The sequence below is a fragment of the Phacochoerus africanus genome, chromosome 9 (genome assembly GCF_016906955.1).
Source record: "Phacochoerus africanus isolate WHEZ1 chromosome 9, ROS_Pafr_v1, whole genome shotgun sequence".
NCBI lineage: Eukaryota > Metazoa > Chordata > Mammalia > Artiodactyla > Suidae > Phacochoerus > Phacochoerus africanus.
Window position 1 is genome coordinate 118,302,975 of NC_062552.1, and position 70,458 is coordinate 118,373,432.

General features: G+C 45.8%; 3 protein-coding genes across 5 annotated transcripts; all 3 read right to left on the reverse strand.

Moving 5' to 3' along the window:
* Positions 1-2,092: 2,092 nt before the first annotated feature.
* Positions 2,093-17,603, reverse strand: SERPINA11 (serpin family A member 11). The gene is made up of 5 exons (XM_047795565.1): positions 17,441-17,603; positions 13,490-14,135; positions 8,287-8,560; positions 4,318-4,465; positions 2,093-2,436 (listed from the first exon to the last, which is right to left on the reverse strand). The coding sequence occupies exons 2-5, from the start codon at positions 14,130-14,132 to the stop codon at positions 2,233-2,235; spliced, it is 1,269 nt and encodes a 422-aa protein (XP_047651521.1). The 5' UTR covers positions 14,133-14,135; positions 17,441-17,603; the 3' UTR covers positions 2,093-2,232.
* A 3,992-nt stretch (positions 17,604-21,595) lies between these two features.
* Positions 21,596-38,780, reverse strand: LOC125135721 (uteroferrin-associated basic protein 2). Of its 2 annotated transcripts, none has more exons than XM_047796101.1 (5): positions 38,717-38,780; positions 29,506-30,171; positions 26,008-26,275; positions 23,847-23,991; positions 21,596-21,862 (listed from the first exon to the last, which is right to left on the reverse strand). In XM_047796101.1, the coding sequence occupies exons 2-5, from the start codon at positions 30,149-30,151 to the stop codon at positions 21,656-21,658; spliced, it is 1,266 nt and encodes a 421-aa protein (XP_047652057.1). In that variant the 5' UTR covers positions 30,152-30,171; positions 38,717-38,780; the 3' UTR covers positions 21,596-21,655. The 2 variants fall into 2 exon arrangements, with proteins under 2 accessions (XP_047652057.1, XP_047652056.1); XM_047796100.1 differs by lacking the exon at positions 38,717-38,780 and adding an exon at positions 32,323-32,372.
* A 15,735-nt stretch (positions 38,781-54,515) lies between these two features.
* Positions 54,516-68,358, reverse strand: LOC125135590 (serpin A12-like). 2 transcript variants are annotated; one of them, XM_047795856.1, is made up of 5 exons: positions 68,229-68,358; positions 62,387-63,037; positions 60,103-60,373; positions 56,543-56,690; positions 54,516-54,898 (listed from the first exon to the last, which is right to left on the reverse strand). In XM_047795856.1, exons 2-5 carry the CDS (start codon positions 63,018-63,020, stop codon positions 54,707-54,709), a joined length of 1,245 nt encoding a protein of 414 aa, XP_047651812.1. In that variant the 5' UTR covers positions 63,021-63,037; positions 68,229-68,358; the 3' UTR covers positions 54,516-54,706. The 2 variants fall into 2 exon arrangements, with proteins under 2 accessions (XP_047651812.1, XP_047651813.1); XM_047795857.1 differs by having other exon boundaries at positions 54,803-54,898; positions 56,548-56,690.
* Positions 68,359-70,458: the final 2,100 nt, after the last annotated feature.

Below are 70,458 nucleotides of genomic sequence, written 5' to 3' on the forward strand. Positions count from 1 at the left end.
ATTGTCTGCTTCATTCACTGCTCTATTCCCAGTGCCTAATGGTGCCCTGCACATAGTAGGTGTTCAGTAAATCTGTGCTGAGGCAGTGAACGTGTGTCCCAACAGCCCTGCATGTAGTCTATGTGATGGCTACCTGCACACTTTAGTCTAAGTACTTGTTCAATGTCCATCTCCCCTGCAAGTCTGTGAGTCCCGTGAAGATGGGACTTGTGTCTGTCAGCTTGCCCACTCCACTCTCAGAATCTTCCAGAATGCCTGATACAAATTTTCAACTTAGGAACCTCTCCCCTTAATATCTCTGACTTGCATGACCCCAGGAAAATCAGCCACTTATTTCTGCAGGAACCAATTCCACTGTTGGAGAGGATTTTGGCAGCTCTTCAAGCTTTTGAATAGAGCTCTTATTCAATTTTTAGTTCAAAGCAACAGCAAGGTTTTGTGCCTGGCAGGTTGCCAGGACATGGGGCAAGCCTCTTGAGATCCTCTCCTTTTTAATAAGAGAAGTGGGGCCCACAGACCCAGTAGGCAGGCACGGCAGGGTGGGGAGGGGGTGCAGAGGGCTAAAGAGGGCTGTTTGGACATGGGCTTGTGTGTGCCGGCAGCCTGGTGGAGGAGAGGGTGGATGGGCCAGGACAGGGCAAGTGGTAGGGGTGGACCTCCCAGGGTAGAGCTTTTCTGGCTGCCCCCTCACCCTACTGGTCTCATCCATGTCCTTCTGGCCTCACCCTACAGGTCTCGTCCAAGCCCAGTTTGTCAGAGGATTTTCTAATCACCACTTTGTCCATATACACATCTGCTCATGCTGGCCTCCAGCGACTCCCTACGGTAAACAGGACAAAGTCTGCAACCCTTATCCCAACATCGAAAGCCTCCAACCTTTCACCTCTGAATCCTTCTCCAGCATGAACTTCTGCTGTGATCCTACATGGACTTTTTATTGCTGCAAAACTGGTCTTCCCTTGTTTTCTTTTTCCTTCTTTTCCCAGTGGCCTTTGCCCAGAGTGTGTCTCCTTCACCTCCCCCAGACCACCTCTCCCTTATTCCCTTTATTTAAGGCTTCCCTGGTTTTCAAGACCCAACTCAAGTCTTACCTCCTCAGGGTGGAGGTGGGGGAGTTCCACTACTTTCCTTTTGGGTGTGGCTTCTTTCTAGACATGTACCACCCACAGCCACACTCTAGGTCTTGGCAACTACTTCATTGTGGGGACAGATATTATTACATGCATGGTATGTACATACAACTAAGTTGGGCATTCTGAGTTCCCCCACTATTTCCCAACAGATGCCTTTTAAATACTGGATGGGGAGTTCCCATCGTGGTGCAGCGGAAACAAATCTGACTAGGAATCAAGAGGTTGTGGGTTTGATCACTGGCCTTGCTGTGGCTATGGCATAGACCAGCAGCTGTAGCTCTGATTAGACCCCTAGCCTGGGAATCTCCACATGCTGTAGGAGCAGCCCTAAAAAAAAAAAAAAAATACTGGATGGGCACACTTGTGGGGGTAGGACTACTGATTTCTAAATGATGCATCATTGCATCTGAATACTGCCCCCAAATTCATCTCACTGACCAAGAGTTTGCCTTAAGCCCATTGTCCCACAAGGCCATGTTGACTCTTACACTTTCTTTGACCTTGGGGTTGTGCTTGGGCATTTGACCTCCATTTCTGAATCAGTCCATTATTGCACTGGCCCATCTTTGCACCCCCTTCTTTTCATAGAACATAGCTTAGAGCCCCTGCCTTGGCTTCAGTCTCCTTTCAAGGTCCTGACATCTGGGCAATGGCATTTCAGGATGCCATCACTTCACTGTACAGCTGAGATCAGCCACTGTGACGGGAGAGGCTTGCTTATTCCTCCCCATGTCCTTTGTGCCTTTTCATAGGACCTTTACCCAAAGGATACTCAGGAAAGATCAGCATTGGTAGCAGAAGTGTTGGACCTCTCTGGGGATGTCATAACTGGAGGCTGTTCTCATCTTCAACTTTCTCATCACAGATTGAAAGGCACCAGATTGGAGGAGACTGGAGAGTGAATGGCTAACTGCTGCCCTGTGTGCTGCCCCCACTCTTGTAAGGATCCCATCTCACTCTTCACAAAACCCAAGGTCAATTTTATTAGCATCTTTGCACACTGATTACCTGTACCACACAGCAGCCCTGAGATGCAGGCTAGTGCTAGCCCTCCTGTTTTTAGGAAGGGGATAAGACATCCCCTGGCCTCCCGTAATGGTCACCCTGCTGCTGGGTTGACGACTTTTCCCAGGAAGAGGAGGCTCTGGGTGGTCACCTCCCAAAGGAGCACCAGGAAAGGCCGGTTGAAGTGGGCATGTGGGGCCGATGTCGTGTTCAGAGACTGGGGTTGGGAGAGGAGGCCAGAGGCTGCCGCAGCCTCAGTTCCCCGCTCACTCATGTCCACTGCCGCCTTGTGGGACACCTGGAAGGAGAGAAGGGGACAGAGACAGCATCAGGGCACTTCCTTCAAGGGGATAGTTGCACCTTGTGTGGCACTAGGGAGACGGAGGCAGAATCACCCAATTCAGGCCCTGCCCAGTGAAGCAACTCCAGCCTTTATTTCATTTCCCTGGTTGCCCCATTTTCTCCACCTCCCTCGATTCCTGGGGTTCACCCTGACCATGCTGTTTGCACTTGGACGGGGAAACAGATGGCCTGAGGAGGGCTGTGGGCTCCGGCGCATGTACCAGGCACAGCAAAAAGCAGTGACTTTTAGGAGCTTTTCCCAAGTACCTGGGCCCACCTGTCATTTTCTGCTAGAAGCTGTACTTGCCCTCTCTAGGCCTCAGTTTTCTCATCTTTAAAATGGCTTGTTCAGCCTAAATCAACAGTTTTCAAAATGAATTCAGTAGAACCAGGCTGTCTGATGTGCCAAGCTCTCTACTGGTCTCTGTGAAAAGAAGTCTGATTTTTTTCTATCTCTCTCTCCTTTTTTTTTTTTTTTTTTTTTTTTTTTTTGCCATGGCAGTGCTATGTGGAAGTTCCTGGGCCAGGGATCAAACCCATACCACAGCAGCAACCTGAGCCACAGTGGTGACAATACCAGATCCTTAACCTGCTAAGCCAGCAGGGAACTCTGAATTCTGTTTTTTTTAAAACCTCATTTTCATACAACTTCTTAGGGATTCTGAGGCTTCAAAAAACATTGAAAAACATTGGTCTTAATCTCTTTCCTCTCTCGAAACATCTATGCAGAGATAAATCTAACATCTAAGGTCATTATGAAAGAAATTCTTTAAAAGACTAAATTATTTATTTTCCCTCTTGTTCATCTTCTGCAGAAGGCTGAGGGCATGTGTTCCAACATGCACAAACACGCACACACACACACACACACACACACACAACACTTCCCTGATCCTTGGTTTCACATTCCAGATCTCAGCTGGTCTTTCCCAAATCAAAGACAGTATACTTTCCTTACGAAATTTCTAGCAAAGACTCAACTGATAATTAACGACTCTATCTTAGGAAGATAACAGAAGAGTAGAGAAGGGTCTTTTCTGCCTACGCTCCTGTGGCAAATAGCATTATTCTTCACAAATATGAGCTCTCCCTTCCTGTAGGGTGTCCTTAGCCTTTGCCCATGCCCCTCCTGCAGGAGAATACAGGTGCATCCCATTGAGGGCAGTCTTGACTGTAGGACTTGCTTTAGCTAATGACGTGTGAGTGGCCTTGACAGAGACCACAAGTGTAGAAGCGTTAGCGCCACTGCACATTTTCTCTGCTTTTTTCCCGCTGCTATAAGAATGACATGCCCCAAATAGGAGCTTCTCTTTTAACCTACATTCTAGAAGGAAGAAGACATGTGAATTGGATCTATAGCCAGATGATAGTGACATGCTTCTGATATGTTACATGAAATAAACCTCTGTTATGAAAAGGCACTGAGATTTGGGGGTCATTTGTTACTGCAACAAAGCTGATGGATACACTTCCTGTTCATGCCCACTACTCCCTCCAGCTATAACAAGGGCAGGGAGAATTTGCTGCCTGCCCTCTGAGGGAATTTAAAGGATAAAACCAAGGATAGTCCCACATCTGGGAAATTCTGGCCCCATGGATGTGCATCTTATCTATTCAAGACTCTGTTCCTCCTCTGAAGAATATGAAGGTCTGGAAGAAATGGGTGGGGGTGGAAAGGGAGATGCTTATGAAAAGAAGCCTTAAAGACTGTGGTGTTAAGGAATCAGAGCAGAACAAAAGGGGGAACTTGACTTTCAAATGCACCTTATGTCAAAGGTGCATTTGACATAACCCCTCCCCCAACCCCCCAAACACACGTCCCCGGTCACCAGCTTACCCTGGAGATGGTTCTGTTGAGCTGCCCAGTGATTCCTGATAAGTCAGCTTCTAAGCTGAATAAGTTGGTGAGACCAATACGGGGAAGTATCTCTTCCAGGTTATACGTTCCAGAAATGGAAAACCTTGGCAAATGCAAATCCAACAGGCTGGGGAGAGAATCAGATGGAGGAAGTGCTGTCTCATTATATGTGCTTCTCTTGCCCTGTCTTGGCAGCCCGAGCTTTGGGAGGGAGATGTGTTTCCCCGAGGGGAGGGACTACATCTTTTCCCAATACCACTTGCTATGCCAGAACATTCCATGATCCAGAGCCTCCTTCTCCTCCGAAGTCACAGAGTGTCTATGCTGGATCTGAGAGGACTCCTGGCACAGCCATCGGTCCTCATCTTCATCACCTTTACGGAGGGTTTTCTAGGAGCCACACCCTGGACTAAGTCTCCAGGGCTTCACTGATTGAAGCCACGTAGCAATCATAGAAGGTAAATACTGTTAACGTGGTCCCACCTCCATAGCCAATACAGCAGCAGGTTCTGTTGGCTCAGCTTCTGAACTGTATCCTAAATCCATCTCCTGGCAGTGCCTAATGGAAGCTATACCATCCCTCACCTGTCTGAGCTTCAGGGGATGTCGGAGAGCTAATGAGAGATCACACATGTAAAATGTGGGCACAAATCAATAAAGTGACTCTCCCTATGTTACCGGCACGCCCCGGCCATCAGATGCCATATGCCTTTGTATTCTATTCACAAGTTTCTTTTGACCCAGAGGAAATCTGTCCCTTTCTTCCTGGGATGTTTCTTCTCTGGAATTATTGATTGACAGATGCCAGGACACCTGCAAGCTTGGTTAGTTCATAGGCAGCTTGGAAACTTCTATTTCTAAGGAAATCAGATGAGAGACCCTAATTCAGATTAGAGTATCTTTACCTGTTTAACTCCTGGGCCAATATGAGGATTCAGATGTCTAATCAAAGTGGGGGTAATTTGGAAGTCAGGAGATGAACAGTGAAAAGGAGAAAATGAAAGTGGAGAACAGAAAACAGGGCCATCTCACCTTGGCCTACTTGACACAATTTGCACCCAGGCAGCTCTTGGACGGGCAGGCCCACCACGGAGGGGGGGTTTGAGTACAGTCTGGCTGATGGGTGTCTTGTAGAGAGCCCAACACAGACTGGGTGTTCAATCAGTGTGAATGAAGAAATGGAGTTACAGGAAAGGTGATTCCCCAGGGCAAACTAGCCTTCCTTGCAGCTGAACAGAGGGAAACTGGCAGCCTGAATTTTCCATGTCTGAAAGCCCATTAAAATGCCGCCATGGTATCTTAACTCTTTGGCACAATAAATATATCAGGGAGCATCTGAGATTTGGAAAAAATAACTTGGGTTGGTTTTGTTTTTTGAAGGTCAAAGTGGGAGGTCAAAACAGACCCTCCCTGGAGTTCCCATTGTGGCTCATCGGGTTAAGTATCCATAAGGAAGCCAGTTCAATCCCTGGCCTTGCTTGCTCGCTCGCTCGCTCAGTGTGTTAAGGACCTGGTATTGCTGTGGCTGTGGTATAGGCTGGCAGCTTCAGTTCCAATTTGACCCCTAGCCTGAGAACTTCTATATGCTGCAGATGTGGCCCTAAAACAAAAAAGCAAACAACAAAACAAAACAACTCCCCCCCAAAAAATCAGATCCCTCCTAAGAGGAAAATCTACTGATCTAGAAGATTCTGTGGTACTTCCTCTTGTGATGGGGGAAGGAGCAGGTTCATCCCAAGAGAGCTTGAGTATGTGGAGCTGGAATCAGAAACTTAACAGAGCTATGTAGATTCACAGATATCAGCAATTACACTTTTTGTTTGTTTGTTTGTTTTAGGGCCACACCCACGGCATATGGAGGTTCCTAGACTAGGGGGCAGATCAGAGCTGTAACCGCTGGCCTATGCCAGAGCCACAGCAACATGGGTAAGCTTGGTTAAGCTGTGTCTGCGACCTACACCACAGCTCACGGAACACCGGTTCCTTAACGCATTGAGTGAGGCCATGGATCGAACCCACATCCTCATGGATGCTAGTAGGGTTCATTAACCACTGAGCCACGGCGGGAACTCCTCAGGGATAATACTTTTAATCCCAGCCTCTGTCCTTGACCTGTATCTCTTTTACTTGGCCCTGAATCTCTACCCAAACACAAAACATCCTTTCTCTAGTCTTAGTACCTCAATGTCATTGGGATGCTGGGAGAAGACTCCTGTGGGCATGAAGGTGACTGATGCCTTCTGGATGGATTAAAAATGACCCTCAAGAAGTTTGGTCTATACCCTCTCCTTTCGAGGCTAGTAGGTTCCGTGAATGTTCTGGTCAATAGCACATAGCATAGATGATGCTGGCTAATTTCTGAGCCTAGACCTTAAGTGAGTGGGAGCCTTCACTTCCCATCTTTTGAAAGGCTCCTTCTTGGAGACCTGAGCTGCCATATTACAATATCAATTGTACCGACCTACAGTGCAAAAGCTCAAGCTGCCCTCATGGAGATGCTGCACAGAGAGAGAAATGCCTGCTAAGTCCTTAGCGCACCCAGCCAGCCAGCCTAGGCTCTAGATATCTGCATGGAGGAGACTTCTATGCTCCACCTTCAGCCACCATCTAACGTTAGCACGTGAGGACTGCAAGTGAGAAGTGCCCAGCTGAGCCTAGTCCACCCGCGGAATCAAGACAGATCACAGATGAGTTTTTTTTTTTTCCCCAGTTTGGGGTGTTTTGTGCTCCAGCAAGGGGTAATTAGTACTCGGGACCATATTTTACCCCAGAGTGTCTCATAAAGGACAATATGCCCCAAGAATGGGTTACCTGGAGTATGAGGTCTAAGGAAACCAGAAAAGGCTGAAACCACTGTGAGAAAACCACAAACTGAAAACACAGTGAGATGGATGAGAGTAGGCAGGGAGCCCATAAAACTGGCAATTGGCACTTTGATTTTACAGTGTTTTTCTTGGCATTTAATTTCTTTAAGAAATGTTTTCATTAAAAAGAGGCACTCCTAAGACAACCACGGCTCTGTGGGAGTCATGATTATTCTTAATAATTGTCCTGGATCTGATTTGTTGCCTACACTTAACTACCTTCTGGTTGTAAACTATTCTTTGGAGAAAAAGAGAAGAGGGAAGGAGGTTGGGCAGAAAGACATCTGGGAGGGGATAAGGATGATTAACGCTGGCTGAGCACTGCTTATGCACTTGCTACCGCTCTCAGAGTCTCTATATGTTAACTCGATTAATCCTCCAAGCACCCCGATGTGGCGGTTACTATGGCCCCATTTTACCTTTGAGGAAATCTGAGGCCCGAGGGGTAAGAATTGCAAGCCAGTGAGCCAAGCCAGGGCTTGGGGACTTGCAAATGGGGTTGATTGAGACCTGTTTGGATCCCTTTAAAAAAAAAATTTTTTTTTTTTTTAGGCCCACACCTGTGGCATGTGGAGGTTCCCAGGTTAGGGGTTTAATCAGAGCTGCAGCCTCAGGCCTACACCACAGCCACAGAACTGAGCCGCATTTGCGATGTACACCACAGCTCATGGCAATGCCAGATCCCCAACCCAATGAGAAAGGCCAGGGATCAAACTTACGTCCTCAAGGATACTAGTCAGATTTGTTTCCGCTGTGCCACCATGGGAACTCCTGGATTCCTTTTTGTCTTTTTTTTTTTTTGTCTTTTTAGGGCTGTGTCCATGGCATAGACCCCAGGCTAGGGGTCTAATTGGAACTACAGCTGCTGGCCTACGCCACAGCCATAGCAATGCCAGATCCGAGCTGTGTCTGCAACCTATACCACAGCTCACAGCAATGCCGGATCTTTAACCCACTGAATGAGGCCAGGGATCAAACATGAAACCTCATCGTTCCTAGTCAGATTCATTTTTGCTGCACCATGATGGTTACGCCTGGAACTCCTGGATTCTTAAACCAAGTTGGCCAGAGTCCTTCTGCTCACCTGGGCAGGAGCAATTGATCCCATTTCCTCAGGGTCTCCAGCTGCAGAGCGGCCTCTACCTGTGCCATTTTCCCGGGGTCAGGGAGGATCAGCAAGGCCTGGGCGTTTCCACTGTATTCTATCTGGAGGACGGTGCAGGCCACCTCATGGTCGTAGAGGAATCTGTGCATTTCCTTTTGGCGCATCATGGGGACTCGGAGAGAGGTCCGCTCATCCACAAAGAAGCTCTCTTGCTTCTGGGTCTGGTAGGGATTGAAAGGATGCTTCCACTTGGCTTAGGACACAAAACCCACAAAACAATGAGAACACACTCTAAGAGAGCGAGTCTTGGGGTTCCTACACTAAACCCTACTGTTGAGAAATAGGGAACCTGTCATAGCCTTGTCCATGTGTGTAGTATCTTCTCTTTTTCTACCTACAATCTCCACCCACAACCACCTCCAGAACACACTGGTCTTGGTGATAAGAGGCGGGGGCTGGCTCCTCCTCTCCCTCAAACGCCCCCACCCAGGGAGTGTCCAGGTGTTTCTGATTCTGTCTCCAGAGCCACACTTCATTTGAGGCCACCATCTTACTTGGAACCATTTCACGAACTTTCTAACTTGTCTCTGTTCTACAAACCATTTTCCAAATTGTAGCCGGGCTGAGCTTTCTAAAATAGATGTGATCATGTCCCTTTACTGCTTCAAACTTTGTGGGGATTCTGGGATCCTATAGATAATGTCTATGGTTCTCGACCTCAACATAGGCCCTGATTACCTTTTTATTGAAACACTTTTTTTTTGGGGGGGGTATATGGAAGTTCCTGGGCTAGGGGCTGAACTGGAGCTACAGCTGTTGGCCATAGCCACAGCAAAGTCAGATCCGAGCTGTGTCTGAGACCTATGCCACAGCCTATGGCAACGTCAATCCTTAACCCACTGAGTGAGGCAGGAATCAAACCCACATCCTCATGGATACGAGTCAGGTTTGTAGCCTGCTGAGCCACAGCGGGAATTCCTTACTGCAACTCTTAGCACTCCCACGTAGGCATGTCCCTATTGTGTTCTGTGTTCTAGTCCAACTTAATTTGTTTTTCCTCTTGAAAATGCAGTGGTAATTCTGTTCCTTGTACCTTTGCTCTTACTGTGTTTTCAGCCTAAATCCTCTTCGGTCCACCTCTTCCACAGCCTCTTTGCCTAAGTCCAACTCCTCCCGTATGTCTCAGCTGAGATGCCTTCTCTTCCAGGAAGCCTTCCCTCACCCCTTGGGTCTGGAAAGTCATAACTTTTAAGAGTTCCAGGGCACCCCTTCCTACCCACTGAGTTGCACCTCTGTTCTTACTTACTGACAACTCACATGGGACTGTGGGTTACCCAACAGTGGGAGGACACTGCCTTATGCATAGATTTACACAAGAGACTAGCAAAGTCCCTGTAACGTAGTCAGTATTTAAGTATGGTTTTGAATGGATGAATAACATTCCCAGAGGCCTTAAATATGAGACCAAAGTTTAATCTGAAGTTACTGATTCAGCAAACATTTAAAACATGCTTGACCCTGTATCAGACTCTGAAGAATCAATGATGACTCAGACTCATGCTCTCGAGACTTCTGTTAAGTATCACAGACTAAATTAAAGCTGAAAAAAAAAAAAACCTTGCTGTTTCTGCTTAAACACTTAGAAAAGCTGGATACAACTGTGGATAAATTACTAATACATAAATAAATAAAATACGAAATATAAGAGCTAAGTTTAAAAAAAATTAGCTGATTTCAAAAATAAGAAGCAAAGCTCCCAGATACAAATCAGGACTACATATCTCTGGTTTGAGCTGAGGTCATCTGGCTCACAGGTTATCAGAATCAGATATAGCCCTTAGGGGTGGTGTTTAATGTCTTCTCCAGGGAAATAAATAAAATTCAGGCCCATATGTGGAAGTGATCTTTTTTATCTTTGCAAATAGAATCTATAAGAGGCAATTTCTTCCCCATTTGGGAAGTCTGAATTGAAAAACTCTGCCCACCCGCCAGGTGATGGGATGGGACAGGTCACCAGATTTCCAGGCAAGGGGAAAGAGTCACCTACTCCATGTTTTTTGTTCTCATTACTCATTTGGTGCAGGAATTTCCTGACCTAGAAATTACTATAGAACCAGTGAAACCAAAAGGACTAGACCAGAGGCAAATGTGACCTTGTCCTCTAGAGACTGGTCTACAACAGGCCAAAAAAACTTGCACAAAAAGATCATTTTCACTGAAAATGAGCACAAAGCAAAAAATTTCAATCCTCTCTTGAGGAAGAATCAGTAGGGGCCACAAAACCAAGATTTCATAGTTCAGGATACCCAGATAATAGAGTAATTTGAGAGTTTTTTTTTTTTTTTTTAGGTGTGTAAAAAATAAATTCATAAGAACTGGTCATTATGATATTCTTGGGTTTTTTGTTTTGTTTTGTTTTGATTTTTAGGGCTTCACCTGCATCATACTGAAATTCCCAGGCTAGGGGTTGAATCAGAGCTGTAGCCACCAGCCTACACCACAGCCACAGCAATGCCAGATCAAAGCTACATCTGAAACCTATGCCATAGCTCACAGCAATGCTGGATCCTTAACCCACTGAGTGGGGCCAGGGATCAAACCCACATCCTTATGGTTACTAGTAGGGCTCATTACCACTGAGCCACAACAGGAACTTCCTGGTCATTATGATAAAATAATAGCTGGACTTGAGAAAAAATAACAATTCTTAAAGTGGAAGCATAGTCAATGAAAATGAATTCTTAGCAGGTTGGTTAAACAATAGATTAGACACGGCTTAAAAGAAAATTAATAAAAAGGAATCTAGAGCTGAAGAAATCACCCAGATGGCAGCACAAAGAGATAAAAAGATGTTTTCCTAGGAGCAGGAAATATAAAAGATGAGCCTGGAGTGTCTCGCAATGTCAGAAGGTAAGAGAGTACTCAAAAAAAAAAAAAAATCGGTAATGATAGGGGCATATCAAAAGACACAGGATTCAACTGAAAGAGTTCCCAGTGATGAAGGTTATATAATTTTGAGTAACAAAATTAAGTAGTATTGGATTATAATGCAAAGTTTAAAATAAATATCTATGAGTCCATAATTATGTAAATAAGTGACTGAATAATTAAATGTGGGAGAAAAGAAAAGTCTCCTATGCAGAAGAATTCCAAATAATTTGTATAGTTCCTCTTCTTTCAAGGAGAGGGAGCATCACTCATGACTCCAAAAGTATGGGATGTTCACAGTGGCTCCTTCCAAAGGGTACAGTATGAAAAGGGTGAAAAAAAGACAACTTTACATGGGAGAAATCTGACAAGCAACATCTCAGCCAGGGGACCAGCGTCAGCATCAATAGCGATAAGCATGTTGACACGATGTGACAAGAATGGTGTTTTACCTTTGCGGCCCTCTTCCCCAGGTGCCGTAACGCCAGTCTTAATTGTGGGGAAAAAATCAGGCCAATCCCACCTGTGGGACATTCTGCAAAATATCTAGCCAATACCCCTAAAAATTGTCAAGGTCATTAAAAGCAAGGAAAGTCTGAGAAACTGTCGCAGCAAAGAAGAGCCTCAATTAATAGGATGACTAAATGTAATATGGATCCGTAATGGGATCCAGGAAGAGATAAAGAGAAACACAAAAATGTTAGGGAAAAACCGAAAGACATGTGAATAGGGTATGAACTTGAGTTAAGCAAGAATTTAGATGCTCATTTTCCTAGAAGTATTTATCACTCTATATACTACTAATTCAGGAAATAACAGAGATGAAAAGAAATGAACCCCAAAGTGGGAGGAGTTCAATGCAACAGTCAAAATAAGCTATAGTTATAAGCTTAACTTATAAGTTAAGATGTGGTAATGACACTAAAAAATAAGTGCAAACTAATACATACAGTGTGATACCATTTGTGTAAAATGTTAAAACACAAAAACCGTATCACATGTGGTTTATGGATATATATTTAATGGGTTAACGATGTGGATCCACGGAAGGGTAAACCTGCCATACTGGTTGTCTCTGGGGAGGGATGGAAGAAGGGAAGTGGGACCAGAGAAGGACTGAAAAGGAATTGAACTGTATCTGCAATATCATTTAAAAAAAATAAAAACCTGAAGTGAATGGTAAAATGTTGATTTTTTTTAACTCTTGCTGGGGGCATGCATGGTGGTTTTAACATCAGTCTCTGCATATTTCTGTAAGTTTGAAAGGATAATATAAAAATAAAATTTTTTTCTTTCTTTTTTTTTTGTCTTTTTGCTATTTCTTGGGCCGCTCCTGCGGCATATGGAGGTTCCCAGGCTAGGGGTCAAATCGGAGCCATAGCCGCCGGCCTACGCCAGAGCCACAGCAACGCGGGATCCGAGCCGCGTCTGCAACCTACACCACAGCTCACGGCAACGCCGGATCGTTAACCCACTGAGCAAGGGCAGGGACCGAACCCGCAACCTCATGGTTCCTAGTCGGATTCATTAACCACTGCGCCACGACGGGAACGCGTAAAAATAAAATATTTTTCTAAAAAATGAATTATTCATAGAAAAGTGAGATGGAGTATAAATTGTATTTAGAGAATTAGGGTAGGGAGTTCCTGTCATGGCACAGTGGTTAATGAATCTGACTAGGAACCATGAGATCGCAGGTTCAGTCCCTGGCCTTGCTCAGTGGGTTAACGATCTGGCGTTGCCGTGAGCTGTGGTGTAGGTTGCACTCTCGGCTGGGATCCCACATTGCTGTGGCTCTGGTGTAGGCCGGAGGCTGCAGCTCTGATTCAACCTCTAGCCTGGGAACCTCCATATGCAGCGGGAGCGGCCCTAGAAAAGGCAAAAAGACAAAAAAAAAAAACAAAAAAAAGAATTAGGATAAAAATAGAACAGGGAAAAACATGTTAAGAGAAATCAAATATTGATAAATTAAGAAGTAACTGCCATTCCTTTGTGGCTCAGCGGGTTAAAGATCTAGTGTTATTGTCAAGACTTGGGTGGCTGCTGGGGGTGTAGGTTCAGTTCCTGGCTCAGGAACTTCCACATGTTTAAGGCACCACCAAAAAAAAAAAAAAAAGTAGTCATAAAGGAACATTATTTACACATGTGGAGGTAACTTCCAGAAGAAACAGCTACAGACGTCCAGGTCGGTGCCCTTTAGGGGCAGGGCTGGAGATGGAGGAGGAGCATCCCATCTGCCCCAGGCAGCCCTTACCTTTGAAGAAGATATAATTCAAGAGAACCATAAGTGTGTCTTGGGCGAACTCCTCCAGGCAGTCCACCACCTGCCCGTAGGTTTGCTTTCTCAGGTAGTCATTAATCTGCCTCCTAGTTGTTCCAGAGTCCGTGAAGTTGGCAGAAAAGGCCAAAGCCCCGTACACCTCCCTGATGTTGTCCAAAAAGTGCTGCTGAGGCTTTAGCTGCTTGTCCAGGAACAAGGAGTTGCCTACTTTCATTTCAAGTTTAGAGCTGGGCAGGTCAAGGGTGCGGATGAGGCTCTGAAAGCCCCGGTGGATGTCGGCTTCTGGGATCTCCGTGAGGTTGAAGCCGAGGCCCTCCAGGATCTGCGTCGGGGTGTCGGCCTGCGCCCCCAGGGAGAGCAGGGCCAGGGTGGAGGAGATGCTCACTGGGGAGAAGAAGATGTTTCCTGGGGTTTCGGCGGCCAGCTGCTTATACAAACGCAAAGCGAAGTCGGTGAGGGTGGGTGTGATTTTGTGGTAGGCCGGGCGGGCCCCTGAGAGCTGACGGCCAGGGGCTTCAGGCACCCCCAGACTCTTAGATCCATGGGCAGGAAAGGGCTGACAGTGGACAGAGGCCAGGATCCCTGCTCCCAGCAGCCACAGCCGCGCTGGCCCCATCCTCTGAAAGCAAGATGTGGAACTCGTCATTCTTTGTAAATAACTTCGTGGCATCCCGGCCTTTACCCAGTAAACCTCCCATCCAAACTGTATCTCCTGGAGGTGTGTGTGGGGGGGCTACAGAGGATGAGGTGGGGGTGCGCAAGCGGGGCTGGGGACCCTTTCTCCCAGGCTTCAGTCAGAGCAGCAGCCCCTTATCTGCTTCACATTGATTCATAAGATTTTGAGGCAATGACTCTAGGCTACTAAAAACACACACTGACTTCCATGGTCTTTTCTCCCTGCCTTCCTCCCTGTATCCTTCTTCCCTCTTCTCCTCCTTGCTCCCTCCTCCTCCCTCCCCCTCCCCTCCTCCCTCTCCCTCCTTCCTTCCTTCTTTTTTCTGTCTCCTTTCCCGTCATTCTTTCAATCGTTCATTAATTTTCAAAGACTGGGGAGTCCCTCAATATTACAGAGCAAATGTTCAGACGCCGTGTCATGAGTGCTGCTGGGCCTCCTTGCCCCCAGGCGTGGCCGCTAAGGACACTGTTTCCACCTGGAGGGGAGACGATGATGCTTGTAACTCCTGGGCCAGGACCTCCCAGGAGGAGGAGAACCCTCTACGCTGGTGGTCTCCATCAGCTGGAGGGTGGATAAATATGATGATCAGCCTTGGGGACCTTGTCGGTGGGGAGCAGCTCATGAGACTGAGGCGTGGCAAAGCCACAGGGTGGATGGAGAGAGAGGTCCAGTTTGTCTCCATCAATTCTGTTATCTCGAATACCTCCTGTCACACGTAGGGGCTGAAACCTCTATCTTGAATGATGGAGAGGTTTAGGAAAGATACCTCTTATGGGTTGAAAGGTGCCCCCCCACCCCATTCCTAGGTGGAGGTCCTAATCCCCAGTGTCTCCAAATGGGATCTTGTTTGGAAATAGTGTCGTGGGGGTGTTGTTAGTTACCACGATGTCAGCACGGGCCCTAATCTAATATGACTGGTGTCCTTGTATAAGAAGGAAGTTCAGACACAGATATGCACACAAGGAAACGTCAGGTAAAGATGAAGCCAGCCATCAATCAAGGTGATGCTTCTACAAGCTGAGAAATGCCAAAGATGCCAGCAAACCCCCAGAAGCAGAGAGAGAGGGGCCGGAAACAGACTTTCCCTCAAAGCCTTAAAGGAACCAGCCTTGCCAACACCTTGATCTTGAACTTCTAGTTCTCAGAACTGTGAGAGTAAGTTTCTGTCCTTTAAGCCCCCACCCCTACCCCAACCCCAGTTTGTGGAGCTTTGTTATGGCGGCTCTAGCAAACCAGTATCTCCTGTGCTTTAAGTTAGAAAATTTGTGAGCCTTTGCATCACCCCTGGGGGTTCAAAGTGCTTCGGAGCAGGGAGGGTAGCTCCAGCTCCAGCGGAGGCGTTGGTATGGACCCCGCTTGTCTCTGCTCCCTCTGTCCCCTTTTCCTGTCAGGGTCTCCACACACACACACATCCTGCGTCCTCCCCGAGCACACTGGGACCTCCCACCCCCTGCCTGGCTGGCCTCGGTGAGGGGTCTTGTCCCCTTGCTCCCTTCCAAACTGACCCTTCCATTGTCCCATGCCACAGCAGCTGCCTACCGCTGACAGCCCCATCCTTGCTGTCCGTCTGTGCTGATGTTTGTGTCTTAATCAGCACTCTGAATACCTTGATCCAAACCAGGGCTCTCTGGGTCCTTTACAAATGCCATGGTAGTGTGGGGGAGGTCATAGGTTTGCAGGTGGTTTATAGCAACTAGTGCCCTCAAGACCCCCCCCCCCCCAAAACCCCCAAGGCCAGTTGTTAGGGAGGGAGGAATGTAGCCCCATCATCGGTTGTGTTGAAACACGTTTGCTGGGCAAAGTACTGCGGGCAGGTTCCCAAGGCCACGTCCTACCCCCCGGCAACTGCAGCTGGCAGGCCCTTGGAGCGACAGTTTCCTTTCACAGTGGAGAACAGAGCACTTCAAAAATGGCTCTGTCCTTGGGGAAGGTAAGAACTACAGCTGTAATAAAGCAGTATCTTTTTTATGGCTGAGTGGGATCCTGCTGTGTAGCACTGGGAACTCTGTCTAGTCACTTATGATGGAACATGTAACGTGAGAAAAAAGAATGTGTACATGTAAGTGTAACTGGGTCACCGTGCTGTACAGCAGAAAAAAATATACATACAAATCAATGATAAAAAAAAAAACGCAATTTCTGGTTTATTCTTTTTACCTCCATGAACTTACCACCACTTTCTACTTAAGGCACCCCCAGGGTGCCCAGACTTGCAGAAGATCTGTTTCCCAGAGCACAGAATTGTGAGTCAGGGAGTCAGGAGGCCTGGGGTGGAACCAAGGCTCTGCAGTCAAGTCACTGCGTGATACTGTGCCGAGGAAACTCTGAACTGCAGTGCTTTATTTGCAAAATGCAAATGGCAATGCCTGCCTCCCAGGGGTGGGGTTGTCTAAAGATTAAAGACAATATAATATAATATGCACCATAATGTGCCATAAACACCTGGCAGCGAGGGAGTATGCGATGTTATTTTTCACCCCTTCCCACCCAGGCTGGATGTAATTACACCCAAGTGACGTCTTTATTCCCTTTCCCGAAAAATCCTGGAGGAAAATTAAGAGCTCCCTTAATTAATTAGAATATTCCTAGGTATTGTTTCTTTTGTGGTGGGGCTATTAGATATGTGGCATCTCTGGGTCCCAATCAGACTTGCTCCCAAATGCAGGGGGAGGGGTGTGTGTGTGAAGAGGGGATGGCATTTTGAATCGCCTCAAAGACTGGAGAAGGAGGTGCTACTGCAGTTTAGTGGAAGAGAGATAGCACTTGAAACACCAGGACAGTCACAGGCAATGAAGAAGGTCCATCCCAAACGCCAGCAGTGCGCTAGTGGACAAAATCTTGCTTCGTGTCATGTAATTGAATCCTCATGAGAACCTTCAGACACGGGTAATATTACCTCTGTTGTACCTTCGGGGAAACTGAGACTCAAGGTCAAGACAAACACCTGTTAAGTGGCTGGAGCATGATTCAAATTCCAGACCAGGACTCTGAGGCATCCCTCTTTCCTATAACAGCCTTTCCTAGTAAAATTGCTACCACAACCAGCATTAGCATTTTGCTTTGGGTTGTACTGTTCTGTGTTCTTGTCTAACTGCCAGGAATACTAGGAGTTCCTTTCTCCAAAATTTTAACAGACAGTTTATAAAAATAGGTTATTTAAAACCTCAAGTTCCAGAGAGAGAGAGAGAGAGAGGGAGAGAGGCCACTGCTACCCCCGCCTTCATTTCAGACATGAGCGATGTACTCACAGCAAGGTCCCTGGGCTGGGGCCCTGGGTCTTCAGGACTGCGTCGCCTCTTACCCACAGGAAAATAGTGTTTGACGATCGCGGCAGCCTCGTCAATATTTGTCAGGTCAATTCCTGGAACCGGTCTGAAGACAATGTGCAGCAAACAGGAAGTGACCTTTTTTTCAAAATACCTGGCCTGCCAGCCTGTCCTACAAACAGAGTGAATTGTGATTCTGGAACCAGCTTGGTTTGAGGATTGGCTCATGTTGGTGATGACGGCAGTGGGGGTCGTGATGCGGTGGCTGCTGATCCATCACCAGTGTTTTGTATGTTCCAGGCAGCGTCCTTCATGAATCACTCAAACAATAAGAATGTGAGATGTTAACTAAACCTCCTGTGGTGATCATTTTACAATATGTGGAAATTGAACGGTCATGCTGTACACCTTAAACTTATATGGTGGTGGAAGTCAGTTATTTCTCAAGAACACTAGGGAAAAATAATGCAAAAGGCATGATCCTCTCTTACCGAGGGGAAACTGAGGCTCCGTAGCCCAATGACTGGCTCGAAGAATGGGTGGTGGGGCCACATTCAGGAGACACATCTGGATCCCCAGCTGAAGCCTTCGATACAGCACTAAACCATTCCAGTATTTTGCTAATGCTTTAAATAGCCAAAATCCATGTACAGAAAAAAGACTGGAAGATATTTCAGAAAATAGAGGAAAGTCATCTCTCTTGCCATAGCAAAATCCCTTAAAGTGGGATCATTGATTCTTTTTGAATTTATTTTTTATTAAGTTGATTTACAATGCTGTTCCAATTTTGGCTGTACACCACAGTGACCCGAGCATACACACATATACATTCTTTTTCTCATATCATTTTCCATCAGGTTCCATCCCAAGAGATTGGGTATAGTTCCCCGGGCTGTACAATAGGGTCCCATTGTTTATGATCATTGACTCTTGTTCTCCTCTATCTCCCAAGATCTAGAACCAAGCCTGGAACTAAATGGATAGTTTGTATGAGTGAGTCTTTTGGTGATGGAATTGGATGGGTTTTATGTTCTCTTTGTAGATTTTTGTCTTCTAATTTCTCACAAAGAGCCTGCATTTTATTACAATAAAAAGCAATAAAACATCATTTCAAAGTAGAATGATTTAATTTAAGTGTACATAAAACTAAAGAAAAGTTCATCCAGGTTGGCACAGTGGTTCTAATCAAGAGGCTCCTTTAAAACATAGAGGCTCCCAGGATACTGAATTGGATTCTCTCCTGGGGTGGGGCTAGAGGTGCCTCTGACACACCTGGTGAGTAAAAAGCCCCAGGTAGAGAAGTGTAGGTGCTCAGGGTAGGACCCATTCAGTATGTGGTGGAAAGGTCATGGTCAGGGACATTTAAACCAGGCAGTGATGGGATCTGCTACATCCCATTGATGTTTGAGGCCTTAGAACTTTCTAGAACAGTGCTGAAAACTTTCTGCATATTTTATAAAGACGCATTTGTACTACGAATAAACAAGAGAATTGAAGTACATGGCCAGAGTTTCTCTCTCACCTAAGAGCAATCCAGTTCACTCTTGGCTTGCGCATAAATTACCTGGCTCGTGCATAAGTTACCTGGCTCTTCACAATCATTTGCCACCTGCTAAAGAAGAAGAAGCAACCCTGGGAATCTCACATTTTGGAATCTATTGCAGACCCTGCCATAACAGAGCCCACCTCACAGAGCTGTGGTGGGAGGAAATGTGGTTGTTCGTGGGTGGTGTCTAGCAGTGCCAGGCCCGAGCAAGGACATACACACACACACACACACACACACACACACACACACACACACACACACAGAGACAGACAGAAAGAAATTTTAAGGAATTGGCTCGCATGATTATGGAGGATGGCAAGTCCAAAGATTAGCCTATTGGCCCATTACAACGAAGGTCAAGTCTGAAGGCTGCCTGCTGGTAGATTTCCCTCTTGCTCAATGGTGGTGGTGGTGGTGGGCAGGGGAAGGTGTTAGTCTTTGTTCTATTAAGACCTTCAACTGGTTGGGTGAAACCCACATTATGGAGAGCAGTCTGCTTTACCAAAATTCACCATTGTAAATGTTAATCTCCTCCTGAAACATCCAGAAGAATGTTGGCTCATATACGAGGGCACCAGGGCACCATCCCACATTACACGTGGTGGTAGGATTGAGGATTGGGCACCACCTCCTTGGTGGTGGGCGTGGGGGTGGGTAAGGGGGTGGTGCTTGGTTTCCTTCCTGGAGTGAACATCTTTGACCTTGGTGCACTGACGCCTCACTTTTGTGTCTAATCTTGAGTCAAAGGGTGTGAAAATGTGCCCTCACACACATGGAGGTAAACTCGTCTCATTATCAACCTTGGGATCATGCTAGCTCATTGCTGCAGTCAGGAAAACCACCCTGGCCCCTTGCATAGGCACCACGTGTTGTAGCATTGAAGTCTGTGTGATGGCGCAGCTTCCCATGAGCTTGGGCAGATGGGCTTGGTTAAGTCTGCAGGGTTGACCTGGGTGTCAACTGCTCCCCAGTCATTTCCTGGGCTTTTCCATGCATGTGTCAATAGCCTTCTTGTTCCGTGTGTCACTGCCCAGCTACCTTTAGCATGAAGGACACTGGACCCTCATAATCCTCCATGGACACCCTCTACTGCATGGAACCAGGCCCTCAGCATCTCTAGGGGCACCTTCCCCCCTGCTTCTGCCCTGGATCTGCTCAGATAGCAGCCACGAACAAGCATGAATCTCCACGATTTCCTCCATTGGGTTATGCTGCTGACCCACTTCCTCCACGTTTTTCTAGAACAAATCACCTTATTCTTCCTCTCTCAAGCTAGCTCCTTTACTGAGCTGATTCTCCAAGCTGCTCTCGTGGCCCACCCCTGGGCCTCTCCTATCCTGGAGCTTTCTTAGGTTGTAAATGATGATGCACTGGCAAGCTCTTTTCTTGGACATTTGAGCATCTGCATTAAATGAATGAAAGTTCAGGCCCAGAAATGATTCTTCTGGTGGTGAATGGAGTTCCTTCAGGGTCACATTGTCCCCAGAAGACAAAACACTTGTGTTGTGTCCTGAACCCCACCACATCTGGACTTTTCATGTTTTGCCAGGGGTGGGGCTTCCCTATCCTGTCACATTTGGTCCATGGCTCCCAGATCTAATGGCAACCCGCCTGCCCCAGGTGGCTCGGGTTTGGTCATGTCATCACATGGCTCTGCAGTCAGTCCACTATGTGCCACCTTTAGCCTCCAATCTCAGCACTGAGCCTGGGCTCTCTACCAGAGAGTTTTATTTCATCCTCTAGCTTAGTCTGCTCTGAACTAGCCCACCCAGGCAAGGTTCCACCTCTTGGATATCACTCTTGGGTCAGCCTGTTTGGCCAATGTCTTTGCCAGCTGTGCCTGTGGCTTCTAGGTCTAAATTCCCTTGTCAAATATCTGGTGGTCATCAGACCCCATGAACCTGTATGTCCAAGGTAAGTCAGGGCCAGCCAAGTAGTACCTCCTCCAGCCCCTCTCTCTTTCTAGAGACTATCTCTCTCTCTCTCTCTCTCTCTCACACACACACACACTACTTTGTGCATGACTTAACTCTTTTCCCCTCGTCAGTTCTACTTTCTGTCCAGTTGGGGGCAGTAATAACTCCCTCACAGAGGACTGTTGTAAAGATGGAAAGAGACCAGGGCATGGGACAGAGTAGATGCTGCCAACATATTTGGGGCCCTCTGCCTCTCCAGGTACCCCTGTTTCCCTTGGAGATGAGTGAACACACAGAAGCCACTGAGGTGTCTGGAGGTCCCCACCCTTCCTCTCCCACTTTCCTCTCTGTGGTGGGACCTGCCTCTACCTGGGGCTGCCTGGGAGAGTAAACACAACTCTTCTTGTACTGATGAGGAGATGAGCTCTGACTGCCAGCTGCGCAGGGAGCGAGACCAATGGGACAGCCACAGACTGAAACAGCCCTCCTGCACCTGCTTGCATCCATCAGAATTGCTGCCCTGCTTATGTCAACCAGAAGAGTCACTGACCAAATGTCTTTGGCAGGCCCTCAAACTCCCTCTGTTCCCAGACAGAAGAACAGCAATGACCCATCCCCATGCCATGCTCAGACGACACTTCTCAGTCTCAGCCTCTTTTAATGCACAGGTGGTGAATTATATTCATTTTATTCATGACCAAAGTTCCTGCTCAGCACAGCCTGGCCCCACCTCTACTCAGTTTTGGGGTTGAAGACTTTGGCCACGAAGAGGTCTCTTCGAGTTATCTCATCCTCTACAAAGAGGAAGAAGGGTCTGTCAAACTTCACAACCACGGGGACCTCCTTCTTGTCCACGGGGACCTTCCAAAATTCCTTGTCCTTGGCTGCATTCTTGGTCAAGCCATCATCCTTCACCTCTATCACAGCATGATGCACGGCCTAGGGGAGATAGGTTTCCTTTCAGCGCTGGGTGTGAACTCACCTGGCTGGCCGGAGGACAAGCCAGGGTGGTGTGCCCAGTGATCTTCCATGGCCAAGGTCAGGGAGGAAACCTCACTCCCCAGCTGATGGCAGGTGGAGGAAAACCAGCTTCCATTCCGGAAAACCAGGCTCCCAGCAGCTGCATTCACCATTGAACCCCCACAAGGGGTTGACACTAGCGTTGGTAATTGCTGAGTTCAGACTCTCTAAATACAGGACAGACAGTTCAAGGAGGCTGCTTGTTTAAAAGGGAGGAAAGGGGAATAAAACACAGAGGAATGCTGGGAGGTCTGAAGGCTTAGAAAAAAAATCCCATTGAATGACTGAGATAGTTCTCTCATATACTTTCAAGAAGGATGTGGTGACAACTAATAAGGCGCTGGCTTTTGTTGTCTCCATCCAACTGAGGACAATTTGCCCTCCGTGTGGAAGTGCCTGAGCCAGAACACGTATGTCCGCTCCCTAGTCTACAGAAGACCCTGCTGGGGGACGTGACAATGACTGCTTGCATTAATGGCAATGGGTTTGGCACCTCTCAAATGCAACCCGACCTCCAGCCTCAGACATCCTTGCTGGGTGGATTGTTTGAATTGGACACAACATGTAGCACTTATACCCACTGGGTCACAGGAAGAACTGCCTCCCAGTGGGGCCCAATCCTGGGAACTCCACCAATGTCCATGACAGCTCCTTCATCCCCCAATTAGAGGACATGGCCCCTGTCCTCTCCCCACCCCCAGGGTCATTGAGAAATGACAGAGTCATTTGGAGAGAAACTATGAAAAAATGCTTTGTAATTTGTCAGAGGCTGTATCATGGGGAGGGACCATGACTGCTCTTTATGTCCGGAGCAAAGTGTTACAGGGTGGCCACAAGGTAGCTGGCCAGTTAGTGACCTTGGTGGAGTAACTGGAGGGCAGCCCCTTGTGCCTACGGGGATGGGTAAAATTAACTCAAAGTAAATGCTCCATGGCATCTGGACATCTGACTGGCATCTCCAGTTTGGCAGAGCCAGCAGTCCCTACCTACTCCCCCAAACCAGCTCCCTCTCCATCCTTCCTGCCTCAGGCGTTGGCTCCATGGTTTACCAGGCTCTGACTTACAAACCTGACTCTCTCCTCCCTGCCCCCAGCTCTGTCCTCAAAAGGCACACAGATCCTTCTCATCACCGCCAACCCTCCCTCTAGCGCCCTGTCCAACTTTCATTTCCTCTCACCTGGGCTACCCGCCAAGCTTCCTAATGGGTCCCCCTCTTCCTCTAGGGCACTGCCTAGTCTCCACATGGTTTTTGGAAAACATAGGTTGTTCATGTCAGCCTTGGTGGTCTTCCATGCCAGTCAAAGAAACCCCCAATCCTGTCCAGGGCCTGTGAGGCCTCTGTGACCTGACCCTGCCTGACTACTGTCCTCACTGCCCACCAGGCTCTGGCTCACTCACCACTCTCGCTGCCTGGGCCTTCTGGGACTCCTCAGCATTGTCAAGTTCACTTCCCCTCAGGATACCCTTGCTGTTCTCTTTGCCTGGAACACATGTCCCCACGCATGTGTCCCCTTGTTCTGTCCTGCCCTTCATACAGGCCTTGGCAGAAGGGCCAAGGCAGCCCGTCTCAGGCCTGCCCACTCCACCCTATCATGCCGTTCAGAGTCTCAGTTCTCCTTTCTCCCCAGGACCTATCCCTGGTGGATACAAAACATACCTGTCTGCTGGCCTGCTCAGTAGAATGGAACAGCAGTGAGAGTAAGATTTTGTCTGGCTCGCTCACAACTTTATCCCCATTGACTCCAAATGTGCTTGATGCAGTGACTTTTCAATGAACGAATGAAGAAAGAACCCTAAATCCCATGAACCCACGCAGAGAAGAGCTGGAACTGATGTATAGAAAGTTGTTTTTCAATGAAGACTGTGGTGGATAAGACAGAAATTTTGCAGAGGCCCTACTCACCTCCAGGATAGTCGAAATCTTCTTGGTGGTGTTCCAGGCGACGGCCTTGGTAGTGAATATGTCATTGATGCCAATCTTTGGAAGCAGACGTTTTAAGTCTATCTTGGAGGTGATCTTGATCTTGGGCACAACTAAGTGCACCAATCTGTTGAAAATGAACAAAACAAGGAAGCTGAACTATGGCCCTTTCCTAGGGTGCTGGGGAAGGGCCCTCTCCTAAGGCTGAGGAAGCATACTCTCCTAGGCCTAAAGTCCTTTTTGAAGAGAAAAGGTAATAAAAGGATTAGCTTTCAATGCTTCCTTGGGGGGAAATTAAAGAAGCTGGGGGATGAGCAGCAATTTTGAATTTCCAAGAAGATAACTTACTCAAAATACAACTTATGATTCAAATAATCTCCTTCCCAGGTACTCTGTGCAAGAGAAGTTGAGGTCAGACCAAAGGCATCCATCCCTGAGTCCCTCCAACCCTCTGTCTATAAGCAGGGTTTTAAATTCGGCAGTGACCCAGAGTTCCCGTCATGGCTCAGTATTAAGGAACCCGACTAGTATCCATGAGGACGTGGGTTCGATCACTGGCCTTGCTCAGTGGGTTAAGGATCTGGCATTGCCATGAGCTGTGGTGTAGGTCGCAGATACAGCTTGGATCCTGAGTTGCTGTGGCTGTGGTGTAGGCCGGCAGCTATAACTCTGATTCGACCCCTAGCCTGGGAATTTCCATATGCCATGGGTGTGGCCCTAATAAGACAATAAATAAATAAATAAATAAGGCAGTGACCCTAAGCATAGTGGGGAAGATGGAGGGCATGAGGTTATCTTGCTGGAGGCAGAGTAAAGGAATTTTCGTGGGAGAGGAAACTCCAGCCCAGATAACACGTTTTCAAACAGAGAGGAGAAGAGGTCCCCTACAGATGAGCAGGTCTGTGGCTAAGGAAGAGGATGAGGATGCAGCGTGCCAAGTGACCCCCCCTAACATTTTTTGTTGCTCATAAACCAAGACATGTTAGCCTGTGTCAATATGGGATTGAGCTTCTAATGGGATAATGACCCATTCAGTTGTGTTCCTCTACCCCTGTACTCCTTCTGTGCCCAATCAGGAACACTGTGGGAGGCACAACTATTGCCCAAGATGGCAGAGCCACTCTGCTGTGGCCTTCAACTGCAGAAGTAAACATTCTTTGGAGGTTTCTTCCCAGTTTACACATTCATTGCCCAAAGACTGTTCCCCTACTCCCGCCACGAAGATCACTGCTTACACTACGCAATTATCCGCATTCGATTGGACCTTGGTGACCATCATACTCCAGCTGGATCAATACAATTCTCTCTTCCAGGAATGTCATTGGGATGGGAAGATGCTAGATTTAGTCTGGGGTGGAGCATTTGATTGCAGGGAAGAGAGGCGTGTCTGTCCACAGTGGTCTCAGCTTGAAAGGATTCTTCCCTGACCATCATACTTAATTAAGATCCCCATAATGAAGATCCCCAATTATTACTCTACCACTGACTTTCCTGTTATAGCACCCTACGCATTTCCTCCATATCTTTTACTACAATTTGAAATTGTATATTTATTAGTTTATTATTATTTATTATTTATTCTGCCTCTTCCACCAGATTGAAAATTCCACAACAGCAGAGATGTGTTTGACTAATGATTATATTCCCAGAACCAAGCATATAGTAGATGCTCAGGAAGTATTTTTGGGGTGAGTGGCTCTTGTGCTAAATTGCGTGTGAAAAGCTGGTGTGTTTCGCTAGTGAGATTAGAAGCAAGGACAAGTGACACCGAGAGAGATGGGGCTCCAGCTGAGGTTGCTGTCTCTTGTCCAACCCCTGAAGAGACCTGGGTGTGTTTATTCCATGGTGTCCCATGAAATTCCCATATATCTTTCCAATAAATTTCTCTCTCCCCACCTTGAGCTTGTATGAGGTGCATTTGTGATACTGTACAGGTAACCAAAAGAACCCTAATTAACAGTTAAGGGGCTTCCATCTGGTAATGGGATTCAGGCTACTATTCTTCCTTCTTTCCTACAAATATGCTAGGAAATAACCAGATGTCCCACCCACCCCTGCTGCAACTCAAGTAAGACTTTTGCATAGAGGAAGAGGGGATTGAGAAAAAACCAATATTCTAGAATGTTCTTCCAGAATAGCATACCTGAAGTCATTGGTTTTCTGAAGTCTAGCTCTCTTAGCAGCCATCACTTTTAAAGCAAAGTCAAATTTTCCTGTGTCAGGGAGGACAAGAATTATGGACGCATTTTCTTTGCAAGGCATTTTAACCATCGTAGCCAGCAGTTCCTCTGACCGGCTGTAAATCATTCGTTCTGTCTTCCTCATCATGTCCACCTGCACTATGGTCTTTTCATTCACAAAGAAGTCCTCCTTCTTTGTGAGGTTGGTTTGGAAAGCTCTTTCCAAAATGCCTGGGGGGAATCAGGAAGGAAGAATCAAAAAGGGATTTTGTGGAAAAGGCATCACCACCCACTTGTTTGGAGACCCTGGAGGTGATGGGCTTAGGTAGGAGGAATCAGTCTATTTACAGTGATACCTTGACCTTAGTGAGCAGAATACGTAAAATTCCAGACTGGTACAAAGGAAAGAAAGGCAAATGCATGATTTTCAAAGGTATTCACCACAGGATTTCTTTAAATCTGTAATTCTCAGAAGATGTTTACCAAAATAACTGCCTCTGGGACTCTAACACCAGAAAGGATTTTGTTATCAAATAAAACTTAGGAAACATTGACCACAGCGTCCCTTCTTTGAAAATTCCTACTGCATTTGAGTGTATTAAGAGCACATTACTGTATATGGAGTTGATGGGCAAGGGGGACCTGCTGTACAGCACAGGGAACTCTACTCAATATTCTGTGATAACCTATATGGGAAGAAAATCTGAAAAACGAATGGATGTGTGTACATGTATAGCTGAATCCCTTTGCTGTGCAGCAGAAATTATCACATTGTAAATCAAATATACTTCTTTTTTTCTTTTTTTAATTTCCCCAATACATAAATTGCACCCCAAAAAATAAATACGTGGGAATATACCTGACCAAGGCAGTAAAAGACTTATATGCTGAGCACTATAAAACATTAATCAAGGAAATTAAAGGAGATGTAAAAAAATGGAAAGATACTCCACACTCCTAGGTTGGAAAAATTAATATTGTAAAAAAGGCCATACTACCCAAAGCAATCTACATTTTCAATGCAATCCCTATCAAGTAAATCAACTATACTTCAATATAATTTAAAAAAGAGAGTTCGAAGAAGTCTTATGGCAAAGAAATCTGTTAAAAATTTACCTAACTTACTTAAGGAGAGAAACTTACATACACACACACCTGCTTGAAATCCTGCTTTAAATAATACACTTCCCCAGTGGATTTAAAAGAAGATCCAATGTACGCACCAGTTAAAAAAATGCATCTGTCCCCCAGAGTGAGGACCATTGGGTCTGGTCTGGAAAATCTCTACACGTGTTGGCCTTGCTTCTGATTCTACAGCCAGGCTCATGGTCCTCTCTGTTCTGTTTTTATGACTCGCCTTCTAAGGAGTGATATGGATAAAGCTTTTGGAAAGCTTTCAGAGGGAACTGTGCCAGAGAGTTCTCTGGAAAATCCAGAGAAGTGATTCCTCCAAGATCATTTGTGGAGCATGTTCTACATCCCAGGTACCTAGCTTGGAACTGTGGGTCCACATGTGAATAACAGATGGTCCCAGCAGCCTGAGCAAACATCCTGTGCTGGGAAACATTGATTTATGAGAATTTCCCTCACTTATCACACAAAGGACAATCTTTGTGTTCTGGTTGGAACCCTGTTTAAGCCATAATAGGATATCTGTTAATTGACTCATTCAAGCCTAAAATTTCTTGAGCTCCTTAGATGTGCCAACTACCGCACCAAGTACTGAGGTTATAGCAGTGAATAAGCTGAGGAACTCCATGTCCTTATGGGGTTTACTTTCTAGGGGAGAGAAGCAACCCACCACTGTAAATGATTAAAAGTATGATGATCATGAGGAAAGACCCAAGCAATTAGCTGAGCCCAAGGGTGGAAAGACTTACTCTGGATGGCCAGGGGAGGCCTCCTTGAGGAGGGGGCGTTGAGGCTGAGGCTTAAAAGAAGAGGATGCTCCATGTGACAAAGAATGAGAGGAAGAACCTCCCTAGGGAAGGAACACCATGCAATAAGACAGGAAAATGCAGGCTGCATTTAAGGAAGAAGGTCTTCATGGGCGAGGCATAACAATGAGAAGGACGGAGATGGAGAGACACTGGAGGGATAGGCAGGGCTGGAAGCATGCATAGCTGAGTCCAGTGGGATTTCATTCCAAGTTAAGGGAGGGCTTTCATTGGGGGAAATGATGTGATTTATGTTTTAAGAGCATTGTTTTGGCCTTTTAGTGGAGAAGGGATTGGATGCAGGCACAAATGGAAACAGAGCAGCTCGACAATTGGGGCAAGTGATGATGATGACCTGGGCTAGGGACATGGTGGATGAGATGCTGAGATGTGAACACATTCAAGATAAACTCTGCAGGCAGAAGTCATGGGACCTGCTGTGTTTCTTGGGTTTTGTCTGGATGGCATTGTGATTCTCTGAGGTCAGGAGAATGGTGGGGAGATGCAGTGTGTTGGGAGGATGCAAGGTTTGGGGATGGTGTTTGAGAATCTGTGAAACATCCCCAAGGAGATGTCAGTAAGCAGATGAGTATCAGAGTCCAGACCTCAGAAGAGGTGGTCCAGGCTGCATTAAAGACTGGAGAATAATCAGAGCCCAGATGATGTTTGAAGTTGTGAGCCTAGGTGGGGTGGGAGAATACATTTCTGACATTAGAAGAGGAGAAAACAGCAAAGGAGAAAAAAAAAACATGAGCCATGGGGGCAGAGGAAAGTGGGGGGAGTGCTTGAGCATGGAAGATGGAAGGGGGGACCCCCTTCTGAGGAATGGGAGGGAGGGGACAAGCACTTCTTCACTGTGATGGTAGGAGAGAGCAAGGGGAGAGATGTCTGAGTCTGGGCAGCACATGGAGGGCATCCTGTCTGAATTGCTTTCTTGTCCCCATTTGGGCAGGAGGAGAGGCCATTGGTTGAGAGTCCATGGAGAAAGGAGACTGGTAATGCAAAGTGGAGGAAGAGGTTATAAAGAGGAAGAGGAATGCTGGCAAAGGGTAACTCTGAGCCCACTTGAAAAAACACAGGCAATGTCAAGATCTGTGACCAGGAAGGTACAGTGATATTTTAGACAAGTGGTAGGTGACCTGAATACAGCACTGGACACAGCTTTGACAAGCATCACAAGTCACGCTGATCTGACCTTACAGAAGAGGTGAATTGGCTGATGCTCTTGCCTCTGCAAAAAGATTTCTTCTTTCCTTTTTACCAGCAAGAGTCATTGCCTTTTACTCCAAAATACCATAAGCAAGGCAAACAAGATGATTAAAAGGATTAAGAGGAGAAAAAGTGCAAAATGCTGGACAACAATGATATCAAAGACAACGAAAAAGTTTTGGATCTACTGGTTTCTGGGAAAATGGGATATACTCACATAAACTACTTTTTTTTTTTTTTCTGACACAAACCTTTTAGGAAACACAAGGGCAAAGATTACCTCAAATGGGAATTCATGCACTTAGTAAACCTCACCTTTGAAAAAAACGTAGTTGACAAGACATAGGAGGGTCTGAGGGTCCAGGTGGGTGATTAGGTTTTTGGCTTTCTTATCTATTTTGTCAGCCACAAATTGGTTGATGGCCGTCTTGGTTTTTTCTTTATCTTTAAAGTCGATCATCTGGATGTCCACTTTATATACCCTCTCGATCGCCTTCAGAAACATCTGGTTCATCTTCTTGTTCCTATCGATAAAGAAAATATCCTTGTGCTTCAGCTGTTTCTTCTTTTCTAGCTCGTGCAGCATCTCAACAAGATGCTGTAAAGCCTGGTGCTTGTCCCACACTCGGAGGTTTCTGAGGTCACGTTCCAGGATGTCAATGGCGTTGGTGCGTGTTGTGGATCTGAGCCCCAGGGAGAGGGTGGCCAGGGAAATGGAGATGCTCACAGGGGAGAAGATCATATTCTTTCTGGGATCCTCGATTAACAGAGTCTTGAACAATTCTTGGGCAAAAGCCTTGTAGTTAGCTTCCATCTTCTGGGAGAGAGCTGCAATTCTCTTGAATGAGACTGGGGTAATAGTCTTTGGGGAGGTTTGCTGCTTTTCACAGGAGATGCTATTAAAAAGGCCACAGAGGATGAGAACCAGAGAAAGCACCAGAGGCATTTTCCCGTGGGACATTTCTGCAACAATCCAGAGAGCTGTTATTGGAAGGAAGAGGTATACATGTGAACATTCGATGGGCTGGGTTCTCAGTGTGGAGGGGATTGAAAAGGGCTCAGTCTTCTCTCAGTGCAGTTCACCTGGGTGGGGTTGCCATTAGTCCTGGATTGGCGGATGCTAGCTAAGTCTATGGAGGACAGTCTGAGAAGATTCTGGGACATGACTTTAGACAAATTAAAGATAAGTGACCTGATAGTGAGGGATCCAGTTCTGCCTCTAGCCTATGCTACACGTGGGCCTCTGTACAAGTCTCCAACCACACTGAGATTTCTGTCTTTCCTTTTTCTTTTTCTCTTCTTCGTTTTTGTTTATTTATTTATTTTAAAACAGAATTCATGACAAAATTCCAAAAAGTGTGGAAAGGAAAGAGCCAAGAGGAGAGAAAAAGCAAAGATTGCAGATTCAAATGCCTATGAGATCTGTCCAGAAAGATACACATGTAAAGACAGCACATGTAGTGCAGTAAGGTGCTCTGCGGACTGGGGAAAATGGGGAGGGGGCCCGGACTGAAGGGGCAGGAGCTCCAGCTCCACCTGTGATTAACCTGTGGCAGTGCTGGGGCACTGGGGCTAGATTTTTCTGTTTGTTTCAGAAGCATCTGGAAATCCATTATTATTTTTTTTTAAAGCAGAGGAAGGTTTCCTGCAGGGCCAAGCAAGGAGAACAAAAGCTCATACTCAAAAACCCCAAAAATCAAAATCCTGATTTTTATATGAAAAATTAAATCTTGCCAAAAGCACTTGCTAGCCGCATAAAGCCCAAGTGTAGGCCAGATCTGGCTTTAGAGGTGCGGGTGTGATTTCTAAAGTAAAGCCCAGGTGGCGCTCAGGTGACTTAGACATCAGCTGAGCCAAGAGTCTGGCAGTGGTCATGTCAGGAAATCCAGGTTACTTCACTTAGGCCTTTCTGAGCTCACCACTACTTCCCTTTACCCACTGTCAGGGCATGAGCTCCTCTCTGTCTCCACAAGTGCCCCCCAGGATTGAGTGAGGGCAAAAGTCAGGCTTTGCATCTGGAAAGGGTGTTATTGGCAGGAGTGCTGACCCCACCAATGGGAAGGAAGAAAATGTGAACCATGACCTAAGCTTGTGCTCAAGTTTCGCCTTTTCAGGGCGGGACCATGTCCCCCTCCTTTGTGTCCCCATGGTACCTAGCACAGCTCTGGGCACAGGGTCCACTTCTCTGCATCGTTGCTGCCACTGACATTCCTTCCTTGAAAAAGCATCTGCTCTGAACTGAAGCTTCACATCTCTCAAAATTCCTATGTCAAAGCCCTAACTCTGAATGTAATCGTATTTGGAGGGGGGACATTGAGAAGTAATTCGATGAGGTCACGAGGGTCCCTCACAAGGTCACAAGGGTGTGTGACCACATACTGGTGCTCATATAAGAGAGTGCTGGCTCTCCCCAACTCTGTCCTTACATCTGCATCCAAAATGAGGCGGTCCAATGAGGACACAGTGAGAAGACCATATGTAAGCCAGGAGTTTCACCAGAATCCAACCATGTTGGTACCTTGATCTCAGACTTTTAGCCTCGGAGCTGTGCGATAATAATTTTCTGTTGTTTAAGCCACTCAGTCTATGGCATTTTGTCATGCACTCCAAGCTGCCATGACAGCAGCTCCCCACTAACAGTCTTTTCCCATCAACCCTTCCGGCCACACTACAGCCAGTGTGGGCTCCCCCTGAGCTTCAAGGGGATAAAGTCCAAATTCTTGGGGTAGCACAGAAATCCTGTCATGCCTTGGTTCTTGCCAACCAGCCTCACCGTCCTGAGGAGTCTGCCCCACTTGCTCACTGTCTCCTTCACACTCCCCTGTCAATAGCCCCTTCCTTGCACTGCCAACCTCCTCCTTCACTGCCTCTTTTAGTCACCTCATCTGAGTGGGGAAGATGCAGTGAGAAATGGAGGACATTGTGGCTGGGGGAGGCAGTGAGTGAGAGGGGACCATGGGAAGGGGTGTATAGTGAGTGAAGGGGATTCCAGAAAACATACATACATACTTCTTATACTGCATCCTCCATCATCTTGCCTAAGGCAGATACTACCTAAAATATAGCCAAAGAGCAACCAAACACCTACCCACGTGGAACCACACTGTCCCCAAGAGAAGAAAGGTGTCTTACCCTCCAGGGGAGCCTGCTGTTGTCTATGGCTGTTGTTCTCTGCATCTGTCAGTGACTTATTTATACTGCCACTGGGGTAGTGGAATGGATAAACCTGAATTAATATTAACTTGGCCAAAAGGTTGTGTCCAAACATTATCCAGAGCAAACAAGAGCTGAATCATTTCAGCCTCCAGTGTAACAATGAGGAAATTAATGGATTATGATACCATTTGAACTACTGTTCATTAAAATACTCAGTGTTATTTCTACAAACTCCTAGTCCCTACTCAGAGCCATGCTCTGGTATAGATATTAGGGGAACAAGATGCTTAAGGCCTGGCCTCCACCCTTCAAGGAGCTTTTGGTTTTGAGCAAGAAACAAAACAGGTAAAAGAACTGTGGGGTCCATTTGATTAGCTCAAGAGGAGTACACATTACCAGTAAGGGGTTGTGCATGGAAATAAAAAGGCACAGTTAATAATCTAGGACAATCATGAGAGATTATGTAATCTTGCATCTAACTCTTAAAAATAAAAAAGAGGCAGGAGTCTGTGTGTTGTCAGGGAAGCCTGAACAGGGCATTCTGAATGCTGGTGTGGGGTTGGGTTCCCTGGGGATGTGGTTCAAGGTTGTGTGTGCAAGGTTTTTCCAAGTCTAGGGCAAATTCACTTCTGGCATGGTGGAGTGACGTGACCGCCATTATCTTCTCCTCAATTGCAAATAAAGAGCTGAACAAAATGGACAAAAACAATTATTTCAGTGCTATCGAAATTCACCAAAGGCCCACAACGAACAGATAAGTGTTCGTTCATGAATAGTACTGAATTCTGTGTAAGAACAAAGTGAGGAGTTCCTGTCGTGGCTCAGTGGGTTAAGAATCTGACTAGTATCCGTGAGGATGCAGGTTTGATCCCTGACCTCACTCAGTGGGTTAAGGATCTGGTGTTGCCTTGAGCTGTGGTGTAGGTCGCAGAGGAGGCTTGGATCCCACATGCTGTGGCTACAGTGTAGATTGGCAGCTGCAGCTCTGATTCAACCCCTAGCCCAGAAACATCCATATGCCGTGATGCAGCTGTGAAAAAAAGTACAAAGTGAGTCTGTGGCATCCTCTTCTGGGGCTGCTTCCACCCCACTCCAGCTCTTCTGGTGGGTAGCAGGGCTGCTGTTGCCAGAGCAAACTCACTTGGCTTGGAGCATTGTCAATTACAATGATGGTATCAGTGACGAGCAAAGTGTGTGCGAGCATCATGAGGGGCAGTGGTTCTGCAAGCCTGCAGTTGTGTTTGGAACAGTAGATGGACTCATAGGTCAGCAGGGGATTAAACAGGAAGTCTCAAGAGGTGTGACAGCTATAGGTGACTTGATGAGCTCTCTGCATATTTCAAGTTGAAAGGAGGCTCTGTACATGTACAATTGAGATGGGAGCAGGCCCAAATTACTCTCATCTCCCTGGCCTGTAGAGAAGCAAGAGAGAAAGTGGAAAGCAAAATATGGTGGTGCTTGAGATTAGAATGGTTTCATCAGCCTCCACACACAGATCCATCAGCAGAAAGTAGAAACTTCATTGGCTCGAGGTGTTTGAAAACAATTTCTGACCAATATATGGTTGGAAAATAAGCAATATCGACACTGAGGTGACCTCTAGAAGGCAGGTTTAAAAACAAAATAAAGAAAATCTGAGAAGAAACATCACTGGTCATAAATTTTCAGGGGAAACACACATCACAGATTCAGTCCAAGCAAATTACTAAACAAACAAAAACAAAAGCCCTCAAGAGGGAAGAGTCAGGATCAAGAGTTACTGCTATGTGCTATCTAAAATGTCTAGCATTCAACAAAAAATTATGATAAATGCAAAGAAAAAAGAAAGTATGACTCATACTCAGGAAAAAAAGTCAATAGAAACAGTCTCTGAGAATCCTCAGATGTTGAATATAGCAGCTATCACAAGTACATCAAAAGAATTCAAGGAAACTATGTTTTTAAAGAATGAAAGAAAAATATGATGACAATGATACAACAGATAGGGAATCTAAATAAAGAGATAGACATTATTTTTTAGTGGAAATTCTGGAGTTGAAAGTATAATAACTGAAAAATTCACTGAAGATCTCAATAGCAGATTTGAGAGGGTAGGGAAAAGAATCAGTGAATTTAAAGCTGGAAAAATGTAAATGATCCCATATGCACAGAGCTAGGAAAATAAAAAAATAGAAAAATAAATAAAACAGAGCCTCATTGACCAGTGATGCAATATCAAGCATACAAATATAAGTGTAATGAGATTCCCAGAAGGAGCATAGAGAGAGAAAGGTGCAGAAAAAATATTTGAAGAAATACTAACTGGAAGCTCCTCAAATTTGGTGGAAAAACAAACTATAAATCCAAAAAGCTCGAAGAGATCCATACCTAGATACCATAATTAAATTGTTGAAAGGCAAAGGGAATATCATGAAAGGAGCAAGAGAAAAAAATAAAAATCACATGCAAGGGAATAACAAAACAATTAATGGCTAAGTTCTAGTTAGAAACAATGGAGGGAAGAATGCAGTTGGGTGACAAAGTGCTGAGCGAAAGAAAAATCTGTCAACAAAGTCTAGCCAGCAAAACTACCCTTTGAAAGTGAAGGTGAAATAATAATATTTACAGACAAATAAATACTCAGAGAATTGTTGCCAGAGAAATTCCTTTACAACAAACACTAAAGCAAGTCCTTCAGACTGAAAGGAAATGATACCAGATGGTAACTCGAATCTACAGGAAGAAAGGAAGAATGATTAAAGTGGTAAGTACGTAGGTAAATATACGATGCTCTCCATGTATTTTCTCATTAGTCTCTTAATTTCTCTAAATTACATAAGATTTTGTAAGGCAGTAAAAACAACAACGTGTTCTTGGGTTTATAACTTACACACACAATATATATATGATAGTAATAGCACAAAAGAGGGGAAGGAAAGGAAGTTATATTGGTCCCAAGTTTTTATATGTTACGGAAATTAACTCTCTTTTGAAGTAGGTTATGATGTGTATTGTGATCCCTAAGCAAACAAAAAGAAAAAAATTCCAAAGAGGAATTAAAGAGACACACTAAAAAATTTGCTTAACTCAAAAGAAGGCAATAAAGGAGGAACAGAAAAGCAAAAAAGCAAAATGCGGTATATAATTCCAAACATCAATAAATCCACTAGTTGTGTATGTAGTAGACATTGTAGTTAGGTGTAACAGGTTGTCAGGCTGAATAAAAAAGCAAGACCCATCCATACGTTATCAACAAGAGACATAGCTTAGATTCAAAGACACGAATAGGTTAAAATGATGGGAAACATTATCCAGGATAGTACATATTCTGGTCAACAAAATAGGTCTAACAATGTATTTATAAGATAGAAATGACAAAAAGTATGCCATCTGACTATGACACCTTCACAAAAGAAAGAAATCTGAAAAAGCCATAAATATTTGCAAAATAAACAACACACTTCTACATAATTCATGGCCCAAAAAATATTACAGGGAAAAGTAAAAATATCTTAAACTAAATGAAACAAACAAACAAATTAATATATCAAAATCTGTGGGATGCAGCTAAGGCAGCTATTAGAGGGAAATTTATTACTTTAATACCTATATCAGAAAAGGAGTCAAGATAATTAAATGGGAAAGGATTAATATTTTCAATAAGTGCTGTTGGGAAAAATTGAATATCTATATGCAAAAAATAAAACAAAAAACACATCTTTGCCTCTCAACATATACCGAATTCAACTCAAATAGCCTATTGATTTAAATTTGTGTTAAAAACAAAACATTTCTAAAAAAAAAAAAAAAAAAGGAAATTGTCTTCATGATCTTGGTTTAAGAAAAGACCTGACACCAAAAGCATAAATCGCATAAGAAAAAATTTCATAAATTAGATTCCATTAAAATTTAAAACTTAGGTGCCTCAGATATAATAAAAATGAAACATCTAGGTACAGACTGGAAGAAAAATTTTTAATATATTTTATTTGTTTTAGTGCCACATCTGTGGTATATGGAATTTCTCAGGCTAGAGGTCAAATCAGAGCTACAGCTGCCGGCCTGCACCACAGCCACAACAATCCCAGATCTGAGCCGTGTCTGTGACCTACACCACAGCTCATGGGAAACGATGGATCCTTAACCCACTGAGCAAGGCCAGGGATCGAACCCGCAACCTCATGGTTCCTAGTCAGATTCGCTTCTGCTGCGCCACAATGGGAACTCCCTGGAAGAAAATTTTTGAAAAATATACATCTGATAAGAGACTTGTGTTCTGAATATGTAAATAACTCATAACAATAATAAAGAGACAAACAACCCAATTTAAAAATGGTCGAAAGACTCTACACTTTACAAGAAGATATAAGAATCTTCTAATAATCACATGGAAACGTGCTCAGCATCATTTGTCATTAAAATGCAAACAGAATACATGGTGAGATAACGTTGCCTACCCATTGGAATAGCTGTAATACAAAAGAAAATACCAAATGCCGGCAAGGATGTGGAGAAACTAGAACCCTCACATATTATTGCAGGTTGAAATGTAAAATATTGATCCCTGCTACAACATCAATGAACTCAAATTATTACAGTATAGTGAAAGAGGCCAGACTCAAAAGGCTACATACTATAAGATACCACTGATATAAGAAATCCAGAAAAGCTAATTTTTTAGAAAGAGAAAGCAGATCAATGGACAGCTGAGAGTAGCTACTAGGATAGATTGAAAATGGGCTTGAGGGTATTTTTTGGTAGTTGAAATGTTCTAAAACTGGATGGAGGGAGGTCACGTTGCAGAATGTTATGAATGAACTAAAAATCATTGAATTATACATGTACAATGGGTGGATTTTATGATATGCAACCTGCGAGCTCAATAAAGCTATTAAAAAAAAAAAAAAAAAGAAAGAAGAGCAGTGGCAAAAAGCTTTGTGGGAAAGGTGATGAGCCTGGGCTCACATGGACCTGAAGGTCAATATCAAGGCTGTGAGACCACCTTGAGCAAGTTATCCATCTTTCTGAGCCTTAGCTTCCTCCTCTGAATTGAAGGAAATAGTATTCCTTTTGCAGATTTTTCTGAGAGCTTGATGAGTTAAAGTACGGATGCAGTAGGCACTCAGTACATGATGCCCTCCTGGCTGACACCTGACTTTCTATGGAGCTCTGAGTCCCCTGGGGCCAGACACTGTTCCCTGTGCCTGGAACCCTGTCCCCACTCTTTCTCCCTCTTAGGCTAACCCAGCTCCTAACCACTCTTCAGGATTCAGTTCAGATCTCTCCTTGAGAAAGCCTTTCCCGACAGCCACCTCTCTCTCCTTCCACCTAGGCTCTGTGAGCTCCTAACACACCCTGTGTTCACCTCTCATCATGCTGGCTTGCAAAAATCCTTGGATTCACTCCTTCCCACCCTGTGAAATCTTTGTGGGAATAATCTGTACATAATTCATGATTCTCTCCTTTGTGTTGGCACACAGTAGGTACACGATCATTCAGTAAATGAACACATGAGCACATATTCCCTTGAGGGACCCTGACTTCACGGAGAAGCCTCCATTCCCTCCCAAGGGTCATCCCTCTGCCCTATGAGGTGGGCCCCTTAGGGCACTTTGCTCAGGGAGCAGGGGCTGAGCTAGAGTTAGAGGAGTGAGGGGCTGCAGCTTCCAGCCATCCCTCTGCCTAGACCCCTGTGTGCCTTGTACAGCAACAGTGGTCACCCCTGTGCTGAATGGTACTGACTGTCACACTTGATCTGCAGTGTCTCATTTAACACTCACAACAATCGGCTGTATTATTACAGTTTCTGTTTTGGAGATGTGAATCCAGGCTCAGAGAGGTTCAGTTACTCATCCACAGTCACACAGCTACTGGTGGAACAGAACTGGGGCTCACACTCCCATCTGCCTGACACCATGACCATAGTCCTAACCCACGGTCCCCTGGCCAGTCATCTCCTCTTTCTGGTAATAGATCCTGGATGAAAGGGGTAGTGAGCAAACTTTCAGATATAAGGGCACTTAAAAGTTCTTTGAATGCTTCCTCTCATCTTCAGTAATTGCCTTATTTATCAAAAAACAGCAACATCAGCCTTCTTTCTTAAGCAACTTTTATGTTTTTAAGTTTTCTGGTATAGAGAGATTTTAATTTTTGGCTTCAACCAGTAAATACAACCTGCAGTATTCCATTTTAAAGCTAGACCTTTGAACACATTTTCAGTGGCATCTGCTGAGCTGGAGGGGAGGAGGGTAGAGGAGTACCGGAGATCAGCCCCACGCCAGGGATCAAAAAGGGAGCCCCGCGAGGAGGTGGTCCTGAGCTCCGAGTGGCACGGAGGATGCTGGCCACCCTGTGAGGGATGCTCTGGGGAGAACATTGCGCAAACGCTTACCTGTTCAGCTCCACTCCTGGCTGGGAAATGAGCTGGAAGGAAACACCTCTGTTGTTTGAAAATGTTCCCGATATGGAAACACAAAGAACAATGACATTGATGGCTAGCCTCACTGCGTGTTTACCCACATGAACCCCCGGTGATGCAGGAGCCCTGGGTTTCCAACTGTGACGGTGAGCTGGAACCACAGACTTTTGGAAATCCCTTTCCCCTGAGCTTCATCCCTCTTGTCCCTGTGCTGTGTGACTATCCTGCTCTGTGGTGGGGGGAGGAGCGTCCCTGAATGCCAGCTCCCCAGGCCCAGCTTCTGCTGGCCTCCCAACACAGGTGGCCACTCTTTTCCAGGGAGGCAGTGGCACCAGTTGGGGTGACTCGCTGTACTCGGGGGGGCTTTCTCAGGGCTTGTGCCCAAAGTGATGCTTTCAAGTCACAGCTATTGGTTCTCATCCTCAAATTTAGTGAAGGGCTGTACTGAACCATCCCTCGTGGTGTCTCCCCCTCCCCCACTCCAGATGGTAAACTCTCAGGCAGGATCAGTTCCTCGTTGTACCCCCAGCCTCGGTGCCGTGCCTTGTCCACTTGCATGTGCTCAGTTCACCTAAATGCCTGCACATGGATTCTCCGGGGCAGGCAGAGAAGCAACACCCACCCAGAAAAGTGAGATGTTCAGGGCCCTGCCTGGTCATGTTTCTATGATGCCCTTTAAAAGACTCCAGCACAGACATGAAGGAAGTAACAATTATTTCATCTACATTCCAGGGACAGGTAATAACGGAAGGATCCTATTTACAATCCACACTGTAGGGGGAGTCAGCATTTGAAAGAGGTGGCTTGCCTTGCTCTGGATAACCAGCATAACACAAGGTTAATCTAGAACACTGCATCAAAAATCCACACTAATCAAGCCTAATGGATGGTTTTTAAAAAAGTGATTTTCCAGTGGTGAAATGACTGCTGTGGGAGATGCATGGATGGGCTAGAAACACTGTTTGTCTCTGTATAAAGAACTTGGAAAAGACAGCATGAGGTCGTTGGCACATCTGACGTGGTGTGGGACATTGGTGCCCCCAGAATCGGAAAAGGAAGGAACCAGAACTACCTGTCTGCCAGAAGGGGATGGGGAAAGTGTGGCGGGGTGGGGGGGGGAGTGGTCTTTGACTGACATCCCTGTGGCTGTTGCACCATCTGTAGCTCCGGCTCTGGAAATCAGAGTATGGGAGTCAGGCCATTGCCACCGCCCACCAGCAGGGAGGAGGCTGAACGCAAGGGCTGAGTGTACACGTGTGACAGCACCAGAGCCAGGAAGGCAGCAGCCCATATGGTAACCCTTCATTTTCCTGTTTGAGAAACTTAGCCACTTTAATGCCCACCTCTGCTCCCCCAAACCCAGGATCCTTTACTTGGCTAATAACATAGTACCTGTACCTGACCCTGATTCTGCCATTCTAGCCACAGAAATGCCCAGTTGTCCTTCCAACACACCTGCTCACTCCTGACTCGGCCTTTGTGCTTGCAGAAAACCCCCCTTTGTCTCATTGCCTTCAAATTTTCCCATTCAATGCCTTCACGCACCGAGTGTAACCTGCAGCAATCACGTTTATTTATAGACTTGGTTTTACAGTTGCGGTGGTGGCCACCCATCACTCCCCCTACCCTTGTAGACCCAGTTGGCCAGGGACATTCTGTCTGGTTCACTGCTGGCACATAGTAGGTACTCATTATGTTTTTGTTGAATGAATGGATACATGAATTCATGTGGCCACTGAAACATCACATTGTCAACCACCCATCCACTGCAAGTCAGCGGATAAATTATTGTTGGGTTAGGACCCTGGAGGCATGTGGGAACACTGTAGCCAGCTGAATCCACAACTTGGGTTTATTGAGTTTATCACTGTAATTCTGCAATAAAGGTGACTGACTTAAATGTCACCCTTCCCAGGGGCTCCATGGACTGGAAATACGCCAACACAGAAATATTCCACGAAACTAGTTATCTGGGATGATTTGCGGAAAGGAGCCCTGCTGGGGGTTAAAGCGCTTTGGTGTGTGCCTGGGATCTCTGCTGCTTTTCGATGATTGAGCCAAATACAGCTCCGCCAGGGGCAGGCGGACCCTCAGGACAGGAGGACCCTCAGGACAGGAAGAGGCCCATCCTAAGGTCATACGAGAAGCATCAGGTAACATGGTCTATAATTTGCTGTGCGTTGTCACCTTGTATTCAGATGACAGGGCTTTTTCCACCTAGAACATAGTCAGATTTCCAACTTTGCCTAGGAAGAGCATTGTCTCTGTGGCTTTGTTTATAATCAGCAGCAGGAAGGACCTATTGAAGCAAATGGTGGGATAAGAGGGGCCATCCTTTGACTGGACTATGAACTTGGTGGCGGTGGCTGCTGTGGTCTGGGTACCCTCCAAGCTGATGTCCAGCACAGCCTTGTGGGTGGCCTGCCAAGGGAAAAACAAACACCAATAGCTCCCTTCTGACTCCTTTATTTACTGAGTTTGGGTGTTTTGCCTGGGAGTGGGGACACCCCCTCAAGAGATTCCAAAGTTATACCTGGCGTTAGGTTGGCTTAGCCAATTACAGCTGTTGTGGCTTCTGGTCAGTTAGCCCCAAGTGTGGAGTTGAGTGGTTATAAATATAGATCAGGGGTGGGGGGAGGGAGTGGGATGGACTGGGTGTTTGGGGTTAGCAGATGCAAACCATTACATGTAGAATGGACAAGCATTCATTCTACATGTCCTGTTGTACAATGCAGGGGACTCTATCCAGTCTCTTGGGCTAGACCATGATGGGAGTTAATATAAGAAAGTGAATGTGTGTGTATATGGGTCACTTTGCTGTGCAGCAGAGATTGGCACAACAGTGTAAATCAACTATAATTAAAAAAACACACAAAAAGATTATAGACCAGAAAGACCTAGTTTGAGTCCCAGTTCTGCCACTTAATTGTTGCAAAAGTTATTTGGGTGCTGTGTGCTTCACTTTTCAAATCTATAAATAGGAGATCATAATTGCATGTCTCAGGAGTTTATCTAGAGTTAAAGGAGGTCATATGAAGCAAGGGTCATGAACTTGCTAGCAACGGTAATTGCTACAATTGTTGCATGGGAGATGTAGGTTAGGGATTACTGAATAGTGGGTCCTTCCCTCGTCTTCCGGGGAAGAGTCATGTATTCCCGAGCTTCAGGGGGCCAGAGCACCCCTGACGATGACAGTCACTGTTTTGCACATGTGCAAAAAAGCGTATCACGGGGAAAAGTTCATTATGTTTGTCACGTTCCAGTGGGACCCCTTGGTATTCGTGCCAATGACAATGATCCTCTTTGGTGGCCCAGGGCCACTGCTGACCATTATAATCTGTTGTCAAAATGAATTTTTAGACACGGGTGGACAGAGGCTGTGCAGGTAACCCACATGAGCCGAGGAGACGTCTCGTAAGAGCAGGGGACACGTGAGGAAGGCACACTTGGGGTGACTTTGGGGGCTCATGTTGCCATGTGGGAATTGGGCTTGGTGGTTTGTTTCAAGAGAATCACAGTCTAGATTTTTAGGTACAATATCTTACATTTTAGAAGGCAGTGCTTTTCCTTCCTCTTCCTTTTCTCTCCTTTTCTTTTCTCTTTTCTTTTCTCCTTCCTTCCTTCCCTCCCTCCCTACCTCCTTCCTTCCTTTCTCTTTCTTCCTTCCTTCCTTTCTTTCTTTTTTCTTTCTCTCTCTTTCTTTCTTTCTCTCTCTCTTTCTCTCTTTCCTTCCTTCCTTCCTTCTTCCTTTTTTCTTTCTACCAGGTTCAACCCAACACATCTACCAGGCTCTCATGGTCCATGAGCAGCCACATTATGACCTTGGTATGAGCACATAGGCTTCAGGGAGGAGGGGCTGAATGTGGGGGAGGGGGCAGCTACTTATCTGCAGTGGTTTGGAGGCAGCAGCACTGCTGGCTGGAGAGAGGCCTGGTTCTCAGAGCAGTGTAATTGGACCTTAGGAGCATTTATTTGAAGAAGGATAAAGATCCCTGTGTCTCAGTGGTGCCGTAAAGCCACAGGCCTGGCACCCATGAGATCCAGCCCTGCTTCTGCTACAGAGAAGTCACTTTGGCTGTGGTCTCTGTTTCCTTACCAGTGAGATGAGGGAGCTGGACGGGCTGGTCTCTACAGGCCCTTCCAACTCATCCTTTCATGCAATATGCTCATTGACCAACTCACTTTGGAGACTTTCAGGGAGTCTCTCTTTGCCATTCCAGAAGAATCCGCATTTTTGTCAAAGGCATCCTGGATGCCCATCTTCGGGAGGATGGTTTCCAGGTCATAGGAGGCAGAAATGGAAATTTTGGGAAAGAACTCCTCTAACCACCTGTGGAAAAGAAGAAAGGACAAGGTGAGCTCACAGGCCCGTGGTGGCCATTCGGAGTGGTGAGCAGGAGACTCTGCCCTTCCTCCAGACACTGGTTGCTGCTTGAGGCATCAACACATCCCAGACAACCAACCCATGTTGCTCTGGAAGTAAGCCTCTTGGATGCCCAAGTCCAGCTTTGAAGACGCACAAGATGAAAAACGGGCCCCTGATGAAGTGGGGGCAGAGCTGAGAAAGGGGCCCAGCAAAGGTGCCTATGGCAGAGGTCAGTGGGAGGCGCTGGGCAGTGATGGGAGTGTGTCTACCCCCCACTCTGGCCCAGAGCATGTCTCCCGTCATCCTTCCTAGGACAAACCCTGCTCATCCCCGAGAGAGCAGAACCATCTGATAGAACTTTCTGTAAGTTAGAAGTGCTGTCTGATATGTGCTGTCTGATATGGTAGCTACTTGCCCTATATGGCTGTTAAGCAGCTTAAATGTGGATAGTGTCAAGAAGTAACTAATTTTGAAATTTTACTTAATTTTAAGAACTTTAAATAATAATGTGTGGCTGATGGTTCCTATATTGGACAGCATAGCTCTAGATTTTGGCACAGCTTTTTTTTTTTTTTTTTTCAAGTCTGTGATGGGTTTCCTGAACCAAGAGTGAAGAGCTCCCATTTATTGAGCATCTACTATATGCCAGGCATTGTCTCAGGCACATTCACCAACATTGTCTCCATTTTACGAGAGTAAATCTTCATTTTAGTGCTTTTCCCAAGGCCATGTACTTGGTGAGTGACAGAAATGAAAGCATGGACATGTCGGATGAACAATATAAGCTCCTCATTGGTGGACTTCTTGTGACATCTAGCACAAGGGACAGCTCTCTCTTCCCTTCTACTGTCTCCTGCACTGGCTTGGCCATCTCCACCTTCTCTCTGCTCTGCCTGTTATTCTTTAGGGACCCCATACCCCCAGCCTCCATGCTGCCTCCTCTTCCTCTATCCAGCCCTGGTTGCAGTCTGAGTAGAAAAGAAACCTCTGAAACAGCATCCCTTGCATCTTTGTTAGTACTGTTTCCTTTACCAAAAAATGCCCTTCCCAAGCCTCTATGTCCTGTCCATCCTTGTGGCTCAAATGTGCTACCTCCTTGAAGTCTTCCTTCAACCTAACAGAAAGAAAGTAATCTCTCTGATCAGAAGCTCCTCAGAACTCTGCCCACCCTCCCCTGGGACATTGACCTTTGTCTTTCTCGAAATACAGTTATCCCTAATGCTCTCTTTTCTCTCCTCCTAGACTACAAGCACCTGGGAATGATGCTAACAATGCCAAGAAAATAGTGCTAAAAGATTGTGCATAAGACTTTGACATGCCTTTTTATCTTACGGTTAAGATCATTTTGGGAAGTTCCTGATGTGGTTCAGTGGGTTAGGAATCCAACTAGTATCTGTGAGAATGCAGGTTCGATCCCTGGCCTCACTCACTGGGTTAGAGGATCCAGTATTAGTCACAGATGCTGCTCGAATACTGTGTTGCTGTGGCTGGGGTGTAGGCCAGCAGCTGCAGCTCTGATTCAACCCCTAGCCTGGGAACTTCCATATGCTGTGGGTGCGGCCCTAAAAAAAAAAAAAAAAGAAAGAAAAGAAAAAAAGATCATTTGGATACTCTCTACAATAACTACAGAACAATAATAATAGTATTACTATTAACTAACAATTATTAAACGCAGTATCTCTCAGGCATTCTTCTAAGCACTTTATAAATAGTAACTTATTCTATCTTTTCAACAACCTATGAGTTTAATAGTATTATTTATCCTCATTTTATAGGAGAGTAGCAATGTTTTGTATATATGTGTGAGTGTGTTTATGAAATAATTTTATAGAATTCCATATTGAATTGGCTGATAGAGTGAGATCTGTTAGCACAGAATAGCTCTGGTGACATATGCTTTTGTGATATATTAACTACACGACTTTAGGTAATTTACTTCTTCTCTTGGAGCCTCTAGTTCCTTATCTGTGAATGGTGGTGATAATGCTTCTCATCTCTCAGGTGATTGTGAAGTTCAAGTGAGAGCGAGTATGCACAGCACCAAGCTTACCATCCAGCATACAGCTGGTGCTCAATCTGCAGCATGATTATTCAACAGCTGTTGTTGGGGTCTTCTCCTCATCCTTGGATGCACGCGATCCATCACCTGCCTCAGGCCACAGCAACTTGACACCCACCTCTTCTGGAGGGAGCAGCTCCACTTCCCCAGGGTCCTGGCTGACAAGGCCCGTTCCAGCTCCCTCATCTTGCCCTGGCCAGGGAAGACAATGAAGGCCACAGTGTCTCCACTGTAGTCCATCTGCAGCACAGAGCAGTTCAGCTCTGGATCCAGCCCAAGAGCAAATTGCTCCACCTGGTGCATCATTTGAACCTGCACAGTGGTCCTCTTGCCCCCCAGGAATGGGAAATTTGACTTGCGTATGCAGGGTTAAAGGGCTTCCCCCATTTGGCTAGCACAAAGAGAGAAGAGCGGTCTCGATGTCAAAGTGACATTGGGGAGGGGGAGACAACAAGAATAGTGAAGTAAGGACCTCTGAAAACTCCTTCCTCCAGAAAAGCCATGAAAAACTGCCAGTAGTGGTCCGAATTCATTTGCAGAACTCTGAAAATTAACCAAATGCAATTTCATAAAATTGAGGAAAACATTATCAAAGAAAAACAGCTAAATCTTGGCAAGAACAGTGAGCCTCGTGGTTCTGTAACTTGACCTAGTTCCATTCCCCACTTCCTTTTGTAGCCCTAAAAAAATAATAGCCTGCATTTGCAATGAGATATAGCGCCCTGGCAGCCATTGAAGGGAAAAAATACGTTCCAGAAACCTAGAATAAAGTAGGAGGACTGACACTAACCAACTTCCAGACTTACTATAGAGCTACAATAATCAAGACGGTGTGTTACTGATAAAATAACAGACAAATAGATCAGTGGAAAAGAATAGGGAACCCCCAAATTGACCCACATAAATACAGTCAACTGGTCTTTGACAAAGGAGCAAAAGTAATACAGCGGAGCAAAAAGTCTTTTCACCAAATGGTACTGGAACAACAGGCATTGATAGAAACGCAAAAAAAAAAAAAAAAGTCTAGACTCAGAGCTTACACCCTTGTCAAAAATTAACTCAAAGTGGATCACAGACCTAAATGTAAAATATGAAACTATAAAACACTCAGAAGATAACAGAAGAAAACCTCGATGACCTTGGGTATGGCAATAACTTTTTAGATACAACAACAAAAACATGAATGAAATAGTTGATGTTGGACTTCATTAAAATTAAAAATTTCTGCTCTGTGAAAGGCAGTGACAAGAGAATAAGATAAGCCAGACTGGGAGAAAAATATTTGCAAAAGATATATCTGACAAAGGACTATTGTCTAAAATATACTAAGAACGCCTAAAACTTAACAATAAGAAAACAAACAACTGGATTAAAAAATGGGTCAAAGACATTGACAGATACCACACCAAAAAAGTACACAGATGGCAAATAAATGTATGAAAAGGTGCTTCATATCCTATGTCGTCATGGAAATGTGAATTAAAACAACAGTGAGCTACTATTACACATCTATTCAAATGGCCAAATACTGTAACACTGACAACACCAAATGCTGACAAGGATGTGGAGCAGCAGGAGCTCTCATATATTGCTGGCAGGAATGCAAAATGATATTGCCATTCTGGAAGACAATTTGGTGGTCTCTCTCAAAAACAAATACACACTTGCCATATGATCTCACAGTCAGGTTCCTTGGTATTAATTCAAAGGAATAAAAAACTATGTCCACACAAAAATTTGCACATGAATGTTGATAGCATTATTTGTAATTGCCCAAACTTGGACACAACCAAGACTTATCCTTCAGTAGGTGAATGGATTAAAAAGCTATGATACATCCAAGCATGGAGTATTTAGTCAGAGCTAAAAACAAATGAGCTATCAGGCCATGGGAAGACAAAAAAGAACCTTTAATGCGTATTACTAAGTGAAAGAAGCCAGTCTGAGAAGGCTATATACTGCATGGTTCCAACAGTATGACATTCCGGAAAAGGCAGATCTTTGGAAACGGTAAACAGATCAGTGGATTCCAGTATTTGTGTATGTGCCTGGGGGCAGGGAGTGAATAGGCAGAGCACAAAGGTTTTTTGGGGCAGTGAAAATAATCTGTAGTATATCATAATGATGGATACATATTATTGTACCCTTGTTCAAATCCATAGAATGTAAAACACTAAAAATAAACTATGGACTTTGGGCGATCATGATGTGTCAATGTAGGTTCATCAAACATACCTGTAACAAACATACCTCTCAGGTGCAGGGATGTCACTAGCAGACCTGCTCTATAAGAAATATGAAAGTGAGCCCTTCAGGAAACGATACCACCCAGTAACTTGAATCCCCATAAGAAATAAAGAGCACCAGTAAAGGAAATTACATAGTTAAATATGGTATAAAGTATTTTTGTTTGTGTTTTGTTGTTTTTTTTTTTTTAGTTAGGATGGGAATCTGTGGCACATGGAAATTTCTGGGCTAGGGCTCAAACTGGAGCTGCAGCTGCTGGCCTACCCCACAGCCATGGCCATGTAAGATCCGAGCCACATCAGCAGCTTGTGGCAATGCCTGATCCTTAACCCACTGAGCAAGGCCAGGGATCGAACCCACATCCTTACAGACACTATGTTGGGTTCTTAACCTGCTGAGCCACCACAGGAACTCCTCTCCATCTTATTTAAAAGACAACTGCATAAAGCAATAATGACAAATCTCTGTCAATGACCACACAATTTATGAAGATGTAATTTGTGACACCAATTGCATAAAGGAAATGAAAAGGAACACAACTATTTAGGAGAGGAATTTTTCTACCCTACTGAAATTAATATTAATCTAAACTAGGCTGCCATAAATTAAGATGTTAATCATAACCATTATAACTGCCACTAAAAAAATAATTTGACAAAATACCAAAATAAATAAGGGGATTAAAATGACACACTGGAAAATACTGTCACACAGCTCATCTGTGTTCTGCCTGGGATTCAAAGTCAGGTCTCAGATCCCATGACCCCAAACCCAAATCCCAGATCCCATGCTCTTTGCTTTTTGTGCTTCATAGGTTTATTTATTTGTTTTTTTAAGAAGCGAAACAGTGAAACCAGATTGCAAAGTCCCCATCTAAGCTGCTAGAAGTAATCTCTGACCTCTTAGAGATCCCTCCCAACACCCTTTGTCCCTTTTGTGTAGAGCTAATCCTGTTCTCACTTCTCCCCATGGCTGGCTATCCCCAGAGAGAGGCATTTACTGGTGTGATGGTGTCCCTCAAAGAGAGGAAACCTCGAGCAGAAGGCTGCCTACAGGTGTGGTTCTTCAGACACCTCCCCTGCAGCGGCCCCCAACCCTGGCCCCCTTTCATGGGCCTCACTCAGCAAGCCTTTGGCACTGGGAGGATTTTGGACTAAGCACCCTAATGGCAGTTGGAAACTCCAGCAGTTCTGGAGCGAGTCAGGGTTGGGCTCGTATCAACCCTGATCTTTACGATGGGCAAGTGGACCTCAGCGTCTTTTTCTGCTTTGTGACATAGGGACGATTATCTGTACCCCACAGAATTGTTCAGAGGATTGAAAACAAAAAGATCACTGGCCTATGTCAGGCCAGTGCTAACGTGATAGCCGCGTTTCCAACAGCCTCTTGGTTGAAATGAAATTTATGTAAATTGAGTAACATTTAATCATACCAAATAGGACTAAAATTGCAGGAATCTGTATCAGGAATCTTTTCTGCTGAGTGAGTGATTCCTGTAGGAAACTGCCTATTTAAATGCGTTCAGGACTTGTCCATGAAGACAACCCCCCCACACATACCACATTGCCTCCTAGTTATTGCTCAATATCCATCCTCCCCGTCACAGCCCAGATGTGTATTCATGGCCTCGCCTCCCACTCACTCCCTGGCCCATTCCAGCCTGGTTTCTGGGTCCCCAGAATCACGATCAGCCACGAACATATCTAAGTTCTCATCTTATCTGACTTTCTAGGAGCCTCTGACACTGGAGACCACGCTCGGCACTTAGCCAGCCCTTCCCCCAGGCTCTGGGAGACCAAATCCTCCTGGATTTCTCCCATCTCTCTGTTCCTCCTCCTCATCCCCTATTTACTGGTTCCTCTTCTCATGTTTTGGCGAGCTCCAGCATCCCTGCTTGGTTCTGGTGCCCTCCTCACCCTACCCCTCCTTTCTCCTCAGCTGATCCCATCACCCCCACGGTTTCATTACTAAGAGATGCAAATCACTTATTATTTTCAATCTCCAGCCCAAGCCTTTCCTCTGGACTCCATATAGCTAACCACCTCCTTAATATCTCCTGATGATGTGGTAAAAGAACCTTAAGCTCTACATGACCCAAATGGGACTGACACTTTTTTTCCCAAACACCACATCCCCACAAAAGTTACAACCGAAACTTCAACATCTCTGTCCATGACGCCACCACTCACCTAGTTATTCAGACGTAGAGCTCATTCTTGTACCTCTTTCTTCCTCATTCCCCATGTCAACACATCACTTACCTAGCTGAAGTGTTCCAACAGCCTCCCATTTCCCAGAGTGGAGATCTTTAGTCCAACCTGTAGAACCCAGTCTCTGTGGACCTAACTTCATCATGCATCTCAAAGCTCCTTCTCAGATTAGGTCCAGCCATTCTGTGCAATTTCATGATCTTCATAGGCGGTGTCTGTCGTGCCCTACTCCTAGAGTCTTATCTCCACTCTCCTCACCAAATCTTCCCTCTAACTATTCACTGTTTAGGTCCTAGCTTATGATGCTTCTTTAAGGAAGCTTGCTCTGACTATCCAGATAAGGAAAATCCTATTAACTGTTTTTATGGTACCATTAACCTCTTTGTGAAACACCCACCATTGCCATAACTCCACATTTGTGTGGCTGAAAAGTTAGTGAATCAGGGAATTTCTCTTTTTCTCCCCAAGCAGCACTGTTTAGCCGATAATAAGGGCTCGGTGTTTGCTGAATGAATGAATTGAAATAAATACAACTGGCAATTTACCTCTGAGGGTTGATACTGAGTAGAAAGGAGCAAAAGAGAACCTTTTAGGGTCTTAATTAGGATGATTGTTACACAGGTATATGCATACATAAAAGGTAAGTTAAGTTACACTTCTGGCCAAGACAAAGTAATTGACGTTGGACTTGTAAACTGTTGTAAACAGTTATAAAACTCAACAAAATACATGAAAAAGTTGAGATGCTAAAAAAAGGAAACAAATCAGACATTGGACAACAGGGAAAGAAGGGAAACAAATGTGCTAAGTCCTATGATTGTTTCAATTTTAAGCCTACAGGTACTTTCTGTTTACAGGGAGGGGCACCCAAGGAGAACACGGTAGTTTTGCTAATTAGGAAACAGGCCTCAGAGTTTGGGAAAGCTGAGGGAGCTACAATTTGTGCAGCAAAAATGTGTATTGGCTTAAGTTAAAAGCTAGGTGCTAAGCTCTGCATGCACAGCGTGAAATTCCACAAGATGGGCCCAAAAAGAAAAACAAAAATAAAAAACTTCTGTGACGATGTAAGCAGAACACTTCTTAGAGCTCATATGGTGTAGGATGATATTTAGGTTGTGACCAATCAGAGTGAACAGACCTCATTGAACGGCTGGGGCATTCAGTAGAGACCCCACAAGGGTTGCATCTTAATATTGAGGCTAAAGTAATGGTTTAAAGTTACTCTAGACAGCCTAACAAAGCCCAAAAATAGGCATGGAGGAGTTCCCGTCGTGGCGCAGTGGTTAATGAATCCGACTAGGAACCATGAGGTTGCGGGTTCGGTCCCTGCCCTTGCTCAGTGGGTTAACGATCCGGTGTTGCCGTGAGCTGTGGTGTAGGTTGCTGACGCGGTTCAGATCCCTCCTTGCTGTGGCTCTGGTGTAGGCCGGCGGCTACAGCTCCGATTCGACCCCTAGCCTGGGAACCTCCATATGCTGCAGAAGTGGCCCAAAGAAATAGCAAAAAAAAAAAAAAAAAAAGGCATGGACACACTAAAGCAGTTCAGAAGATAATTCAGTTCTTTGTCAAAACTACTGTCAACACACCACAAAGGAAGACAAAACCCTGATCAAAAGTCGTAATAACACAATGTCCAGCATCCAATCAAAAACTGCTAAATAGTCTAAGAAAGAGGAAAATGTGATCCATGTCCAGAAGAAAAAAATCAGCAATAGAAACAAACCCAGACATGACTGAAATTGTGGAATTAACACACAAGAACTTAGAAACGGCTATTTATATATGCTTAAACAAGAAAACATTGATTTAATGTGAGAAAAAATCAAATAAATAAAAAAGAAGCAAATTGATCTTTAGAAGATGGAAAATTTGGTATCTGAAATGAAAAATTCACTGGCTAGACTTACAAGAAAATTTCAATTGCAGAAGAGATCGGAAAGCTTGAAAATAGAGCAATAGGAACTAAGCAAACTGGAGAGACCAAACTGGTGTTAAAAAAAAAAAAAGAAAGAAAGAACAGACCCCAAGGATCTATGGGACAAAATCAAGCGGGGTAACATAGATATAATTGGAGTCTAGGCAAAAAGTGGGGGGAGGAGGACAGAAGCAGCTTTGAAGGAATAATAGCCAGAAATATTGGTGTAATTTACTGTATATAAACTATACCTAAGTGAAAAAGACTAACTATAATAAATGAATGCAGCCCTGCCATGTCGCTCCCTAAGCTGTATAATCACACACAATTGCCAGTCTGCAATGTATGACTGGGTCACTATGCTGTACAGTAGAAATACTGTAAATCAACTATATCCTAATGAAAAATAAAATTTAATTTAAAAAAACTTGAATTAAATATGGAGCTGCAATAAACAATCTAACAAAAGAGATGGGGATTCAGCCACAATCATGAGTGGTTTCGTTTACTCAGGAATGAATGAAATTGGGGGAACGGAGTGGAAATGGAAACCCGTTTCACAAAGAGAAAGGATACCTCGGCCTGATGCTCTTATTGTCACATCTAATTACAACGTGGTGACCCAGGAGGGTGGGAAACACTTTCCTGGCTGGGCTGGAGCCAGAGGAAGCTGGCCATAGGACATGAAGCTCTTGCCTGGCTTTTCTGCACAGGATCCCTGTCTGGCACAGACTCAAGCTCAAAACAGTATTTGTTGACTAAATGAATGCATGGAGGAATGAATATGTAGATAAAACTTTGGAGCCAGTTCTGTTATTTCCAATATGAGTGTCAAAGTATTGTCCAAGATAGCAGGTCCTTGGGGGACTTCCAGAGCCACCCCATCATGGCACAGATGGGAAATGGAGGCTGGGGAAGAAGGTATTTGCATGAGCCCCAGAGTCAGCGTGCTGGCAGAGCGGGGCCGGGAAGCAGGCTTCGCCCCTGTGATTGTCGTCGCCAGCACACCTGCCTATAACTTTCCGGTATGTGACCACAGGGATGACCTCAGCCTGGGCAGACAGGAAACCAGCCTGCTGGCACCCTGCGTGTGCTTGAGAAGCCATCTGCTCGGAAGCTGCACAAAGGCTTTCGGCATTGCGCAGAAGGTCAAGTTGGACCTTGTCCAAGGAGCCTGCCTACTCTGGCCCTGTGATCTTGCAAATCTCTATTCTTGGTGGAGGCTAAGCTCGCTCCTCTTGTCAAGGACACTCAGTTGTGAGTATCTCCTGGGCTACAAACATCCAAAGGCTGATCGTGCATCAGAGACCATACAGGGCAGAATTCCAGTGGTGTCCTCTCCTCAGCGAGGTCGACCTGACCACCGCCAGCCCCGCCAGTCCCTGCAGTCACCCTGACCTACTCTACGCGATGTGATGTTCTTATTTATTTGTTACTCCTCATGTTTATCATCTGCCTCTTTCTCCTCGCCTGGAACCCCCACGAGGGCAAGTGTTTTGGTATATTTTAATGATGTGTCTCAGCCTCTGGAATGGTTCCTGGCACAAGGTGGACACTTGGCAAATATCTGTTGGATGGATGGATGGACAGATGGATGGACTGATGGACAAGGTCTCAGAGTCCCAGCTCTGCGGCTCTTTAGCCATGGGATTTTTGGGCAAGTGAAGTGATCTTCTTGAGCCTCAGTTTTCTCATCTTTAAAATGAAATGGCCACACGAACTCGAAGGGCTGGGGCGTCAGGTGTTTGCGAAAGCACGCATGCAATGCCAGGCTCATCAGAGGCGTTTAGTCAGGGTTGGTTACATCAATGTCAAACTTATTCATTCGCCCATGAGGTCCATCCGTCCACATCCAGGTGGCCTGGTGAGGCTTCTTAGAAGCAGGAGTTGGCCTTTTCTGGAAGGATGAGTAATACATTGAAAGGAACTGGTGGGAGGGGGAGTGTTGGGAAGAGGAGTGGGGAGCATCCCGGCAGGTGGGTGTGGGAGCAGATGCAGCAAGGCGGCCATGCAAACCCATGTGGAGATGTGGGCAAGGACAGTCCCTGCGACAGGCCTGCCAGGCTAGCATGTGGCCTTCCCTCCCAGAGAAGGGGAGAGCTCTGGAGGGGGCTGGCCGTGTCTGGAACCCGGGCAATGGCTGGGGCAAACTTTCTTTTCAGCAAACACATACTGAGCATGCTCTCCATGATACGCAATGGCCTGGGCATTGGGGACACAGGGACACCAGTCTGCTGCCATGGGGACACTTATAACATGTAAGTTTGTCTGGGTCTGCCTCCAACTAAACGCCTGCTAAAGTTCCCCACAGTCCTTCAGTTCAAAACCAGCATCTCATGGACTTCTATGGTGGTGCTGTGGGTTAAGGATCTGGTGTTGTCACTACAGTGGCTTAGGTCACTGCTGTGGTGCAAACTCAGCTGCTGGCCCCGAAACTTCCATATGTTGTGGGTGAGGCCAAAAAAAAAAAAAAAAGTAACAAACAAACAAATGACCAGCATTCTCCCTGTGGCCCACAGGGGCCCCAACCTACTCCTACAGCCTCATCGCCCACCTCTTCCTGCCTTACTTTGTCACCCTGGCATAGTCATGCTGTTTCAGTTCCTCGTCCCTGACACCCTCTCATCCCTGGAGCCTTTGTACAGACTGTCCCCTCTGCTAGGTACAGTTTCCCTCTGCTCCCCCCACCCCTTTTCTTTGCATAGATAAAATTTATTTCTGTAGTGAAAAATGAGAAAAAGGCTGTGATGGTAGGAAATCATGTAGAAAACTACTTAAGACCTGCAACAGTCAGATTAGCATAAAGTTACTTAAAAGAAAGATGAATAAAAGCACTAGAGAGTAAGCTGAATTTCTATTTGAAAGACAATCAGAGTTTTATATATTAACTACATGAGGAAAAATACACCCACATATATATCTATCTATATATATATATATATATTTTGCTTTTTTAAAATAGTTCTGCAGGTACAACATATAGAGGTTCCCGGGTTAGGGGTAGAATCAGAGCTGTGGCTCTGTGGTGCTGCCTGTTTGGACAGTGGTTGGGGGAGGTCATGATAATGGGGATTAGATTAGAAAGGTTCTGTGTTCTCAATGCCAGTGAGGCCAATTGTCTTCAGCCCCAAGTCCCTGCTGGGTCTGTGCAAGGCAGATTTTCCTCTCAGTTCCCAGAAGGATTAGAAATCTTTCCTAAGAAGAGGAGGTTATTCATATTGTTCTCGAAAATCGTCAGCAGAAAAGGTCTGTTTATCTTGATCTTTAACCGTGTCTGCATGGGCAGGACCTCCATTCCGGAGCCCGCAGCCCCCTCCGCACCTTGCTCATCCATCTTCAGAGCAGCCTTGTGTATCACCTGCGGGAAACAGGAGTGAGGTCAATGCTTGCGAAGCCCCGTGGAGGCCATGGATGGGTAAAGGGTGGCAAGAGGCCCAGAGAGGGAGAGGCTTCAGCCAAAGTCACCCAGCACAGCAATAGCTTGGCAGGTGCCAGCCACTCCAGGGCTCCTGGCTTTTCTGCTGTCATGACCAAAGGCCACTCAAACATTAGCAGATGTATTCATTGTGAGGGGAAAATTGAGCAGGGGGACCTTCAGCTCTAGGCAGGGAGTGGGGCTGAGAGCGTGCATGGTGACAAGGACAGAAAGGGTCTGCTGAGTTTTAGCTGATGGAGGGGAGGTGGTGGCATCCTCGGCCCAAAGCCTCCAGCCCCCACCACCCACCTCTCATCCTCCTGACAGAACAGGAAGAGGGGGTCAGACTGCAGGGTAGCCAATGGAAATGACTCAGATGCCACATCTACCCAGAAGGCCTCAACATCTGGGACTATGTGAGGGACACTGGGAAATTGATGGGCTTCGGTGAAACAGTGATACATTTCATTCCATTCTATAAAATGCTAACAATTTTACTGGCAAGCCAACGGCCGATGTTTACATATAGAATCACAGTGAGCAGCGCACCTAACTTTGGAAGAGAAACTCAATAAAGGCCTATGGGAAAGGGGCAGGGCCATGTGAATGTTTATGCAAAGTCTGTGATGGGAAAAGTTAAAAGTAATATAATTTTATTAGCGGGGCCTTTCTTCCTCTTGCAAACTGAAACATAAATCTAGGTGAGGGCCTCTGTCAGCTCAACCTGGCACCTCAAATCCCTTCCAAATGTGCTTGAACTTCCCTCTTAGCCCCAGCCTATCCCCCATTGCCCAGGACTCCAAGCCTTCCCACCTCCCAACCTTAGGCCATGCTGCTCCCCCTGTTGGAAGATCTCCCCCACCCAGCACCCTTCTCTGGGCTTGTTGAAATCTTCACATCCCCTACCCCCACCAATGCCATTTGAACCTGAAAGCAAGGTTGTCAGAAAAATACAGTCTAGTTAAATCTGATTTCAGATAAATGGATGAAAAGTTTTAGCATAAGTATATCCCATGCACTATTTAGGATATACTTAGACTAAAAAAATTCCTCCACTGCATATCTGAAATTGAATTTCACTGGTGCTCTGTATTCTATCTGCTAAATCTGGGCACCCTATCCCCCTTGGGATCCTCTCTGCTCTCCACCAATAGGCAGATGCTCAGGCCTGCTGTAGACCCCTGGTTGAGGGGGGGTCTTTTGCTTGCTTATCTCTAGGTCACACAGATCATGTTCCCAGCTTACCCCTCACAAGACTGTGATGCCTTTGAGAGAGAGTCTTGGTCAGTCCTAGGCCTAATGAATGTTTCAGGACTCCATCAATTGTTTGTTGCATGGACTCAACTTCTAAAGTAGGGCCAGGAGATTGATATTTCCGATTTTAAAGACTAGAAACAGAGGTTATGTGATTTATCCATGATCACATGGCTTTTTAGGGGCAGGGATGGATTTGAGCCTGGCCTGATGGGGAGGGGTAGAATCTTGGCTTGGACAGCTGCAGTGACATCCAATGACAGTGGCTCTGGCTTGGGGCCATGGGACAGTCTCCTGTGCTGGAGGGGGCAGCATCTGGACCAGCAGGCTTACCTTACCCACTTTCAGGCCTTCATGAGGGGAGATCCTGGTGAGATCTCCGTGGTCCTCAAAGATTCTGGTGACACTCATGGAGGAGAGAGTCTTCTTCAGGTCATACTGACTGGAGATAGACAACCTGGGCACGGACACTTCTGTGACACTGGGGAGGAAAAAGTGACAGAGGTGAGCAGCAGGGCCCTGCCACTTCCCCGGTGGGCCTTAGGACAGATGATGGAAGAGGTTTTCATCTTCCCAGCCCCTGAGGTCTCAGAGCTTCTCTCTCCTCTCAGGACGAGGGGAAACTGCAAACCTAGGACTGGGTTTTAAACCATCGCACTCAGTGAAAAAGTGAAGGAGTTTCTAGGCAGATATTTCTGAGTAGTGAGAGAAAATAAGATCCAGTGCATTCATGGGGAGATTGGCTTTAAAGTGGGAAGGCAGATGCTAGAAAATGGGTACATATTACAGTAAACATGTATACGTGTGATGGGGTGCCCAGACTGGGAGCAGACCCTAGCGCTATTGACCAGGAAAATGGATATTTCTCAGTCATCAGCAGTTTTGTGCCTCCGATACATGGAGCTTTGTATTTGCCTTTGGGAAAACTGAGCCTTTCCTCTGGAGACCCACCATGGCAATCCTCAAATTACACAAAAATCAAAGCAGGTGTCTGTCTCCCAAACAAACAGGTGTGTTCAGGCTGAAGTCACCCAAAGCCTAAATTCCCAGTGTTCTGTGCACAGACAGGAATTGGGTGTATCTTTTAGGAGTGTGTCTGGTGGCTTGGTCACTTCTCCTGGGGAAGAGCTGAGTTTTCAGCCTCCCCTAGAACACACAGAAGAGCCCTTTCCTTCCCCCCCAGAGGACCAGTGCAGTGGTTGGGGGACCTGGCAACTTGTCCTTAGGACCACAGATGAGAAGGTAGGAACATGGGCCTATCATATTCTCAAGCAACAGTTTCCCCTCGGGAGCCATGGGCAAGACCACTGCCCTGCCAGGGGAAATGGAGTTTTCCCCAAGGGGTGGGCATTCCTGCTCTCGGTCATCCTGGAGCCAAAAGTGATGGGGAGGCAGGATCTCAGCTGGGTGAGAAGAACACTCCTCTCCGTGGCACTCCTGGGAGGGCCTAGCTTCAAGGCCCGGCGATGCTTGGAGCAGTCCTAGCACAGTGGGAGAGGGAGACCAGAAGCCAGCTGGGAGGGCGTTTTGAAAAAGCCCCTGAAAGCAGCCTGCACTTGGACTCAATGACAAGCCACCTCCATGCATGGTAAGTATCCCTAGGCCCAGACTTGCTGGCCTGCAAGAAATCTCAAAAGGCCCATCCCACACTTGTGTGGAGGAGCAAAGGAAGGAGGGTGAGCCCCTGTCCTGAAACCAGAGAGAAAGCGACAGTCTCCCAGGAATATCTGTGCATGGTTAGTGGTAGCCTTGTGGTGGTCTCAGCTCTAGCAGCTGCAGAGGTGCTGGGTCAAGGGAGCAGGAAGCACCAAATGCTGGCACCGGAGTTTCAGCCCATGGGAAATTGTCAGAAGTCACTTGGGGATGGTGATGGGTGCTCTAAGGATTCAATGGCAGCAATCCAACCGCTGGGTCTCAAGCCACCATGATTTGAATACTAAAGGAGACAGGGTCCTCTAGAGTCTTTGTCTCATGAAGCTGGGACTTCTGGGTGAACTGAAGGTGGAGGACCTGGAGAGCTTCCCACCTTCCACCTTCCCCTTCCATTCCCTCAGTCCCCTGGGGAGATCTCCAGAACACCTTTGTGAACATAAAACTCTGTAGAGCACAGGCTAGACATTGTCAGTCCTATCAAGGGCATCTCCATGTTAAGAGAACACATACCTTCACCTTCACCCAATGAGCTGCTGTCCTGGGGTTCTCACGTAAGGGTAGGAGGGCCAGATTGCAGGACACCTGTCATTCAACAAGCCTGAGGTTCAAAAGATCTGAGAACCTTGCAACTCCACCTCTTCAACAGTTGGAAGGGGAAGGAGAAAGGACCTCCCCCTTGTGAGGGCGGGGGGTGACACTATGCCTAGGCACATTTAATTCTCTCAAGAGTCTTACGAAGTTGGCATTGTGATGGCTGTGTCCCAGATGAGAAGAGTGGGTCTCAACTAAGATTGGAGCCACGGTAGAGTTTTGAACAGAAGAGTGACATGCTCTTGTTCAGGGCCTAAAGTTACCCTTTTGTCTGCTCTGTTAAGGATCTGCTTTTTGGTGGTGAGGGTGGGAGTAGAAATTAATGCTGGGAGATCATTTGGAAGCTAGTTAGTGAATGCAGTAGTCAGATGTTGGGAGTCATAGAGATGGTGGGCAGAGATTGGACCCCAGATATATCTTAAAGTAGGGCTACTGAATTCCCAGATTGGAACCCAAGCTCTTCTTTCTGCCTCAGGGGCCAGTGAGGTCCCTGGTTTGCAGCAGGGAGGATCAGGGGGTGTCGTGTAGAGCCTGAGATGCAGCAGCCCTCTTGGGATCAGACTCCATTTAGCTTGCTGCTTTTCCCTACCTACACCAGCCCCCACCAAATAGTGACTTCATCTAAAGCATTCAGAACTAGAATTTCTCTCCCAGGAGCTTGCAGCTAAATCTGGTTATCTGAGATGCATTCTGCAAGTCCTTCAAGGGTGTGTACCCATATGCAGGAAACTACTGGTTCAGTTACCACCCATGGATAACTCAGCTCAGTCCTAGCATCTTCTCTGCTTCTCTTAGACCCCTCCTCAGCTCCTGACAGCACGTTGGGTAGGAATGACAGAGGTTCTCAATAAAGATGTTTTGGATGGAGAATGATGGCAAGGTCAATGTGGAAGAGAGGGGGCCAAGGACACCATTTCTACCCAAGAGGAAGCTACCCATTCCACCTCATAGACCCACCACCACTCCTGGCTGACAGAGAACCAGTCTTAGCTTGGCAGGTTTCAAGGCACTGTGCACATCTACACTGACACCAGGTCCTCAGGACTTAGCTCTAATGATGGTTCTCACTTTTCCCAAGAAAAGCTATCACGAGGCAAGGGCCTAGGAGGGATTCTGGCAGCTGATCTTAAATGTTCTAAAGAAAAGTATTTGCTGTCTTGGGTTCTTCAACAAATATTAATATAACTTACTTGGGGCACACTTCACTGGTTTTGCTGTGACACCACTGTTGAAAACATTCTAAGTACAATGTACAGCTCATAGCTCCTTTTCACACAGCAGGTGTCCGTCCTCACAGTTTCCCTCTGCCTAGGATTTGGTCTCTCCTTCCATAAGTATAGCTATTCAGCCTAGCACCAGTGATACCTACTCCATGAAACCCTCTCTGACCACCACTGCCCACCAAGTTTTTGCTTCACCCTCTGCACTCTCACAATGTTTAAGCATCCCCCTCTGAGACCAAGAATTCCACTATATTTCTACAACTTCTTTTTCATTTTACTTCCTACCAAAATATAAGTTCTTCATGGAGCCTAGAATAGGGCTTTTGCATGGGGGTAAGAGCTCAGTATATCTGGGATAGAAGCAAAGTCATTGGGAGGGAAGGGAGGAAGATGGAAGATTCTGCATATTTCTGGTGCCCTCTTTACCTTCGATTGAGTAACTTTTTCCATTTGGCAAAGGTGCTCATCCCCAAGGATTCCTCTACATTCTTCATTTCGCCCTCATCAGGAAGAATGAAGAGTGCTGAGAGGTTGCCCTGGAAGGGCATTTCCAGGACAGTGCAGGAAAGCTGTTCATCATGACCAACTGCATACATGCTGCTGTGGATCATCATTGGCACCTTCACTGTCCTGTTTCCTTCCAGAATGAAATCTTCCTTTTTAGTTGCCTGTGGGTCAAACTCATGTTGCCACCTGGCTTAAGATCAAAGAAGGACAAAGTCACATGGGTGTCCTGAGGGAGAAGAGGTTGACTGCATCTGGTTAACTACTGAGTCTCTCTCCACTTGGATTTAAAGAAAGGTTTTGGATACTCTGGGATGTCAGAGCAGGTCATCAGGAATACTTGCCCTCATGCTATGCCCTGAAGACCTTCTAGTGAGATGGGCTTGGTCCAGATGGTCAGTTTCCAAAGAAGCCAAGACGAGGGCTGCTGAGCTGAGAGAAGAGCTTCAGACTGCCCTAAGCCCACGTGTTCCTGAGGCTGAGAAAACCTTTGGATTCGGTTACAGAAAAGGGAACTGGATTACACTTAATGTTGGGTCTAATATGAGTTAAAATTTTCAAGTCTAGTCTAAGCCAGCCCCAGAGGAGCCACTCTCATGTGGGACTAAAAAAAGATTAATGTAACTGGCTATTCTTGGGAGTGTGCCAAAGAGTGGTGAACTCCCAAAGCTGGGTGTTGGGACCCCTCTTTTTTGACCCTGAGGACTCTTTGATGCCATTGGGCATGGACTCAGACCTTGATTTTTCAATACTTCCTACCCTCAGTAGGGTAAGAGCCCCCAGCACAAGGCTCTTAGGACCAAGTCCTCTGGCTTTATTGCTCCTAGAAGGATGACCTTAGACAAGTGTCTCAATCTCCCTGGGCTTTAGTATCCTTACTTGCAAAACAGGGTTATTGATGGGAACCTGCGAGGACTGCTGTGAGAATTAGTAGGGAAAGGCAGCATGGCTCAGTGACCGTGTATGGTGAGTGTTGAGTGGATGCTAGTCATCATCGGCATCATTGTTGCTGTTCTCGTTATAATCTAGGGGACACAGAGACTTTGGGAAATTCCTCATTTTCCCTTCTTCCCCGATTTGAGCAGACTTGAGATTTCAGTCTACCATTATGACTCCTTTTTTCCTTAGTCATCAGTCTCCTTGTTGATTTTAGGAGAGCTGAACTTGCATGTTCAGAATCATATTTCTGATAGATCAGCAATGATCTTGCCTGGCCTGAGGGATGTTGGCCTCTCATTTTCACCTATATTGGACAACCTTTGTGTGAATGTGTGTGTATGGTGTGAGCAGGTGTGCATGGTGATGGTGGTGGATGAAGCTTGGACTTGGGAATATTTTTCCACCTTCTTTTTCAGTGCTTCACCCTCAGACTTGGGGAATCTACATCATGTGGTAGGGAGACTAAGGCACCTACAAATGTGATCATGATCAGCATCATCAACACCATCACCATCCTGGGTGTCCACTTGGAGTGATGGAAAGCACAACCATCATGGAGTTCCCGTCGTGGCACAGTGGTTGACGAATCTGACTAGGAACCATGAGGCTGTGGGTTCGATCCCTGGCCTTGAACAGTGGGTTAAGGATCTGGCATTGCCATGAGCTATGGTATGGGTCACAGATGCAGCTCAGATCTCGTGTTGTTGTGTCTCTGGCATAGGCCCGTGTCTACAGCTCTGAGTAGACCCCCTAGCCTGGGAACCTCTATGTGCTGTGGCAAGCAGCCCTAGAAAAGGCAAAAAGACAAAAAAAAAAAAAGAAAAAAGAAAAGAAAAGAAAGCACAGCCATCAGGTCAAGAGAAGCAGATTCTAGTCCTGACTTTCATTGGCTAGCATTGTAACCTTGACTAAGTCAATTAATATCTCTCTGAATTTTGCTTTCCTGATCTAAGAAATGGGTAAAAGAATGTCACTCTAACCTCTACAGCCAATGTTGTGCTAGGATAATCAGTAATAATAAAAATGCACATATGGAGAATAGAGTTCAAAAAATCCATTTCTCATACATTTCCATCTTGAATTTCAATAACCTCCCTATGAGCTATGTATCAAGGCCCTCGTTTTTCAAATAGGAAAAATAGGATTTTAAGAGACTAATTATATGTGAATTCAAGGTCACAGAGCAAGCAAGTAGACAGCCCATGTTTTTAATTCAAGTCTACTAGTCATCCTATCATTTTTGTGCTAACATGTCCTTAAGGCTTACCTCGAAAGAAAACATAATTCATAAGAAGGATCAGAGTGCTAGGGTCTATTTCCTTGACCAGGTTGCTAATTTTCCCCCGGGTTTTCTGATTGACGTAGTCATTGATCTGCCTCTGAGCATTTTCCGAGTTCCGGAAGTTGATGGGAATAGTGTCTGCCTTGTACAGGTTCTTGACATCTGTCAGAAATTTCTTCTGTGGCTTTAGCTTCTTGTCAATAAACAAGGCATTCCCGAGGCCCAGATCATGACCACGGTTTCTCTGGTTCAGCCTGTTGATGAGGTAATGGAAGCCTTCATGAAGATCTTTCTCAGGCATATTCCTGAAGTTGAAGCCTTGCTTGATCTCAGCCAGGGTGGAGTCCTGCGCACCCAGAGTCAGCATGGAGAAAGCCACAGAGATGCTCCAAGGGGAGAAGAAGATGTTCTTGTTAGAGTTACTGCAGGACAGCTTCTTGTACAGCCTGAAGCCAAAGTCTGTGTTTCGCTTTGCAAGCTCCTGAGCTGCCCTCCTTCCCTTCCCCACTTGGTCACGACTCACAGCTTCATGATTCTTGGGAGAGAAGTTGCTCTTCAGAATACCTTCCACGGTGAGGAGGCCAGCCAGAAGCAGGCCCAGGCCCAGCGTGGGGTTCATTTTCCTTGGAGATTTTCCTGTTAAGGAATAGAGTGGAAGTTAGAAGACAAGAAAACAAGAAAGACCAGATGGAAGAAGGAATACAGTAATCAGAGTGTGCTGTGCATAGCAGTTTGTAAGTGCTTTGACATCCATTACAGCATTTAGCCTTTGCACTCACCCCAGGGACTACAAATGATTGAGTAAATGAGAAGCCTGAGTGTAGAGGACAGTTCTCGTAAGTTCAGTAAGAATACAGTATGGGCATTTGAGTCAGGATAAGCCATCAAAATAGTCCATACCCCTGCCACACTGATTGGTTAAGGAATGAGAGGGTGACCAAAATCAGATCAATCAGTATCTTTCTTTGAAAACGCAAAGTCCTCTTACCTCTGGGGTGACAGGCTTAAAGGTAAAGCTTTGGACCTCAATGTGGACATGATATCCACATGTAGAAGGAAAGATGAGAGAGAGCAAGAAGAGAGAGATGGAAAGAGAGAAATGGGAAGACATATCTGGTGACATCTTTGGAGTCCCTGGATTGAACTTTTCCTGAAACCCATCCACTTCTTTTAGAGTTGGCTGGTTTCAGTTGGTTTTCTTTCCTTGCAACCAAAGAATCCCAGTTTGCAGAGATAAAATCATTTGTCTAAGATTACAGGGTACATGGTTGGTAGACACCTACCCCAGGAGAATCCAAGTCTCCATGTTCTCCGGGTCCCACACCCTCTATGCCAGGTCCTGTGGATGCAGCTGCCATCATAGCAGACATGGTTCTTCAGGGAACGTGTGGCCCAGTTTTGAAAATTCTAGTAGATAATACCATTGTCTCCCATGATACTCTTCCATCTGTCTTCCTAACAGAATTTCACTTTTTTGTTTTTCAGGTGTTTACCCTTCTCTCCAACAGCCCAGGTGTCTCAGGGACAGGGACCCATCCCTAGCCCTAAGAGGGGCTCTGAATGGGGCATGGTAGCCTCAAGTCCTCCACTAGTGACCAGTTCTGAGCTGGGACTAATCCAGTCAGTGTGCAGCAAATTTCTGCCCTGAGAGTGGTCAGAGAGCGCCATGGGCCGTAAGTGACCCAGGGAGGGTGTTTTTCAGGGCTCTTTGTTGGGATGCTGCCATCGTTCTTTCTCTGGATGTCCTGGCCAGGGGGGTGGAGCCCCCAGAAACTACCACAGCCCTTTATCCCATGAGGAGAGTGACCCTAGGACAAAGCCAGAATACAAAGAGGATGCATATAAGAGCTTCGCAGAGAAACTGAAGCTGGGGCCCCAGAGTGAGTTTGCCCGGAGCCCACTGTACCCGAGACTTCCAGGGATGCTCATGTGAATTCTGTGGTCAGTTACTTTAAGGCAAAGCACCCTAACAAATACAAGTTTTTGTTTTTAAATGCTGGGACTACCCGTCCTGGCTCTGATTTCACGCTTCAGCCGTGTGACACTGTGAGAAGACTTTCCCTCTCTGAGCCTAGGTGATCTCCTAGTATCTTTCACCCCTCATGACACACTTTTTTTTAGTAAAAAATAAAAATAGCTAGTGATGAACCAGAGCTGTAGGAGCTATCCGAAAATAGTTTATAGTGGAGAAGATCAGTAAAACCCCTGAGGTTGTTTCAGATAAAAGGAAGAAAACGGAAAGGATTTAATCTCTCAGGTTAGTGAGCTGGATGGTACAAAGGCTGCCTGGATTAAAAATAGAAAATGTATATATGTATACATTTACATGTACATATATATGTGTGTGTGTGTGTGTATATATATATATGGGCACTTTGCTGCGCAGCAGAAATTGGTAGAACATTGTAAATCAACTATAATTTAAAAAAAATAGAACAAATGTTTTAAAAGTTTCTTGTGTTTAGCGTAGCTGGCATGCTCTTTTGTGCATGCTATTTCCCAGTGCCTGGGGGTGGAGACGTGTAGACACAGCAGTTAAAGAGCTGAGAGAACATTCTAGCAGCAGGGTGACCAGCCAGGTAAGACGCAAAGCGGCAGAGCGACTTGTCCCCGGAGCCCAGTGCAGGTCAGGGCAGGACCAGGCCGAACTCGGAGCGGGGAAGGGAGACCGCACAGATGTTCACACATTCACAGTCTTCAGGGCCGCCCTGTCAGTGACCACTAAACGGTTTTTCCTTCACCGAGTTTTGGGAATAAAATGGATTATGGAATCAGAGCTTTGGGTACTGGCCTTCTCCTGCTTGTTTGTCGGTTAGATGGCTCAACATAAGCCTCTTTACCCTCCAGAGCCTCAGCGTCTTCATCTATTAAATGGGGGGAGGGGTGACACTTGGCCTCCTCCCCTCTAGATGCTGCTCATCAGCTCGCCACCCCCACCCCTTAGGTCAGAGTTCACACCCTGCCAGGCCTCAGCTTCCCCCACCTCTGCAAGCTTGTATCACAGACGTTCCCATGGCCTCCTGCCCAGGCCCTCTGAATGCTGACTGCCTGGCTTTCCTCCCCTCCAAACCACCCACATGATCCCCATTTCCAGACCTTTCCATCTGTCGTCAGAGCCTAAACTGACACAAACTCCTCAGGTGGGTACCAGTCCCAGATTCCTGAGGAGGTTAATTTTTAATCCCATCAATTAACATAGCCAAGGGACTGGTTATTTCCCAAATAAATTGATAGACTGCCCAAGCTGAGCAGTTCTTTGTGCATGTTGATTTGGGAGTGGGGTGTTTGGCTGTCACTTGAAATAAAATAAGTAAATAAAATAAGGAAAAGAACAGGCTAGAAACCAAACTCTATGGACTACACATGCGGCAGATAAAGCTATAATCAGAATTTCAACACTTCTCCAACCACCCTGGTCCCACGTTCCTTCATCATTTGCGAGAATAATTTTCTTCCCTTATAAGGAGATGAACTTAGCACAGACTCAGGAATCATTTGTCCTAAAGACAGATCTAAACCAGGTGTGTTCCAGGTGCAAACGCTTTGCACCAGCAGTGCAGATGCCTTAGGTCCACACCCGGGAGGGGGCTTACACATGGGAGGGGGCTTAGGTCAGTCAGCACCGCTTTTACCGCCCCCACCTTGGTCCTGCTAAGCCCAGTAGTTGGAATTATCTTATCACAGCAACTAAGGGGTGGGGGCAGTGAGATACGATAGCACTTTCAAAAATTTATTTTTATTTATTTTTATGGCCGCACCCACGGCATATGGAAGTCCCCAGGCTAGGGGTCGAATTGGAGCTGCATCTGCCAGCCTACATCACAGCTACAGTGACACAGATCCAAGCTGCATCTGTGACCTAAGCCACAGCTTACGGCAACGCTGGATCTTTAACCCACTGAGAAGGCCAGGGATCGAATCTGCAACCTCATGGGGACGATATTGGGTTCTTACTCTGCTGAGCCACACTGGGAACTCCCACGACAGCACTTTTAACAACAACAATAATATTTGTAATTTTACAAAGTGCTTTCATACGTTTTCATTACTAGTCTGAGGAAACAATATACCAACAAGTAGAGCACACACAAGATACATAAGAACTGCTCCATGCATAACAGAGCAAAAAGACCTTCCTACACCCTCCCCAGGTCACCTCGCTCCTGACCATCTGCCATCCCATCTCTCTTCCCTGTGATGCAGCTGGCCAGCAAGAAGTTCCTGTGGTGTTCATCCTCAAGCCAATGAGACGAAAAAGTTTAGGATGCTTCGGAGGAGTTCCATCGCCAACCACCTGAGCCCTAAGAAGTGAGCGTCCACCAGCCGGCAGCCCCCTGTCCGCAGGTGTCCTGCCCCCACCCCCCTGCCAAGGACACTCAGGCCCTCCAAGACCCTAATTCTTTCCAGAGTTTTCCACAGAGTGCGCAGTACTTGGATACATCGGGAAGGGACTTGAGGGACTTCTCCTAAAGATGGCATTGGCATCCCCAAGGACCAGCACAAAAGCCCCCAACCCCGGGGGACACGCTCTGTGGTCCACCTGCTCTAAGAGATGGCTATTGCTTTAAGAGGAAGTCACTTGGGACATATTAGAAGTTATTATTTTTCAAAGCAACTTTAGAACGAGGTTGTAGTAAGACCCTTCCACTTTCCCCTGCTGGAAGTGAGAGAGGTTCCAAGAGAAAAATAATCAAGTGACTACTGCAAGGGACTTTATCCTCCTTCCTGGGAAATGAAGAGGATGGACCACAGCTCTGTCTTCTCTATATTACCCTTGAGAGTTCTGCCTTTATTCTTTTTTCCCCATAATATTTTTATTATATTTGATTTACAATGTTCTATCAATTTCTGCTGTACAGTAAAGTGTCCCAGTCACATATATACATTCTTTTTCTCACATTGTCCTCCATCATATTCCATCACAAGTGATTAGATATAGTTCCCTGTGCTATACAACAAGATCTCATTGTTTATCCACTCCAAATGCAATAGTTTTTAAGATATGTTTTGAGTCCTTGCTATGTGCCAGGCACTGGGGCACTAGAGCAGTGCCCAAGAAATGGTCCATGCCAATGCTGTGGACTGGCCCACAATGTCTGTTGGAACCTATGCACGGTGCTCTCTCCTCAGAGGCAATGCCCACAGCCAGCCCCACAGGCTTCAAATCCTCCAGAACTTTCCAGCTCTTTACCTGGCCTGCTCCTCCTGCTTCCAGAAATTTCTATAATGGGGGACACGAGGATTGGAAAGGTTGAGTGACCATCAACCTCAGGCCACTTGTGCTCTAAAGGGGAACCCGAGGCCCAGAATGGACTAAGGAGCCATCCAAGGTCACAAAGTGCATTTTGATAGATCAGAATGTGAATCCAATCCATTGAGGCAATTCTGCAAAAAATGCATGAAACAGACTGCTTGGCTTTGCTTTCTCCATGAAATAGTAGATTGGTGGCTATGGCTTCTGTCTTTGGGGGAGACAAAGATACACAAACCGCTCACAGACAAGGCTGACCGTGGCCAGAACTATCGGGCAGGGACAGACCCAATATGGAGGGACCCCCTTATCTCTGTAGACAAGTCCCACCCCGATACCTACCAAGGTTTTTCCTCTAGAAAAGCACTGGAGATAGACATCCAGGATGCCCAGTGCCCTCTTCAAAAGAGGGGTTTCCCAGATTTGGAACTCTTCCAGAATTTTCTTCTAGACATCCACCCTGGAACTTTCCTATATCCTCCTGCAATCCGAAGCAAACTTTGTGTGGAACAACCAAGAAGCACTTGACCTTTTCAAAGGAAGCATTTAACCTTTGCAAAGGGAAGGTATACTCACAGTACATTCAGGAGCAATCCACGGAGCCAGCCAAATGGATCTGCTTTTCTTGCTTTATTATTTATACTTCCATGGCCTCTTGGAAAAGTAGACCGAAGGTCAATAAAATTAGCTGGGCTGATTGGGCAGATAATGGAGGCTTCGGGAGCAATGGCCCCATCGCTTCTTCCGGGCTTCTCCTCACCCCGAGGCAGCTGCGTAATATTTAGGCCACACCCACCTGGGAGTGGCTTCCCTAGTGAAGTCCGTTCATATCTGTTGCAACTACTATATTACCCAATCACACTAGCCCTGCAACTTGGAGTATTCTACAGGTAGATCAGCCTGTAGACCTGATGTTGACTATGCAACCCAAACATCACCTCTGCCATCAGTGGGAAGTGGTTGACTCTTGGGTTTCCTGGGGTCATCCTCTTTATCCTCCATTTTTTTTTTTTTTTTTTTGCTAATTTTTTCAAGTACCTTGCAGTTGTCACATTAGCTCACGTGGAGTCCTTTGGGGGAAGAGAACTCAGAGAGAGATGAACAGAGAATTAAACACATAGTTTCTGATAGGGGCAACAGGAATAAAAAATTCACATCAAAGTTTGGGATCATTCAAGGAAAGTACTAATTGTTTTTCTGATTGCATATTTGTTATACTAGACTAATAAGATGAGGGTTGGTTTTCTCCCCCCTCACTTTTCTGTATTTTCCGAGGTGTCTTTAAGAAACAGATATTATTTTTTATTTTATTTTTACTTCGGGACCCAGTACAGCCTTTATTCTTTAAATTTTTTTTATTAAAGTACAACATATTTACAATATTCTATCAATTTATGCTGTACAGCAAAGTGACTTAGTCATACACATTCTTTTTCTCATAAAGTCTTCTATCATGTTCTATCAAAAGGGGCTGTGTGTAACTCCCTGTGCTATACAGTAGGACCTCATTGTGTATCCATTCTAAATGTGATAGCTTGCATCTTCTAACCCCAAACTCTCAGTCTACCCCACTCCCTCTCCCTTCCCCTTGGCAACCACGAGTCTGTTCTCCATGTCTGTGAGTCTATAAGAAACAGGTGTTACTTTAGAATTAGCTTTTAGAAATTAACTCAGGCTTGGCTGGCTTTAGGCTTATCAGAGGCAGTGATGGTATCTAACAATGTTTCAGACCCACTGACTCTGGGAAGGAAGCGCATTGAGTCCAACAGACCTATTTTAATTTAATGGACCTGTTTTCATTTCTGCTTTCACTAATGAATACTAATGAGCAGAAAAATCATTCATATATTCCTTTCCCATTTGGAGGTGCTTAATAATAGGTATTAAATGACCATAGCACCAAGAGGTGTGGATAGTGTTTTTCTTCCTTCGAGATGCCACTTAACAATATATATTTATATTTTATTGAAGTATAGTTAATTTATAGTTAGTTTCAGGTATACAGCAACACGATTTGGTTATACATGCACATACGCTCTTTCTCTTATCTCTTTTGACTATGGCTTATCACAGGATATTGAAGACGGTTCCCTGTGCTATATAGTAAGACCTGTTGTTTATTCATTCTATATACAATAGTTTGCATCTGCTAATACCAAATTTCCAATCCATGGGATGGTGTTTTTGGCAGAAATGACTCTCCTCCCCAGAGCCACAGGAAACAGATGACCTAGTGGTGATTTCTGGAAAAGAGATGACGCTGGCTCTTTCCTGGGCTTGGTTCAGCCTGGGCTGCTCTCACAGACCAGATCAACCAGGCCATGGGGACGTGGTATATAGAACTGCCAGAATCAGGAAGAGCCTCCGAAAGGGGCCCTGAGCACCCTCCTCTTCCTTCACCCAGGGAGGTGGGCCCATGGTGTGACCAGATGAGGAGAGGGGCTTCCCTGTAGGGCTCTGTTCACTGAGTCCCTGACAGAAGGACAGGCTGAGGGGAGGGTGCGAGTCCTGTGGTGGAGGCTGAGAGCAGGCCAGGCACACACTGACCCAGAATCCGTGCCTGTGCCCTCGTTTGGAAGGGAAGAACCCTGCCTGCTAATGACAGGGTGAGGCCTGTGTGAGTCTGCAAGCCGCACCCCCAACTTGCCCCAGACACGCTCCACTCTTGTGCAAACTCCCACTGGGACGCATGGGAGAGGCCAGAAGGGACAGCGCCGGCACGGGTAGGGGTGCCTGCTGAGACACATGGAGCTGTGCTGGGGTTGCCCAAGTGCAGACAGTGCCCAGAGGCCAGTAGGAGGGTAGC

Excerpts from the sequence above, each read along its gene's own strand:
- SERPINA11 (XM_047795565.1), bottom strand. The coding sequence starts at position 14,132 with ATGGGGCCAGCGCGGCTGTGGCTGCTGGGAGCAGGGATCCTGGCCTCT. Across the intron at positions 8,561-13,489 it reads GAATTATATCTTCTTCAAAG|CCAAGTGGAAGCATCCTTTC; the intron begins GTAAGGGCTGCC and ends TTGTGTCCTAAG. Across the intron at positions 2,437-4,317 it reads TCAACAGAACCATCTCCAGG|GTGTCCCACAAGGCGGCAGT; the intron begins GTAAGCTGGTGA and ends CTCTCCTTCCAG.
- LOC125135721 (XM_047796101.1), bottom strand. The coding sequence starts at position 30,151 with ATGTCCCACGGGAAAATGCCTCTGGTGCTTTCTCTGGTTCTCATCCTC. Across the intron at positions 23,992-26,007 it reads CAGAAAACCAATGACTTCAG|ATTGGTGCACTTAGTTGTGC; the intron begins GTATGCTATTCT and ends CATTTTCAACAG. Across the intron at positions 21,863-23,846 it reads AGATTTCGACTATCCTGGAG|GCCGTGCATCATGCTGTGAT; the intron begins GTGAGTAGGGCC and ends TATCTCCCCTAG.
- LOC125135590 (XM_047795856.1), bottom strand. The coding sequence starts at position 63,020 with ATGAACCCCACGCTGGGCCTGGGCCTGCTTCTGGCTGGCCTCCTCACC. Across the intron at positions 60,374-62,386 it reads GAATTATGTTTTCTTTCGAG|CCAGGTGGCAACATGAGTTT; the intron begins GTAAGCCTTAAG and ends TTTGATCTTAAG. Across the intron at positions 54,899-56,542 it reads AAGGCCTGAAAGTGGGTAAG|GTGATACACAAGGCTGCTCT; the intron begins GTAAGCCTGCTG and ends TGTTTCCCGCAG.